Source organism: Haliotis cracherodii, unplaced genomic scaffold (assembly GCF_022045235.1).
Source record: "Haliotis cracherodii isolate W230 unplaced genomic scaffold, xgHalCrac1.p SCAF_13, whole genome shotgun sequence".
NCBI lineage: Eukaryota > Metazoa > Mollusca > Gastropoda > Lepetellida > Haliotidae > Haliotis > Haliotis cracherodii.
In genome coordinates, this window is record NW_027266268.1 from 6,426,553 (window position 1) to 6,498,641 (window position 72,089).

General features: G+C 40.0%; 4 protein-coding genes and 1 pseudogene across 4 annotated transcripts in view; 3 read left to right on the forward strand and 2 right to left on the reverse strand.

The window, feature by feature from the left end:
* The first annotated feature begins 10,892 nt into the window (after nt 1-10,892).
* LOC139459550 (selenoprotein F-like) lies at nt 10,893-14,910 on the forward strand (annotated as a pseudogene).
* Nucleotides 14,911-19,581: 4,671 nt separating this feature from the next.
* Nucleotides 19,582-21,460, forward strand: LOC139458815 (dentin sialophosphoprotein-like). Its single transcript, XM_071240240.1, has one exon. It carries the CDS (start codon nt 19,582-19,584, stop codon nt 21,361-21,363), a length of 1,782 nt encoding a protein of 593 aa, XP_071096341.1. The 3' UTR covers nt 21,364-21,460.
* A 4,811-nt stretch (nt 21,461-26,271) lies between these two features.
* On the reverse strand, nt 26,272-31,404 carry LOC139459551 (E3 ubiquitin-protein ligase HECTD3-like). Its single transcript, XM_071241086.1, has one exon. The coding sequence runs from the start codon at nt 31,355-31,357 to the stop codon at nt 28,871-28,873; it is 2,487 nt and encodes an 828-aa protein (XP_071097187.1). The 5' UTR covers nt 31,358-31,404; the 3' UTR covers nt 26,272-28,870.
* Nucleotides 31,405-31,707: 303 nt separating this feature from the next.
* LOC139458816 (divergent protein kinase domain 1A-like) lies at nt 31,708-39,565 on the forward strand. Its single transcript, XM_071240241.1, has 6 exons — nt 31,708-31,809; nt 32,779-32,857; nt 34,226-34,351; nt 35,683-35,787; nt 37,328-37,528; nt 37,940-39,565. Exons 1-6 carry the CDS (start codon nt 31,784-31,786, stop codon nt 38,651-38,653), a joined length of 1,251 nt encoding a protein of 416 aa, XP_071096342.1. The 5' UTR covers nt 31,708-31,783; the 3' UTR covers nt 38,654-39,565.
* A 20,743-nt stretch (nt 39,566-60,308) lies between these two features.
* The window catches only part of LOC139458818 (WD repeat-containing protein 31-like), an 18,081-nt gene continuing 6,300 nt past the window's right edge, over nt 60,309-72,089 (reverse strand). The window contains exons 6-10 of the mRNA XM_071240242.1: nt 71,985-72,052; nt 66,740-66,881; nt 64,779-64,932; nt 63,188-63,257; nt 60,309-61,768 (exon numbers count right to left, since the gene is read on the reverse strand). Of these exons, the coding sequence (XP_071096343.1) occupies nt 61,687-61,768; nt 63,188-63,257; nt 64,779-64,932; nt 66,740-66,881; nt 71,985-72,052 (516 nt within the window). The 3' untranslated portion in view covers nt 60,309-61,686. The remainder of the gene's footprint in view (nt 61,769-63,187; nt 63,258-64,778; nt 64,933-66,739; nt 66,882-71,984; nt 72,053-72,089) is intronic.

Consider the following 72,089-nt stretch of genomic DNA (forward strand, 5'->3'; position numbering starts at 1 on the left):
TTTAAGTAGTGTCTGAAGTAGTTTGGGAGGGAGTTTTTTTATTATTTGGTAGGAGGTTAAGTCTAGTCCTGGGGCTGTTCCCTTTTTCCTGTTTTGAAGTACATAGTTGAGTTCTTCTATTGTGTACGGTTGATTTATTTCTAGGGCATCATTATTTTGTTCTTGGATAGGTTTGGTTTCTGTTTTGAGTTTTAGTTGAAACTTATCACTGAAATTGTTATTACTGCTTGTGGCCGAGAAGTGGTTTGCTAGGTTATCTGCTTTTTCGCTAGGAGTTGTTGAGTTGTTTATGTTAGGTGTCTTTTTGTGACGTTTTAGGCCTCTAACGGCGTGAATTTTACGCCAGACCGTTCTGGCGTCTGTGCGGTTGTTTAGTCCCTCACAAAAAATTTTCCAGTCTCTAGTTTTAGCTATTTTAACTAGTTTTTGTACCTGGTGGTTTAGTTGGTGAGCTACTGGTATGTGGTTATGGTCGCGTTTGGCTTTGTTGAAGGCTGTTTTACGTTTTTGTCTAGTTAATTCTATTTCCTCGTTCCACCAGGGTACAGAGGGCCTACCCGATTTATTGGGTTTTTTGAAGGGGATTGCGCTTTTGGCTGCGTTTACTATGAAGTCCGTTAGGTTTTGGCAGTATATTTCTGGGTCATTATTCTCTAGTTCTAGTAGGTTAGCTTGGTTGCAGATGTTTTGGAATTTATCCCAGTTAGCCTGGTTGTAGTTAAATTTGGGTTCTGAACTTTCGGTTTGGTTTGGGACGTTAGTGTTTCCTACGGTTATGTTTATGGGGAAGTGATCACTTCCTAGGGGGGCGTCGTGAACTTCCCATTGGGTACTTTGAGCTAGGTCTGCTGTACATATGGTTAGGTCGATAGCCGACATGTCTTTATTGTTTTTATCGTATCTGGTGGGACGGTTTTTGTTTAGAAGTACTAGATCGTTTGCTTCTATCCATTCTGATATTAGTTTGCCGTGATTATCTAGTTTATCCCCCGTGCCCCAGGAAGGGTGGTGGGCGTAGGAAAATGGTAGATTTGTTGCCTAACTGTTTGAGTATGTTTAGATCCTCCGTTTGGATTTTCTGTTGTTGCCAGTGGTAAATGTTTATGATGTTTATTTTTTGTTTTTTTAGGGTGATTTGGATACCATTGGCTTCTAGGTTTGGGGTATTTACTTGGATTTGCTCGTAGCTTATATCTTCTCTAATTAGTATTAGTAGGCCACCCGATGCTCTAGTTGTTTTGGATTTAGGTCGATCTTGTCTGACTATGTTATAGTTTGGTAGGTAGAATTGGGATTTATTGGAGAATTTAGTTTCCTGGATGCACGCTATATGTGGTCCTTGTTTTAGCTTTAGCTTTAGCTAAATCTTAGCTTTAGCTAAATCTAGCTTTTAATTCGTGGCTGTGGGAGTTAAGCCCCTTCGCATTCCACTGAAAGATATTTAGGCCTGTCATTATTTGGGTTTTTAGTGTTTGGAGATTATGGTTTTATTGGTTGTTTGGATTGTCTATAGTCCTGCGGTTGCTGTTGAGTAGTTTATTAGGAAATCATTGTAACTTTGAGTGGTCAGTTTTAGGTTTAGGGCTACTTTGTGAAGATTTTTGGAGCTAGCCTCTGGTTTGATTTGTTTGAGCATGTAGGCCAATAAGATTGTGATGTTGTTTAGTTTGGAAGTTATGGGGGGTTGGGGTTGAGGTTGAGTTTTGCGTTTGCGGTTTTTGAGTTTTTTAGGGGCTGATCGAGTAATTTCGTTTACATCATCTTCCGTTTCGAATTCGTTTTCGTCTACATTGCTTTGGTTTATTTCCTCACTCTCCATGGGGGTTGTTTGTGTGTTTGGTGGTGCTTGCGTGTGCGTGCTGGGCATGTCCATGGGTTGGATGCTGTTTGCGTCTTCGGGTAGTGCTTGCTCGTGTGTGGTTGTTGTTGCCCTGGTGGCTGAGGGTTGTATGGTGTTGGGTAGGGGTAAGGCGTGTATGTTGCGGTTTGTTTTGCGTGCGGGTGTGGATGCAGAGAGTGGCTGCGGTATGGCGAATGTTTGGGGGTTGTGTGGGTGGTGGATGAGTGTGGTTGTTGCTTGGGGTATTTCCTTGGGGATGCCATCCCATGCGGATTGTAGGTGTCGGTCGTTGTTTGGTTGCGGTGTGGGTAAGAGTGGTTTGTTTGTTTGCTGTGTTTGTTTTCTTGTTTGGAGTTTGGCCGAGTCAATGTCGATGTGTTTGTTGGCCTGTTGGGTGAGGGTGTGTCTGTGGGGGCATTTGTTGGTGAGTGAGGAGTGGTTTGTTGTTTTACAGTGTATGCACCAGGGAGCGCAGGCTCCTGGGCATTGGGTTTGGGCACAAGTCCTACATTTGGTTTTTTTGAATGTACAAACGTTAGCAGTATGATTGTATTGTAAACAGTTTGAGCATTGTTTGACTTGCTTAATGTAGGGTTTAACCTCTAGTTTGGTTGAAGCGCCGAAGGAGATGAAATTGGGGGCTTGAGGGTACTTTGCTGATTTTTGAAAGTTTATGATAACAATTGGTGTGTTTGTAGTTTTGCCGTTTCTATTTGATGTTATTCTTCTGGTGCTGGTTATTTTGGGTTGAGGAAAGGTGTCAGTATTTAGGTTGGCTTCATTTATGTAAAGTGCTAAGTCTTCATCTGATTCCCTGGGGTTAACTCTGATTACGCCTCTAGTGTAAAGTTGCCAGTTAGGGGTTTGATGTGTTACTGTAAATTGGAATATCTCCGTTACTTTTTTAGCTAAGTTTAGTGATTCTAGGTCCGGAAAGATGATTTGGTAGCCTTTGTGAGCTTCTCTGATTTTGTCATAGTGAATTTTTTGTTTTTTAGACCAGAGTCCTACTTTGTTAATTGAGAGTACCTTAGTTAGATTAATGACAGGGCCTGCCGCACAGAAGTAGAGGGCGAAGGTGACCAGTGATGCAGTTTGTGATGTAAATGAGGTGTTGGAAGAGTCCAGCTTCCGTTTTTTAGGGTTTGTCGTGGTTGCGGTCGATTCGGAAGTTTTTGGAGGGTTGACTGTGGTTTTGTTTCCGAAATCGTGTGGTATGAGGGTTTCGGGTGTCCGATCGGAGGTGTTGTGGGCTTCCGATGGTGTAGGAGTGTCAGTCTGGTGTATGTCTGCCTGGGTGACGGTGCGTGTATCGGACATGGTGAGCTTGTGTGTGGGAGTGTTTGTTGTGTTTGGGTTTTGTTTGGGGGTGTTTGTAGAGAGTGCCTGGGTGAGTTGTGTTTGACTGGTTTCTACTCTATTTGGGTTTGGTTGGAGTGGTTGTTTGTTTTGGTTAAGAGATTTTAGGAGTTTGTAGTTTTAAGTGGGCTTGGGTGTGAGATACTTTGGTCTAGTATTGAAAGGGTGTGTTGTGATAGTCACGGATTGGTTTGGGTAGTGGTTTGTTTTAGCTAGTGGTTTAGGTGGTTTGGTGTTTTAAGTGGGCTTGAGTGTGAGTAATTTTAACCTAAGTTGAATGGGTGTGTTTTGATAATTACCGAGGTGTTGCTCTTGGGCTGGCTATCAGTGGAAACTGTGCTGGCTTGGGAGGCTTGCTAGGTGAGGTTGGCTTGGCGGCTGGATGGCTTGGGTTGCTTCGTAGGCTGAGGAGGTGTTGCTAGCTTGGAGTACAAACTGCATATGGTGGTAACGAAAATCATGTTGCCCTCTTTTAAATCCCTTTTTAATCCTCATAATCCCTCTATTGTACACTTGTCAGTAACGGTTGGGTAATTTTTAACCCAGAACAATAGGTGCCGGCAAACCGAGGTGTACCCTTGCAGACAAACAAGACCAGCACTGACTACCATTGGCCGAGTTCTAAACAACAACCAACCGACCACAATGGACAGGGCAATAATCAAACTACAGACAGGGCACACTAAACTAAACACCTACACAGAATCAGAAAACACCAAACAGGTAAAACCCTCACTTTAACCAAATAGAAACACCTGAACACGCACTATTACACTGCGCACACCACCACCAACACAGAGCAACCCTCAAATCCACAAAAAAACTATAACAAACACATGTCTCTGGCAACACTTCTAAACCCACTAAACGACCTACAAAACGCAAAGGCATTAGGTACTAGGCATTTTCCTAATTAAAACTAGAACGCGTCTAATAACTACAAAATAATTCTATACCACGCTAAAACCCTAAAACAAAACAAAACACAAACACCCTAAAACAAAACAAAAAATACATATTTAAAAACACAACACACAACCACACTCCTCTAGTTCCCCAACCTATATCACGGCATTCTTCCAAATTCCAAATTTCCCCAAAATTCAATAAGCAACCCTAAAGTCCCCCAGGTTGCCCTTACTTTTCGGACATACCCTACTTGGCAAAACCACACAAATTGGCCTCTCTCTCTCTCTCTCTCTCTCTCTCTCTCTCTCTCTCTCTCTCTCTCTCTCTCTCTCTCTCTCTCTCTCTCTCTCTCTCTCTCTCTCTCTCTCTCCTAAAGAGATCCAATCTCACCCCACAGGCAAGGATCCTAAAAAGCAAACCCAAAAATCTAATAAAAGAAACTAAACGCGCCCACTGGCGAAAGTTCATTTCAAATTCATCCAAAACTCAAACCCTAAGGCTATGTGGCAGAAACTAAAAGCAATCAAAGGCATAAAATATAGTAGCAAAATACCTAATATAGACAAAAGTACAGGTCCAAAACATAATAAAGTGCCGGGCAAAAGAAAGTATACACTTTAACACTGGATTTGACCAAAATATTACAAACCTTATCAAAACGTCACAGTCAACTACGTTCCCCTATTAAAATTGTTTTCATTTTTAGCTATCACCAACAAGGATGTATACTTTTTTTGGCCCGACAGTTTAATATGTTGTTCTTAACCTTGCTTTGAGCAGATGTATGACGACGTGTCAGCTTCATGTGCATGTAGAAGGAAATCGTCGTCGTCGTCGTCATCATCATCATCATCATCATCATCATCATCATCATCATCATCATCATCATGTAAGTGATGCAAGAGGAAGACATGTGCCAGGGGTTCGATTCCCTGCCGCGTCATACTAAAAGATGTTAAAAGCTGGTACTTGTTGTTACCCTGTCTGGCGCTCCGCAGCCACACACGGATATACACAAACACGCTTGCATGCATGTCGCTACATAAGTCAAATAATCTTGGACACGACGTTTTAACCCCATTTCACATAACCTCACCTCAGCCTTAGGGGCATCTGAGATTGACCGAGTGTCAGCCTCTTTGACTTGGTTGATTCTCCGCAATAGCGTCTCTACATTTTGCTCAAATAATTGTGATTCAATACCAAATATTACCTTTCTCATTTTGACCCATGTTTTTCAATACTTAATGCGTATAATCTTAGAAAAGGAGTCTCTTAAAATTCCTTGAAGTGCAGGTCTCATAGGTGCAACTAATACAGAAATGTACCTCAAGCTATTTACACAGCTTTTGCTGAAGGAGTGCAAAATAATTGTGACACATTTTGCTCAACTGGTTAGTTATGGTTGTTTGTTCTGATTTATCTTTTGAAAAATAGGGTACGATATTGATTTTGGTAGTTTCAGGTATTTTTCGATTGATGGTAAGATTTTAAAGCGTTGATAATACAACAGTATCAAAATTACCATATACTTTTCTTTTTATCGAATTCCAATATATTCTACAACTTTACATTTAACATTCCCAAGCTAGTAAACCCTACATAGTTTTCAGAACGTGTATAATACTAGTTAGTAGGCTATTGATATAGTGCTATTGACATTCTAGACACGGTTCGCCAACTCCAGACGGTTGACCAGCCGAGAACAATTGACACGCCAAGCCCGCATGTCGAAACTTGCATAATATGACAAACATGTGTTAAGTGTATTGTTAAAGATCTAAACTGGACAGACGGACATGGCCTGCTTTCAAACGTGGACAGGAGGTCTCGGGTATAAATAAAAAGGTAGCTCGCCATAACACTTCAAAATTTGCGGATGACGGAACCCTATGGATCCGCACTAAAAGCATTAAAATGGCAGAAAACTTAATCCAAAAATCTCTAAATAAAATACAACAATGGGCAGACAAATGGGGCTTCTCCCTTAACTCAGATAAAACAACAAGAGTAGTATTCAAACATAAAAACATGAAACCTGCATACCCAATCCTCCAGCTAAACAACCAAACAATCAAATTCCAAAAACAAACAAAATTCTTAGGACTTATTTTCGATCAACACCTCACCTGGGAGGCTCACGTCCAAAACCTAAAAACTAGATGCAGCAAAGACCTTAACACATTAAGATGTCTCACCGGCTCTAACTGGGGAGCCTCCAAAGATACCCTCCTCTCACTATATACAACACTAATTAGATCAAAACTAGACTACGGCTGTGCCATATACAATACCCTAAACAACTCTCTTTCTAAAAAACTTGACTCAATACAATATCAGGCTCTCAAACTAATTACACGCACCCAACATGGCACCTCCTACACCTCACTTCAGGCCCTTACAGGAGAAATGCCACTAAATCTACGCAGGGAACATCTAAGCCTTAATTTCTGGGCCGCGTCCCAAACAAACCCTCTCATCCAAAACCTAATTAACCAAAACATTAGCCCAAGAAACCAAGCTCTAGCTCGCAAACACCCCTTACTCACCCCAATATCCCAAAGAATAACTAACTACCTCAATGAACACCAAACTCAAAATCTTAAACAAAACTGCAAAAAATCAAATATCTTCACCCCTAAACTCAAAATACCCCAAATAGACACAACGCTAGCTAACCAAATAAATAAACAAACCGACCCAAACATAGCTAAAACCACCACACTTGCATACATACACGAAAATTGGCCAAATTGGTGTCACATATACACTGACGGATCTTCAGACCCGATCTCCAACCACACAGGCTTCGGAGTCCATACCACACAACCAGTTATATCCACACAATCTTACCGACTCCCTAACAACCAATCTATATTCACGGCCGAACTTATGGGCATGGCCTCAGCCCTGCATAACCAACAATCTAAAAACAACAAAAAAATCCTAATTCTCACTGACTCCCTTAGTGGACTACAAGCCCTCCAAAACAAAAATACAAAAAAACGACCTAAATTAATAAACCAAATACTTAAAAGCTCCAACGACCTAACAACAGCAGGCAAACAAATAACCTTCTTGTGGATCCCCGCCCACGTAGGAATTTACGGCAACGAAAGCGCCGATAAAGCAGCTAAATTATCTCTCAAAATACCAGAAATAAGCCTAAACCTACCCATCTCAAAATCAGAAATTAAAAGTGTAAACAAACAAAAAATAACCAAAAAATGGCATAATCAATATCAAAACTCAAATAGCCAAATCAAAAAAGTGCTCAGAAAACCACTAGCCAAACCTAAAATCCTACACCCCTCTAAAAAAATCGACAGATTAATTACAAAACTCCAAACAGGACACACTAACCTAAATAACCACCTAAAACAACTTAAAAGACACACCACAGGCAACTGCCCCCACTGCAAACAACCCGAAACCACAGAACACGCACTCATTCACTGCACCCACTATCAAACACACAGAACCACACTACAAACCACCCTCAATGTAAATAAGGTTCCTACTCTAGATGAAATACTAAACCCTCAAAATAAACTAGAAAACTTCAAGGCCCTAGGTGTATTCCTAATCAAAACAGACCTAATTAAGCGCATCTAAAAATTAATTAATCTACCAATCCAAAATCCAATAAACATACAAACACCCACCTCACCCGGCTCCCTTAGTTCCCTCCTCCACCCACCTCGGCATTTATTCCAAATTTAAAAATTTCAAAAAATCAATATAAGCAACCCCTAAAAGCCCCCTCTTGGGTTGCACACACCACTTTCACCCTTCTCGGAATACACTAAATGGTCCGGCCAGGCCCGTGTGCGAAATACGCTGTAGTCGGAAAGCGCACGTTAAATCTTCTATATCAGTCAGTCAGTCAGCCATTACCAGGTCTCTATGGTGCAATCGGTTTGATAGCCCGTCTGTACTTATAGGCAAACCAATCAAATTCGAAAAATTCGCAAATGTTCTTGGGGTTATCCAAGATCATCACTTTACTTGGAGTAAACATGTGGAGAACTTGGAGTAAACATGTGGAAAACAGGTGGCATAAGGGCCTGAACGTATTGCTGTGTAATTTCAGGCACATCTTGGGGTACATCTCGGGACACTCGGGTAGACCTATACTAATTGCTATTCAGATGAAAAATAGACTATGGTTGTGAGACCTTTCACTCGGCATCAAATACTGTCTTGAGACGCCTCGACAGAATACAATACAAGCCCCAATGCTAACCACAGGTGGCGCAACAGGCACATCACTAGAAGCACTACAAGTAGTAACAGCACAACTTTCATTGATGCTTTGAGCAGGCAATGGTATCGTTCTGGGGACGAACATCAAACCAATTGGTGAAAAAGTTATGGCAAGACAAAAACACCCGAGAAGAAGCCCTAGCTTGGATAAAATCCCTCACAAAAGCCATCTTGGATATTAGTACGTGAACTCAACCGAAGTCACAATCGTAATGACATTCAACCAACAGACAATCACTAAAAAAAGGGTTACACCCTCTCTGGACCTTAAAACGCCCCAAAGTTGACACAGCTTTAACATCAGAAATAACTGAGAATAGAAAACCCAACCCTACTACGATCAGTAGCTGTCACTAATATTCAAACTTCCTGAGACAGCTGGGCCCATATATACAATGCAGTCATCCTATCAGACTCGCTAAGTGCACTTCAACCCATCAGCGGCAGAAACTCAAACTCGAGACCAAACACAGTCAATATTATTCTATATCAATATACAAAGCTATTAAACAAGTCTTCGGTTATAAACGGTCATTCAAACAGACTGTTTCAATAATAATGGCCTTTTGAGCTGTTTGTTATAGAGCTCCCAAACGACCTTAACGTTAATTCAACAGTTGAGATATGTCATTTTCTTCCACATAAACTTGGTCTTGATAAAACGACGGTGAGGCCACACCAAGTTGATATATTTTCGATACAATTTAACACCACTTCCGGTTACAATTTAGTGAGTGAGTTGGGTTTAACGCCGCTTTTAACAGTATTCCAGTTATATCGCGACGTGTCAGCTTAATGTGGTAGGAAAGCCCGAAGTGATGCAGGTCTCAGACGTTTACCACTTCGGTGAAACCCACGAGCACGGGTATGGTGCTGACAAACCTAGAAACATAATCGGGGCGAACCGGGATTCGAACCCACAATCATAGGTTTCTGGCGTGCCCAAGGGATGCAACTCTGCACAGCGAATCGCGGCGTCTCAGACGACTGGGCCACCCGTGCCCCCTCGTAACATTAGAAGCACTATGTACTATTGTGTTTTGATCTGAAAACAACATTGTATGGTAACAGGAATTAAACAAGAGATGTCAACCACAATATACCTATGTCTGTCCATGATGTTATAGAAAATAGTGGCAGGTTTGTACATTGAGTACAGATATATGTTAAGCTAATACACATATGACTATAGTTTTGTACCACGAGTGGTCTTCTTACAATATAATTGGCATTGCTTCATGACCTTAAAGTTTTCATGTCAACACAAATGTAATTATGTAACAGGGAGCGGCATTTATATAACCCCTTTCAAGTTAAGGTGAACAAAATATGTTTAAACTATACAAATATCTTACTCATAACATTGAACAATGTGATACATCTGTAGTTATTTCGATCATTCACATTACCCTTCTTAAATAATGGTACAATCAAGCATGTGGTCCCTTTCTCGGGAAAAGTACCTGCATATAATATCTGGTTGAATAAAATAGTCAAATATGTGACTAAGGAAGCATCAAGGCACCTAAAATACTCTGCAGGAATGCAATCGTTTCCTGGGGCTTTACCTGTTTTTAGCTTTTCTACAGCTTTTAAAACTTTAGATTCAGTAAAATCACAAGAAAGGTCATCGGGTAGTTGTAAACATGTCACTCAGGTCTCAGGGTCATGATTTGTGAGATAAGAATCCACTTCTTCAGAAAAATTAGGACTGGACAATTCATCTTGCTTTTCATGGTTGTATAAACTGCCAAAGATTCTCCCGAGTCTTTGGACATATGATGTTTTCAGTAGACATCCTATAAGAGAATTTCTTGATTAATTCCCAAAATGTCTTAATATCCTTCAACTGCAGCCTTAGATAAATCGTTGAAAACTGTAATTTGAAATAACTGCTGTGTCGAATGACAAAGATGTTTAACTTTTTTTTGGCTTCCTTAAATAACGAGAAACTTTAGTGAGTGGAATATTTACGAAATAAATTTAACTTAAAATATCTTTTCTCTTTTCCGTGTTTCACATTCCGAATCAAACCACATTTGGTCTTATTATATTTGTTATATACCTGTTAAGATGGACACCATATAGTCCTAATATATTTACCAGTTCATCAACAGCAGCATAAACACTTACATATACCCTTGTCATATTTTTTAAGCATTTCTTGGATGGTTAGTTTCAAGATTCATCTCTAGCCTCATCTTTCCACTTGTACTCTAACCTGGGTAAACGTGCAAACGTGTAGCACTTTCTGTTATAACAATGGGGAAAATGCAATTCTGGAATTGCAGGATGGCAACTGGATTTGGCACCTCGGTCGAGGGTGTTGGTGACCCCTCAACACCAGACACAAAGATACTAAATCTTCGCAGGGTACCATAATTAAGCACAAAATCACGCTGGCAGTCCAGATCACATACTTTGTGTATCCCCTCTAATCTTGATATTTTTTTTGTCCACACTCACGGTTCGTTTTAAATGAGGCGCATCTGCTATTTCGATTTTAGCAACAACCGGAAATAACGTGTCCTGCAGCAATGGCGGACCTACTAGGTCTGCTGTCGCTGTTTCTCCTATTATTGGTAAGTTTTGTTTATGAAAGTACTGGAAATTTATCTTCTTATTTATGGATCCGATCTCTACGATTACTCTGTGATCGTTTGTTATATTGTACGATGATGAGGATTCCAGGAAAGACAAGAAAACGCCATTCCCGTTATACACGTATCGCCATCGATATTACATCGGAAATGTTGACTACGTCGCCTCTAAATTTGTTAAACAATCATTGTCGTTCCAAATAATTCTAGGCTCTAGTCCTTTTGTCTGTATACAGTAAACTACGGTTACAACGAACACGCTTATCACGAACTAACGGATATAACGAACTAACTTTTTAGTCCCGATTACTTGCTGTAGTTATACTGTTAATATGCTTATAACGAATTACGGTTATAACGAAATAAAATTAGTAGTCCCTTTGAGTTCGTTATAACCGTAGTTTACTGTATTATGTTTGAAACCTAAATGCAAGAATTCGGTATGATCAGCTGCACTTTACAGATTGAGAAGCTATTCACTTAGGCCTACACGTAAGTAGCCATATTATATGGTAAATAGTTATGGACCCTGTTTATTTTCAGGTGTATTTAGGAGACTGCAAACTAACGGTGGAAGAGTGTAAAAATTTGGGATTTTCCACAAATCTGCTGTGCAGTAATTGTGACGAGCTTGACAAGTTCAGCCTCTCATCTTTGAAGGATGATTGTCAAAAATGTTGCCAAGAAGACAGAACTGAAGAGGAAAATGGTGGTGTAAGTTTGATCACATTTTCTAAGCTAAATGTATTAAGCTATTTTGGGGGTTTTCATGTACGGTCGTAAACTGATAAATACTGAAGCTAAATGAGGAAATTTTCTTAACACTGGTGTGTCACTTAATCCTGCACATCTACACTGTTGACATCACTAATTAGATTGAATTTAACAGTGTGTTGTTTTATTTCAGTTATATCCATACGCAGAGTTAGTTGTGTGTGGATGAAAATTGGGAAGGTATCCACAGGTTCAGGGTGAGTAGTACTTGAAAATGTTATTAATAAATAATGTAGTCTCTATGTCTATTAAGCATGGTGAAAGGCTGCATTATTACCTTGGTCAGTGGATCACTGTGCACTCAAATTTCATTCTTATCTCCCTGGGAAGTATACAACTCAAGCTGGCCAATGAGGTGCTAGGAGGTTAACGCCCACATTACCATCTCATCCTACTGGCAGTGGGGTGGCCCAGTGGTTATTAAGCGTTCGCGCATCACGCCGAAGACCTGGGTTCAATTCCCCACATGGGTACAATGTGTGAAGCCCATTTCTGGTGCCCCGGTCATTATGTTGCTGGAATATTGCTAAAAGTGGCGTAAAACCTTACTCACTCACTCTCATTCTACCGGCACCCTTTCATGGGTGGATGAACATAGGCACTTTCCTCTGGATTCATTTGCATTGAAGTAGAGATCTGTGTATGTGTTAAGTCAGCCTATGAAATGTCTTTAACTCTCAGGAGTCAAATGCGTACAATTTTGTGTGTGAAATTTGGGCATGTTGGATGAAGCCTACAATTGCCATGATTGTCTGATATTGAACCAATGTGTAAACTGTAGATTCTAGGATGCTGTTCTCAGAGGTCAAAAGTGTCGACTGTACTTTATTCTGAGATACAAGTTAACTACACAATAAGTCACATAAAACAATGAAGAAGGAGGCATGGTTTATTTCATGATACAATGGGGTGGACGGGTAGCCTAGTGGTTCGCTCGTCATGCCGAAGACCCGGGTTCGATTCCCGACTTGGGTACAATGTGTGAAGCCCATTTCTGGTGTCCCCCCCCGCCATCATCATGATCATATTGCTGGAATGTTGCTAAACACGGCATAAAACCATACTCTCACTCATGATACAACACTGTTCTATTTCTGACATGTAATTTCTAAAGTTTCGAATATACACTCAGTGATGTCGTAAATTGGATGATATTATTTTTAAGAGGGTAGAGAGTTGTTCCCCTTAGATGTACCTAGGCAGCGCAGATATAAGCGTTGGCCGAACGATCCAATCCGAAAGTGGGCAAGATATGGCAATCAGTCTTCGGATAAAGGGACAGATAGTCATTGTGAGACTATTCAGAAAATACCAACCTTCACCCTGAGGCTGTGGCACATGTTGCCCTTTGTGAATATAAAACTGTGGTCTCACTGGTCTGAGCCTGCGTTTTACCCTCTGCTGGAACCAGATAGTGTCTTGTTACGTTGGTGAAAATAAACAACTCTTCAAGTCTGTTACCATGGTTACCAGAATTTGCTACTTGTGAATCCCAAGTTCTTATTCATTATGATCATCAGCATCTTTCCATGTTTCATCACTTTTACCTTAACTCCCACATCAATGTCATGCACCCATAACATTTTTCAAAGATTCAATATGGCAGCAATATCATATTTATACTATATTTAAAGGCCTCAATCGGCTGTTTGCAGACATTTTTAGCAGAATTTGGTTATTATTCCTAAACATTCTTAAAATTCAGCATTTACCTGCTTACTAAAATATATACAATTATGGCAGTGGTAAGAACACACAATAATGCTGTTACCATGGTAAGTGAGTTTTATGAGTTATGAGGTCATGTTTTGTCAGATTAAACAAATAAATCCCATTGCCATAATGTAGGAACATCTCTTTGACAACATCATCTGAAAATATGTGAAAATTGGTACAACTGTTCAACCTTGATAGGGATATTTGGATTGTCCAGATAGGACGAATTGCATAGAGTATCATAATTTTCTGACTTAATTTTCACATTCCTTTTCCTGTTACAGCTTTTGTTAAGAGCGCCAAGCCTGATCAGTTTCCTGGACTCGAAATCAAATACGCCCGAGGTGCAGACCCTATCATCAAGCTGCTTGATGAGAACCGATTTGTGCAAGAGGAACTGGGCATCGAGAAATGGAACACAGACTCTGTGGAGGCCTTTTTTCATGCAAAGCTGAAGAAATAAATCCATCACAATAACTTTGAAATGTCCCACTATGGCACCATTCTCTGGTTATTTACTTAAGTTGAGATTTCAGCGGAACCTGTTAGGCTGGACCCTGGTATTCTAGATATCCGCTTTCAGGAAAGTTACTGTAAGGACTGTTTACAGTTATACAGACGATATTGCTCTACCAAAATGATTGATGAATCTGGACACTTGTGAAAAAGAACTTTTTCACCATATTCACTGGAGAATTACCACCCAGGCCGACAGATCACCCAGGTCACACCCAGGTCACTGTATCAGTACCATCACCAATTGATTTGTAATTTAAACCCAAGTATGTACTGATGGAAGTAAGCATTGGAACAGATAGATGTCAAACTGATGCTTGTCTCCTGTTACTTTATTTGTGTACATCAGTATATGTGTTTTGATGCATTGTAACCTTATGCAGTTGATGTCATTTTCTGATGGCCTTATACTGTCAGTGTTTATCTTGGCTTCATCTTTGGTCATAACTATTTCAGTTATTATAGCCAGTATGTCGTCTTCCATAATCTTGAAACTGCCGAGGCAGAGAGATGAAGCTAAGTCTCTACTAACTGACATCACAAAGATGATTGCAAAGTGCTTCTTTTTATTTAATTGTCTATGCAAATGATTTCTAACAACTGAAAAAATATGTTTACAAGTAGTTGATATAAAAAATAATTCCAGAATAGTAATTAACATTTTACCTGAATATGGTTGAAGTGAGCCTGGGATTAACCAGAGAATGGTAGCTCCACAGCGAGATGTCCGGCATGCCTATCTATGAAGTCCCTGCATGAAACCGGATGGTTTGTAGGGATGGATGACAGAGGTTTTGTTGGAAGACATTTCTGAGTTGTTTCATCATTGTCCATCTCATTTTGTTACAAGACCTTGTTTACATTACAAGAAAGTGTATTTATCATGTGGTTTTATCACATTGTTTACAAGTAAAAGGAAAATGGACATGACACAGTCTTTGTTTTTCTTTGCATATTTCTGAAAATTATTGTTTGTCTGGGCATTCCAGTGCTAGTAAGATGCCAGGACCTCATGCTTGCTGTATGATTCATGTAAATGGAGATCCAGTGTGCATATGTCACCCTGCTGGTTGTGTGACTTGTCCCGGAGTCGTTGCTGATGCAATGTCATTCCAGTTGATTTACATTGTGCTTTGGATCCATGAAGATCTGGGTTAAAATTGGTCTTCTGCAACCCATGCTTATTGTAAGAGGCAACTATGCTTGTCATAATCAAGCGGTCAGGATTGCTGACTTGGCTGATGTTTGTCGTCATATCCCAGTTGTGTAGATCAATGCTGATGATGTCAATCACTTGATCGTCTGGACCAGACTTGATTTTATACAGCCTGCCATCATATAGCTGGGATCTTGCTGAGTGCGGCATTAATCAACAAACAAACAAATACTAGTATACAGTCCTTTCTGCTCAACTGTACTGCCTCAGGTAGTTTTCATATTGTTGGAACAGTAACCATGTAATTCATGTGAACAGTTATTGAGAAAGAATACTTTCCTATAATATTAGATCGCCTCCGTGGTCCAGTGGTAGAGCATCCACCAGAAAAGCAGAAGGTCCAGTTGCGATCCCTGGCTTTGTCATACCGGAAGACGTTAAAGGATAGTACTTGTTGTTACCCTGCCTGGCGTTCAGCATTAAGGGGCTAAAAGTCGGGAGTCAGTATACTGTGTCTGAGTGGGGTATTCTTGGTATCTCAGTGGGCTAGCACTATAAATCGGCATCAGGAGCCCCACACACAAGTGCATGCATGTCGCTATATAAGTGCAAGGTTAAATCCCATTTCACCTCACCTATAATATTATTTTATTCTGTGTTCAGCTGTTTCAATCAGATTTTGTTACACAATGGTGATACACAACTAAATGAATATTCCCTGTCAAATATCCCAGAGGTGTGAAATTGAGCGAAATTGGTGAATGGGCACGGGTTTTTTTTCCATTTACTCTACCGTTGGTACATTTAACACCAGGAAATATTGATGTTTTATCACCCTAAACTGTCTTCCATGGGAGATATCGCACCTGTTAGATAATTCTATTTCCTAGGAGATATCGCTGAAACCAATTGCGTCATGATGCTTTGCAGTCCATTGTGACAGTTACCAGGACATCACAATCAAATGAGATCACTTATCTCTCTGACACAGAATCTGGTTTACAAACAGTAGGGACGAATGATTTTGTATGATAAATTTGACCTCATACTTGTGTCCTATGATACCAAAAAGATCAACACTCCTCAAAACGTTTAAAACTCCCCCGCAAGCCCCGGAGTTTAAAGTGTTGGTATACTTGATACCAAAAGACAGGAGGGTGAGATTTTCTATTTCTTATAAATTTATAAATTGAAGTTGAAATATGTGTGTGGTTTTCAACTCAATTCAGTTCATTATCAGTGCCGTAGCCAGTGACGAGTGCGCATGCGTGCGTATGACCAACGGGTATTGTTTTGAAGGATGAAGTAGTCACAACAAACTGTACCCTGAAGTTGGTATTACTGGACTCTAATTGATCAATCTGAGGTGATCAAATCACAATAAACCCCCTCAGATTGAAAGAGACGATTTTACTGCAGCAGCATCGCGGAGGCTAATATTTATAGAATAGTACATATTTTTCAGTCATCGTCTGTAGCCATTAACAATAATATTATGTAGAGTTAAAGTTGCGGTTGCTACAATATTCAAAGGATGTGTGGCAATACATTTTGTGTAGCAAACACAATAGAAATCAACAAGGAGAATGTACATATTTCAAGTTTTTATGACAGCAGAGAGCTTGAAATGTTTCAGGGGGATATAAGAACTTATTGGAAAAGACTATATATACGACTGTGACGTCATATCTTTAGCGTTACGATAAGCGGAATGGCGTCAGCGGAATGGCGTCACGTGCGGTAAACGAAACTTTGCAAGGCTTGTTTAGTTTTTCCTGAGACCATAAAATAATTGTATTTTATGGTCTCTGGTTTTCTGTATGAGTGCCCACTTCTTGTACTGCAGACTTTCAACGTCTTGTCATATGATCGAGTGTAGAATTACGATGTAAAAAATACTGCTTGAGCAAATGTTGTGCAAAATGCACAGGTATCTGTGAACACTATAACTTTTAATAGGACGTTTCCAGTGATGTGTATGCGAGGGCGATCGATTCCAGATTGTTTTGGTGGTGGAAAAATCCGAGTTGACGCGAGTGGTTCTGTAATCAAAGCCAGATGTGATGCAGGTTTCAAACGTTTACAACTTCGGTGAAACCCACGAACACGGGTATGGTGCTGACAAACCTTGAAACATAATCGGGGCGAACCGGGATTCGAACCCACAATCATAGGTTGGAGGCGTGCCCATGGGACGGGACGCAACTCTGCACAGCGAATCGCGGTGCCTTAGCCGACTGGGCGTAATGCAAGCCTTTCAAACGGTACCTTTACATATTGTTTTGCATAATCATATAGATATACTACTACAACTTCTACAGTTTAGGTGCAAAAATATCTTTATACACGTATGTGACCGTATCGCTAGCTATCCATAGGGCTTCGATGACAGCAACGTTTTAGGTGATTTCTCAATGAAAATTGACCATTCTGTGATATATGTTTATCTTAATGTGATGGACTCCTCAAAAATGAAACAGATGGAAAAGATATTGAATATCTTGCATGGACTGTGTAAGATGAGACGTATCGTCACAATATCGTCGCTGGCCTGTGCCGCATGAAGCTCTGAGGAGTGGCTCGATTATATTGGTGGCGGAATAAGTCAAGCGGACCCGAGTGCTATATGAACACGATCGGCTATTTCCGTTACGGAAAGGGGCGGGGTTGGCAGTTGTGGCGAGCTTGTGACGTCATAGTTTTGACGTCTCGCTACACATGACGTCATACTAACAGTTCCATCTCCATGGAAGTGTAGAAAAGGATGCCTGTGAACTTCTTCTATGTCCATCTGGCCATCTGTAGTAAGTGTAAAATCTTTTCGCATATCTCATGAACACTATATCTCTTGAACTCCATGGGGGAAATGTGTGCCTAACTTAACGATTCAATTCTAGCATGCATGTTTTACAATATAGGCCTACAGGAGACCCTTTCATGTACAAATATGGACGGTTTGTGAGTTCGGTATGTTACGAATCGGGAATGTATCAGGGCTATTTGGAACTGTCCGTAGCGGGCATATTCTGTGGAGGGACAATCCAAGATCAAAATCGTTTATTAGGAGCAGCACTACCACAGCTAGGTTTCCGAATGCAGATGTAACCAATGTCACAGTTTACAGTTTCCCATGGATATTTTAACAATGTAAAGTGTCCGGTATAATGCGTGTGTACCAAATATACCAGAAGACGAGCTATCACTGTAATATGTACTAAACGTGAGCGGGGTTGTTTTAAATCCGCTTTGAACAGTATTTCAGGTACATAAGAGCATGTGAACTTGTTGCGGGAAGAGTCAGTGAGTGAGTGTTATGGTTTTACGCCGCTTTTAGCAATATTCCAGCAATATCACGGCGGGGGACACCAGAAATGGGCTTCACACATTGTACCCATGTCGGGAATCGAACCCGGGTCTTCGGCGTGACGAGCGAACACTTTAACCACTTGGCTACCCGACCGCCCCTGTTACGGGAAGAAAGCCTAATTGTAGCAGGTTGTAGAATTTCTTACTTTGGTGTAACCCACTAGCACAGGCATACTGCTGCCAAAACCAACGATCATGATCGAGCAATTCTGGGTCCCGATCCACAATGCGTTCGTAGCACTACGATATTCTTAATTTTACGAGTGAGTTAGTGAGTGAGTATGGTTTTACGCCGCTTTTTAGCAATATCCCAACAATATCACGGCGGGGGACACCAGAAATGGGCTTCACACATTGTACCCATGTCAGGAATCGAACCCGGGTCTTCGGCGTGACGAGCTAACGCTTTAACCACCAGGCTACCCGACCGCTATGGTGAACTTTATGGAAAAATAGGTCGTAACGCTACGATCATTTTGTGGATTGGGACCCTGTATACTCAGACCAACTGCCAGTAGTGTGTGACCTTGGGTGACGTGTTCGGGACCGACCATTTGAAATTCGAGAGGGGTGGAGGAAGGGCTGGGATTTTGTATTGAGACCAGATATTCTTTTTGACGCACTCAGCAATATTCCAGCTATATGCCAGCGGTCTGGACCAGACAATCCAGTGATTGATATCATGAGCAATTGGGATCGATGACATGCATCAACCAAGTCAGCGAGCCTGACCACCCGATCCCGTTAGTTGCTTTTTACAACAAGTATAGTCGCCTTTTGCAGCATCGTGGGTTGCTGAAGACCTATTCTACCCCGGATCTTCACGGGTCATAAAGTGTCTATGTCATACATGGTGGAGATGATGTGAGTGAGTATGGGGTTATACACTGCTTGTATATCAACATCAAGGCGGTGTTCACCAGAAATGGGCTTCACACATTGTACCAATGCGAGGAATCGAACCCGGAGCTTTGGCGTGGAGAGAAAGAGGTGAGCTACCCCATCGCTCACTAATCTGTTTTTTTCCTTCAGATGACTGCATGCCGAAGACGTTTTAAGTCGCGCTTTGACTGGACTACATGGGAGACAAGGACGAGGTGTCGGATAGCCATGATGACCAGCTGCACGAGGTCCCCGCGCTTGTTATGGACTTCGTGGACATGGTCATTGGGGAAGAAAACCCAACCCCCCTAGACCAACCACAAGGTGCACCTGTCACACCAGTAACAAACAACGCTGAAGACGAAGGTGCTGGGTCTGTGACTTCCGGCACCCTTGCCCGCGACTATCATCATCAAACCTTGATTCCCACGACTGAATGTGATACCGAATCCGAGGATGCGAAGGAATCGTTCTCTGAGACATGCCAATCTATATTTGGCTGTGGACCTTCCACCCTCCCTGGATCGCACGCCGACACTCCTTCCTCTATCCCTGAATCGCAAGAAGACAGCCCTTCCTCTACCCCGGGATCGCACGCCAACACTCCTTCCTCTATCCCTGAATCGCAAGAAGACAGCCTTTCCTCTACCCCCGGATCGCACGCCGACACTCCTTCCTCTATCCCTGAATCGCAAGACGACAGACCTTCCTCTACCCCCGGATCGCACGCCGACACTCCTTCCTCTATCCCTGAATCGCAAGACGACAGACCTTCCTCTTCCCCAGGATCGCACGCCTATACTCCTTCCTCTATCCCTGAATCGCAAGACGACAGACCTTCCTCTCCCCTCGGATCGCACTCTAACAGGCCTTGCTATGTCCCCGGATCGCACGCCGACAATCCTTTTTATCTCCCCGGACCGCACGACGACAGACCTTACTCTCTTCCTGGTTCCCGCTCCGACAGTTCTCCCACTACTTACTCATCGCCCGCTTCTGCCTCTTCTTGGTCATATGGGTCCAGTTCCTCCGGCTGCAGTCTGGCGTCTGGTGTCTCCAACATCAACCAATCGGACGTCTCCCAACGCAGCCAAAGCACCTCCAGTGACAGTTCCAGTGGATCCGATGAACCTGTGCCTCGATATACGGCAGATACGATTCAATACCAGGGTATACCTGATAAACAATCCAACTGGAAAGTTAATCGGTGCGAGAAAGAACCAGTTTGGAATTACTTTGAACAAAAAGTACACTGCACAGCGTTTGTGTCCCCTAAGAAGGAAACCAATACATATCCTACGAAAACGGATGCCAAGCCCTGTGCCGCCTTTTACCATATCAGTTACTCCACAGAAGCTGGCGTTTCGCCAGATGACGCTTATACCAATCATTTGAAATCCCCTATATATCGTAAAGATGTTCGCCCCAAGATAACAACTGCAGGTTTACGCGGCAGTGGTAACGGATCGCAAGATGCGCGTTCCTCGCCTACTGACAACGAAGCCGTGAGACTTGCGTCCTCTGAAAATGAACAAGATATGCGACTCTTGTATGAATCTGATCCTCCAGTTTATTCTGAAAGGGGAAACGAATGTATTTTCAAGATGGAAGCTCTATCCGAAGAATACAATTCAGGACAGGAAATGAAAAGCGATATTGATAAAAAAGAAATTTCAAGCACTATAAAAGAAAACGATCAGCGTACACCACCGAAAAGTTCAAGGGGGACAACAAGTGATCAAGCAAAATATTTCAAAAGAAACTTTCCAATTCCAATAATGACCAGAAGAAACAATAGCTCACCCGGAGTATTTGTGTCTCCCGTCAGCTTTGGTAAAAGACGCACCAAACGGCTGAGCGGGGAGCTTACAGGTTCGGACAACGCTATTGGTGGTCTCTGTATGTCCCCGAAGAAGGCGAAAACAGACACTACAGCCACGAGCTGTATCAGAAAGAGGCTGGGGAAACGGTTGAAATGAGTACTTGTAGAGCAATATTCTATATTTGCCCAGGAAAGTACAAAAAGGAAGTACATATTAGTATTTACATGCACTTTTTACAAGATGGTGTTACAGATACGGGAAAGATTGTAGCCACGATGTTTAAAAACTGTATGAAAACCGACATATCGTCCACAAGATGGGTGATATCGCTAAGCAATGTCACAATCTTTACTTCATTTTCAACAGTCTTCTAATTTTAGAACTGGTTTAATGGCAGGTGGTCAAGATTGACACCCCCGCCATGGGCTGTACAGTAAACTACGGTTATAACGAACACGCTTATAACGAACTAACGGATATAACGAACTAACTTTTTAGTCCCGACTATTTGCTGTAGTTATGCTGTATATATGCTTATAACGAATTACGGTTATAACGAACTAAAATTAGTAGTCCCTTTGAGTTCGTTATAACCGTAGTTTACTGTATTAGAAAAAGGCTAGAAAAGTGGTTGGAATCAGTGTCTGTAGCGCAATTAATGATGTGTTGGACAGCGAGACAGTGGTCCCGACTGGGATGAATCCATGTGATGAGATTAAAATGTTTGCCAATGTACTAAACGTGTGTTTTGTTGTTTCGAAACAATATAACAACACAGCGCCAATAACGTATGCACGACAGGTTATATGGGACATTATTGATGACACTGGAGATTATAGAACAATGTAGGGACATTATTGTTGACACTGGAGATTATAGAACAATGTAGGGACAATATTGTAGAGACGGGAGGCTACAGGACAACGTTTGTTTGTTTGTTTGTTTGTTTGTTTGTTTGTTGCATGTTTAACGCTGCACTAAGCAATATTCCAGCTATATGACGGCTATAGGACAACGTAGTAAACATATTGTAGACACGGGAGGTTATAGGACAATGTAGTGACAATATTGTAGATACGGAGGTTATAGAATGTGGGGCGGCCAGGTAGCTCGTCACGCCTAAGACCCGGGTTTGATTCCCGACATGGCTAAAATGCATTGGTAATATTCATTGTAGACACGGGCTTTATAGGAGCACATTTTGTACAAACGGAAGTAGTGTAGTGACAATATTGTAGAGACGGGAGGTCACAGAACAATGTAGTGACACTTTTGTAGAGACGGAAGGTCACAGTACAATGTAGTGGCACTATTGTAGAGACGGGAGGTCACAGAACAATGTATTGACACTATTGTAGAGACGGGAGGTCACAGCACAATGTAGTGACACTTTTGTAGAGACGGAAGGTCACAGTACAATGTAGTGACACTATTGTAGAGACGGGAGGTCACAGTACAATGTATTGACACTATTGTAGAGACGGGAGGTCACAGTACAATGTAGTGGCACTATTGTAGAGACGGGAGGTCACAGAACAATGTAGTGACACTATTGTAGAGACGGGAGGTCACAGAACAATGTAGTGACACTATTGTAGAGACGGGAGGTCACAGAACAATGTAGTGACACTATTGTAGAGACGGGAGGTCACAGCACAATGTAGTGACACTATTGTAGAGACGGGAGGTCACAGCACAATGTAGTGACACTATTGTAGAGACGGGAGGTCACAGTACAATGTAGTGGCACTATTGTAGAGACGGGAGGTCACAGCACAATGTAGTGACACTATTGTAGAGACGGGAGGTCACAGCACAATGTAGTGACACTATTGTAGAGACGGGGTGGGGGGTCATAGAACAATGTAGTGACACTTTTGTAGAGACGGGAGGTAACAGCACAATGTAGTGCCACTATTTTATAGATACGGGAGGGCACAGAACAATGTAGTGACACTATTGTAGATACGGGAGGTCCCAGAACAATATAGTGACTATATTGTAGATACGGGAATGTATCTATTGTTGATAATACATGTTGATATGAATTATAAGAGTTCTATAGACATTCCATATAGTCCAGAGTGTCTGGATTACCGGGGTTTCACTGTAATGACGTACTACAACAGAAAAGGGAAACATGATTTTATGTTGTGGGATAGCGTTATAAAATATAATGTAAGCATTTATACGTCTAATGCTAAAAACATCACACCCAATAAATCTCAGCGACATGTTGTTTGATGATCCGAGGCACAGGGTAGGGGTTGTTTCAAAACTGAACAAGGGAATACAACCACATGTTGATAGTTGATATGATATGACAATATCACAGGATCTCGTTATTGGACAATACCCAAACAGTAAAGATATACAGAGGCTATATAACCAAAATTGTCACAGTATCAGAGAAGAAATTTCATATGACGTGTATCAATATTATTTGAGATACTAAATATACTCAACAACAAAAGTTCCTGTGACACCAATATTTTAGTGTATTTTTCAAACAAGTAAAGTTTGGTTTTCAATATTGTAGTAATGTATGGAATCAAGTCACAAAAACGCCGCCAAGCACGTCTACAGAGGTGCAGACAGCGTCTACGCTGGACGGCCATGCACTGGGGACAAGTTTTATTCACTGACGAGTCTCGTTTTCACCTCAGCAACAGTGATGGACGGATTCGAGTGTACCGACGTCGAGGTGAATGTTACGTCAATCATTATGTCATGGAAGAAGATCGGTTCCGGGGTGGCAGCGTTATGGTATGGGTGGGAGTACAGCAGATCGTCGGCCATGTTGTTCTACCGTTTTTGCGTCGTCATGGCCCATGCATTACCTTTCAACATGACAACGCCCGGACTCATGTTGCTCGACTTGTTCAGGATTCTCTTCAACAAAACAACGTAAATGTCATACCCTGGCCGGCTCGCTCCCCCGATCTCTTACCAATCGAACACATCTGGGATGAGATGGATCGGCGCCTTCGACGTCAACCAGGTGTTCCACAGACACTCCAGGAACTTCGAAACATGCTCCAGCAGATATGGACAGATATCCCACAGGACTTTGTACGACGCCTGGTCCATTCCATGAGACGAAGATGTGTTGCTTGCATCGCAACCAGAGGTGGACACACATGCTATTGATTTGTTGGCATGTTCATGGTTTTTTTTATGAAATCACGCATTTTCTGAAGTCAGTATGGCAAATTAAACCATTTGAACACTTACAGGAGTCTTTTATCTGTTGCAAACCGAAATTGTTTCAGATTTGGTAAAAATCATAACTTTGCATTAAATATTATTCAATGTCACAGGAACTTTTGTTGTTCAGTATATTTGAGATGGACCCTGTTATCTACCACCTTGCAGCTAAAACCAACAGATGTCAAAACACGCCACGGTCAACTGCGAATAATTGTTGTCTGCTTTTGTGCATTTGGTGCTTACGTAAATCTAAGTTGTCAATACAAGAGAATAACCAGTCCAGATTAAATATGCCTACGTTCATGAAAATAGTAAATCCGTTTTGGATTAACCGTGATACTATTTTTAATGAAAAAATGCGTTGCGTGAGTTGGACTAGACACATTTCTATTTTTTATTCGTCTCTAATGTCTGTATTGAAGAAATAGATGATAAACACATTTTCCTTATATCTCAAACGCTACTTTATATGTAAATATACGAAATATGTACGAAATATATCACTGTGTGGTCGTTTTTATGGATGCCACAAAATGACAAGACCTTTTGTTGTTTGTTTGTGTTTAAAAACGCTGCACTCGGCAATAGTCCAGCTATAAGACGGCAGTCTGTAAATAATCGAGTCTGGACCGGACAACCCAATACTTGACACCATGAGCATCGATCAATGCAATTGTGACATGCATAATAAAGGTCCTGATCAACCGATCCCGTTAGTCGCCTCTTACGACAAGCAGAGGTTGCTGAAGAGCTTTTCTACCCCGGATCTTCAAGGGTCGACAGAACCCAGAAGTCGGCCATCATACATTGAATACAGGTATGTCGGTTCGAGTGAGTTGGATTATGCTGCTTTTAACGTATTCCAGTTATATCACGGGGTGTCAGTTTAATGTGGGAGGAGAGCCCGAAGTGATGCAGGTGTCAGATGTTTACCACTTCGGTGAAACCCACAAGCATGGGTATGGTGCTGACAAACATAGAAACATAATCAGGTCGAACCGAAATTCGAACCCACAATAATAGGTTTCTGGCATGCAACTCTGCACAGCGAATCGCGGCGCCTTAGAAGACTGGGCCACCTGTACCCCCTCCAGTCAGATAAACACTTGAGTAGTACATTGTACACCAAGGTGTACAAGTTTACACTTACCGTGTACATTGCACTTGAACCTCTCGGTTTACGTAAGTAACTATCTTTATGATTCCCCGGCCCATCACAAAGAATGATGGACACTGAGTTCATTAATTAAAAAGACACACACACAGAAGAACATGATAGGCTTGACTATTTTATCCTTAAAAGTTACATGAAACTCAAGAAATAATAATTAAATTAACAACATATATTCACATAGCTCAATAGACACTTTATGATGCTTTTATCACTTTTAAATAACTCACATATTCACATAGCTGTATAGTCACATCACAGTTGAAGTCACTCTTCAATAACAGTTATAGTAACTTATACATAAGACAATCTGGCAGCACTAATCATTTTGCTAATAACGGCATCAAGAAGACAACCCAGGGTGAAAGTGTGTGAATTACTCCACTGCAATTCACAAACAATGTCTGTCCCTAGAAGAATCTGTTTTGTTATAAAACTGTCGGCAGGTCAGTGAGTGGTCAGCAGATGGTCAAGAGTTCATCTCCCACTGCTGAGTTTGACACAAGGCAGTATCATACAGCTACAGTAATATACTGATAAACAAAATCAACAGACACAATTTTTATGGATAACAACTTCTTTAATACTGTAAAAAGCGACGTTTCGGTATAGATCCTTATACCGTTGTCAAGCAAGACAGTCTTGCTTGACAACGGTATAAGGATCTATACCGAAACGTCGCTTTTTACAGTATTAAAGAAGTTGTTATCCATAAAAATTGTGTCTGTCATCCGCCAACTTCTAAGTAATGCCTATCAAACAAGTTAAACAAAATCAAAGCGTCTAATAATTTTTGTTCATAATAACCATAGTTTCGTAATAACCATAGTTCGTTATAAGCATTTCGACGAGTATAAAGCAAATGGCCGGAACAATAAAACAGTTTGTTATATTCATCAGTTCGTTATAAGCATGTTTGTTATAAACGTAGTTTACTGTATAAACAAACTCATCTGGTGCCTAGGCAGTACAAGAAGAACTAATTTGGCATCAAAAACATAATGTATTCCCTTGAGAAATCCATGAATAAAATCTCGTATAATCTGGTCCAAATTGACCTGCTGTCTAATGGACAGGCACTGGCTGTAACAAGACACAGCAACACTTCGGAAGAGTTAAGGCAGGGAAACAAGATGACTTGATTTTTGCATACTTTCTGTGAGTATCATCATGATCATAGGAGTAGAATGGCACTGTCAGCACTACAGGCTGCAAGGGTATGGTGACACACAGTCAGCCATATTAGTTTACTTGTTCATGACAGTAGCTTCTTTCTAATGGTGACCTGGTCATAGACTAACGTTTAGTCCCAGAGATAAAGTTATCACATATAAAAAATAAATATCCACTAAATAAAAAGTAAAATTGATGCAGTCTAGACTTACCAAATCATTTCTAGACTTGAGTTGGATTCCTTTTTTAATTTATTTTCTAGGGTCTGAGAAACTAGCCTATCATACTTGACCTGAGTCTGAAACACCTGCCTGCCTGATATTTTCACTAGTAATAATTACTAATAATTATTACTATTGTGACATAACATTGCACTATACACGGTGCCCTCCCCTGCTGGGGATCAGTGCTAAGAGATATACCAATAAGGAGCTATTGGTCCACCTCACCATTTACATATTTGACTTATTTCACTTCTTTTGGTCAAGAATATGGTACAATGTTCAGGAACTGAATTATCTTCCTTGCCAAAAATGTCTGGCAAAGAATTGTCTTGGAATTAAGCATGATTAAAGGCTATGGAACCTCATATAATTCTATGTTTGAACTAAAATTGTCTTGTCCTTTAAATACAAGTACTGTATTATTGAACAAATTTTCCTCTTACTCCTCCTTTATGGCAAAACAATTGAGCAATGTTGAATTGATGAATATCTTGTTGTCTAATGTAGCAAAGACATTGTCATTATAAACCCTCAAACTCGTCAAATGGTCAGTGCTAACAATCAAACAAGCATAAACGAGCTAAGGCTCCCCAATAATACTGTTGATGTTATTCGACAAATTGTGGGTCCGTTGCTGTTGCAACTTACCTTCCTTATAGGTATACACTAATATTCGTCTTTGTATGTAGACATCTTCAGTAATAAATATCACATTATATTTGTGTTCATGTCATACTATGTTTACGACACTTGTGCCAAAATTCCAGTATTTCCCTCGCAATGGCTCGGGAAATACCTGAATTTATAGACACTCATAAAATAACCTCACCATATGGTACTGTTCATTCGGTACCAAGAAGTCTAATTCCACACAGTGTTTCTGTCTCCGAATCAGACGGTTTATGCATCTGCATCTCATCAACACTTTAGCCTTATCACATTGAGTCAATAAACGTATCTATGTTGTCTTAAGTAACACGAACATTTAAATTCAATTTAGATTTGAAAAAGCAGACCTTTTCTTATCCCTCTTTATTTTAAATTTATGACATTTTATCTGGAACAGCAGTGATTTGGTCAGAGGCAACTAGCATTAGGACATTTTTGTAAAGGATAAGGAGAGGCATTTTGTTGTATTGGCAATATCATTACAAAATCTGAAAAAGGACTCTCTGACATTTTGGATGCTGATCAGCATGATCAGTCAACATGGTCAATGCTCTAGAAAGAGAATTTATCTTGTCAGATACTTACTGTATCAAGATCAAAGTACCCCAATTCAATGGTTGAAATTTAAAGGAATTTTGGGGTCCTTGAGGTCTTATAGTATCTGAATCAAGGAACCTCTAGATCATAAACTTTTAATAAGAGGGTTTTCATTGGTGATGACAAGACCCTTGACTGTCATGCTAAATTTTGAATACTGCATATTATGGCAATTCCACTTTGGTGTATCATTCCAGTCCAAGAGAAAGTAATAATACACCAACAAAACAATGTTATTTCTATACACTACGTATATACAAGGAAGATACTGGTAGGACTTGCGGACATCAAAGGAATTACAGCCTTAGAAATTCATCTTTTTAAGCCTAGTCCAGAGGACTAGTTTAAACCTTATTTCACTAGTCTTCTTTGTTGTAGATAGTCCTGCTTGAACGTGACATAAATGTTTACATTTTCTGTCAATTTTACAGAGTTTTCAATTTGTACCAAAATAGAAGCATTGAGAACTGATTCAGAATTATAGCCCTCAAATGCTACAAGTCCATGAGGACTAACATGATTGAATTTTACTGGTGTCACCAAAACTTAGTAGTCTTGGCTAGTGGACTAGTGTGAATTTGAAAGGCTGCTTGAATGTGAACTCATTCACAATGGACAATCAGTCTTCCCATGGGTTCATGTCCGTATCGATTGCTATGCAGTTGTATGCAGCATAGCGTAGCTTCTCTTCAGCCACCTTCGCATTGGAGTAGTAGGGAAGATATAACATGTTGGCACATGTGGAAGATTCCGGCAGAGAGTCAATGGCATCCCCTTTTCCAGACGATATGTACAGTGGGGCAGGGAGTCGACGACGACCTGTCACAAACCGTAGGAACCGACTACGGTCCTCGTTTGTAAACTTCTTCAGGGCTTCCCAGAGGTACTTGACTCTAATGTCCGTCTCCTCCATGTCATCATAGTGGGTAGCTCTCTTGAGAGCCTCGATGGTGATGTCAGGGTCCCCACACACCCGTGTTTCTAGTTCCTGCCATGGAAGAAGGTCAAGGACAGCCTTTGGAATGGTCTTCAGCAACCCTCTCTGAAGTGCCTGGATCTGTTGGTCACTTTCTGCCATCCTGATCTTCTGAACTTCTCTGCAGTAGTCACCTCGATCTTCATATTTCAGTGACAGAGCATTTCCATCAGAGTCAACTTTGAGGCTGACACTTGTGCCATCGCTCAGAGTGAGGCTCCACTGTCTCTCAAGGGCAGAGAATGTCTCTTCATCCATGGTCTTAATGGTGTTGATGACCTTCACTTCCGCTGAATCCACAGTTTGAAAGTCATTTATCCAAGTGACATTTTCTCCAACCAGCTTCTTCCAAACAAATGCAGAGAGTGAGAGGATCAGACTCTCACGACCTCGGAAGCAGGCTCCCATAATCTGGCCAAGCCACTCATACTTTTCGAACTCCTGACATTGCGGGTTTGGAATGTATACATCACAAGAGACATTAGCATCTTCCTGGATTTGGTTTGGTGCTCGGATGAAGAATGGCAGAGAGACTGGTCCATCCTTGGACGTTGGACACAGCTCTTCTGCCAGGTCAGACAGACTGTCCCTAAAACCACCTCCTTGATCAATGATCCCTTCTGATAGGAACTTACACTCCCACCACTGGTCATGGCGTGCAGACCATCGATAGTCCAGAGGATCAGACGATCGCTCTCGTGGCTTGAGTCCTTCGTACAACTGCATGAAAACAGAGTTTTTGTAATCAAGGTCTAGATGAGGTTCACATCTGTGTTCCATGGCTGCTCTTCGGTTCACATACACAACTGGCTTCTCAGGTGGTTCTGTAGCAGATGCCTTAAGGAAGGTGTCTATGAGAGACAGGCGCTTCTTTGACAGGGGAAGGAGCTGTCTCACTATTTCAAGTGAGTTATACGATCCTATTGAGAACTGCCAAGATGGTACCAGGTGTTGAAGGACACTGTCAAGAATTGTAATGAATCTCTGAAGGCAAATGGACCTTCTGTACAGTTGGTCTGGGTTGTATGATTCAAGAAGAGGAAATCTCACAAGATTCTCCCTACCAAAGAAATCTCTGTCAAATCCAAGGGAACGTTCTTCAGTTGATACAAGCTTGATGGAACGAATTCGGGTGTCTATACCACCGGTCTTGCATTCCTTAATCCTGATCATGACGATGGGATAATGTTCTGTCATGGTGCCCAGCAGAGAGACATCCTGTTGGTCACTCACAGTATTCTCAATGGTTACAGTATTTAAGATCTTTAGATTATCTTGCTCTCCACCTTGAATTACAAGTCGTGATGGCAAATAATTATCATCAGAACCATCAACAGTGATGCTTAATTTTTTAATAACGGTTCCTTTCTTCATTCGCAACTGTATCCAATGCTGCCCTTGGTTACCATCACTTTCCCAGAACGTGTCGGCATCCCCATCTGTCAGATTCAGTGGTCCATCTTCATCACAGTAAGAGGATACATCTATGGACTCCACATAGCTTTTGATGCTCCCAAGTTGGTCATTTTCAGAGGGGAGATGTTGTGACATGAGGTTAACGAGGGACTCATCATGTTCTAGACTCCAGCCAGGTGGAAGAGCCTGCAGCCTGGCCACAGCGTCACGGTCTGCTGCTGTAATCGTCTTGCTGCACACAGGTAACTGCAGCATGTACTGTTGCTCAACCACTTCCTGCCATGTTGAAACATTGATTTGGGGTTTTACCTGGTCTGCAGATGGCCCCTGGGTCGGGGCTGGGACAACTGTGGGTGCGTCTTCTGTTGAACTTCGACTGCTGAACAGCAATAGCCACATATCTATGTCAAACACTTCAGCTTCTGAGCTAGGCGATGCTTGAAACTTTTTCACTTTTATCCATTTACCTTGAGAATCGCATAGTTCCTCGCCACTGACGTATAAGCGAGATTCAGGTGTGCACGAGAACTGACGGGTCTTCTTGGTGCTTTCTTCTGTGAGCGTCAGTGATGTCTTGTGTGGTGAATGATACACAAGTTCTGCTGGGACGTAGCACAAGCTCTCAGGGAGACATTTCCGCGTATTAAAACAGTCAATGCATTCTTGTAGACATCGTATTCTTGCCAAGCGGCGTCTCGCCTGAGGAATCAACATTTCTGTTCCTGAAATCAGGCACCACAGCGCCACTGAATACTCACATTCAACACTTCCGTGTAAACATGCGTATTACAAGCAGGGGAAGTAACCCGCATAATACTTGTCATCCTGTTCATAGCATATATCGATATGCTGCTCCTTCGAACAAGTTGCTAATATGTTGTCCTAGAATATATCCACATAATGAAATTATGGAGTTTTACGATTTATTTATTTACCTTTACAACTAGCCTGTAATCCTACGACGTGAAACTTCAACTCGATGTATTTTTAGTGGTACGAAACAAACTTTACAAAGAGTTATTAATCCTTGTTCTGCCCTTTACTTCCGGTTGAAGTAATACACATAATATTTGCAGACGATGGAAATAATTGATCGAAGATGATCGTTACTTCTGCGTCAGATTGGTGCATAACTGACACATGTTTAGTTGTCCAATTCGACTCAGGTAAAACAACAGTAAATAGTTTTTGCAAGCACAGAAGATATAAATATTTTCAGCATTCTGCTGACCTGGCGAGGAACAAGAGTGTTTGAGTTGCAACCATGGAATAATATATCAATGATTACAGTAGATGTTACCTTTGAGGTTATTAAAAGTGCACTTAGCTAATATTTGGAACTAAAAGCAATATTTTACAATATTTGTGAAACATTTTGCTTTATCAACATTGTATAGTTCAATAAACACAGAGGCTTTATACCATTCTATACAGTCACCCAAAACAGGACAAGACCATTTGCAGCTGATTTGCCAAATGTTATGTTATTTGCTTCTTAATCAGTGGCCGTAGGCTTCAATGATTTAAATTGGGAGAAGAATTTGTAGTTTGTGTTTATACATCTGTGGCAGGATCTGCACATTGGCAGATGTATGTGTTATATTTTTGCATGTGCATGCATTGGTGTCAATATTGCTTTGCCCAAAGCTATGTACAACAAAATTAGCAACACATTACACTTCATCACCTTGTTCTATAATATTGATATACATGTAGAATTAATTTAAGTTCACGTCAAAAGATTTATGGTGGCATTTACCTATTTGTTGCATAACTCAAAACAACTTTGAGAGTGGGGATAGACTAATCAATCGCAAATCCTCTCCAACGATGAAGAGTGGGCATAAGGCTTATAATCCTTATGGAAGAGCTTATTCATTGTTGTTAGTGCACTAATCACCATGATCACAATATACTGATCAATCAAGAAGAATGTCCTTCTTCTTCATCATATTCAGTTAATATAATCATCATGATCATACTAATTACCTTGGTATTGCACTATCTGCAGTCAATAATTTCAGTATTAGTACTATTACAAACCTAGGTTTGAAACATTCTTTGAGAATGCTGCTGTTGTTGCCTGTCATGTGATGGGTGCAAGATTCATATGATTATCGTATGTTCTTTTGCAGGATGCGAAGACGGAAGAGAGTGCGAGCCTTGTTACTATCTGCCCTTGACCGACTCATCTCGTGTTTAGAGTTCTGTCAGGTATAACAAGCCAGAAAAATAATTTGATATTCTGGTGTTTTGGTCTTACAGCACATGGCATCTTCATTACCATGTGAGCCAAGTGGTAGACTGAAAAAAAGTTGTCCCTCCAAAAAATACAACAAAACACCTAACAACTATAGGGCCATATGACAAATTCTTCTTGATGCTGTTTGTTTGTCTATAGGATACCTTGTTTTGTAGGTATTAATAATAAAATATGAATCAGTATTTCAATAAACAACTATTTGCAGGTGTATGTGAATATAGGCTGTATCAACTTTTCCACTAAGCCCCTGATTTTAAATAATATCAGACTCTCTGCTATTTCTGCTGGCTATTGGCTAAATTACCAGCTGATTCCTGGCCAAGCAAAATGCAGTTGGACACTCTCCTAGGGACCTGAATGTAGTTTTCCACTAAGCCCCTGATTTTAAATAATATCAGACTCTCTGCTATTTCTGCTGGCTATTGGCTAAATTACCAGCTGATTCCTGGCCAAGAAAAATGCAGTTGGACACTCTCCTAGGGACCTGAATGTAGTTTTGTAGAAACCTCATCTCTAACCACTGATTTCATTCTGTCCAGTCATTTCTTCAATGTTAATCCAGTATGTGTACATTGCCAGTTTATTGCTTTTCGCATAAAAACACATCTAGACATTGAAATTATTAGCCTGTGTGGAACATGGACATCATGTTATTTGAGTATTCATTAACTGCCAGATTGATATACACCATGACATTATGCAAATAGTAGTTGTACAGTTTTTAACAAACACACTTGTAACTAACTGTTTTTTTCGGTCCTGTCCATTTGATGAATATATGCTGTATATATGCTTATAATGAACTATGGTCATAACAAACTAAAATTATTGGTCCTTTTTAGTTCATTATAATCGTAGTAGTCGTAGTAGTAGTAGTAGTAGTAACAAAAGTATTTGAAAACTCCCAAACAAGTCAATATTACTTCAGCAAGCATAGATTTCATGTATGGACTCCTTTGTATTAAATATAAAAGAACAATTTGACAAACTAAAATGCATAAAAAAAAATTCATTCAGCCCTCCATTTAAAATGACCAATTTATTTTTACTTGTTCAGAACACAAATTTTAACACAAATAAATTTAAACAGATGATTTAAAAAGCAAAGTTTCATTCAAAAACAAAAAACATTTTGCCATTGTGACAAGATTAGTATTGGCTCATCTGTGAAACAAGAAAATAACTCTGCCAGATGTGATTCATGCTCATATTGTTTATTTTTGTGCATTGTGATCAGATTATGCTGAAGATACACATTTTAATAGTACATGGAGATTGGTTGATACACTTGATGAAGAAGTTGTATGTTTGTGATGAAGGAACTGAGTCAAGGGCCATGGAAGATGTGGCTGTTCGTTGTCCTGATGCTGGGATTGCTGTACGCCAGTGTGTGGAGGATCTTCTTCTATGACCCCTGTGACAGCTCACTCATCAGGAAACAACTGGTGAGTATATATGTCTGAGGCTCATGTATATGTCTCATGTTGTCATTGTACATGAGACCCGTGAAGATCCGGGGTAGAATAGTTCTTCAGCAACCCATGCTTGCCGTAAAAGGCGATTATGCTTGTCGTAAGAGGCGACTAACGGTATCGGGTGGTCAAACTCGCTGACTTGGTTGATCACTTCTTTGATAGGCATCACTTGGTTGATGCATGTCATCGATACCAATTGCGTGGACCAATGCTCATGTCAATCACAGGATTGTCTGGTCCAGACTCAATTATTTACAGACCGCCGTCATATAGCTGGAATATTGCTGAGAGCGGCGTTAAACAACAAACACACACACACACATTGTACATCAGAGATATAATGTACAATACATACAAACATTAGGCCACACCTTTTTTTTCTTACTTTACTGATCTGCCAATCGTAAATTTTGTTGACGGTAAATACAAAGTTCAATATGTGCTTCTCCTTTTTTATTCTGCCGATAAGCTGATAGCATATTGCACCAGAAAGTATTTTCTAAACAAGGACCCACTAAAGTTGACATACCGTATTCGACGTAATAAGAACCCAGGGCGCTCTCAAAATTAGAAATAGGGGGCTCTTATTAGAATATTATTTTGGTGGGAAAAAAAACAGAGTTGAAAGATAAATTTTGTGGTTTATGCTGACAGCCTGAAATGTTTATATTTGAGATATACATTTTTCAAGAATTTAATTGCCCATAGTTAAGGGTGCATATAACACATGCATGTGTATCATACGCGAATAAATAAGTCTTGTGTACATTGATCAATCGGAAGGGGTGCTAATAGGTATTGTTCACTAGCCAATATATTATTAGCAAAAAATGTACCCATGTCAGGAATCGAACCCGGGTCTTCTGCGTGACGATCGAACACTTTAACCACTAGGCTAACCGACCGCCCCAGCTGTAGTTTGACGAGATCAATACATTTGTATCTTTTAAGTTTGTATTGATAATCATGATCATTTTATTTGCGTCTCAGAATGTTATAATGGGAAACATATAATAAGTACAGTGGAACACGGATATAACGAACACGGATAGAGCAAACAAACGGATACAGTGAACTGTTAAAAAATCCCTGATTTATATCCTATATGTTATCATATAAAATTTATGAACATAACAAACTCTGTACACCGAACTCACAGATACAGCAAACTGGTATCTGATCACCGACCAGTCCATCTACCACTAATTAGTGATATGTATAGCGAACTGAGAAATCTCACAACCACTTGCACATAAATACAAGAAATATTGAACCCTGTCTGTGGATGGTGCTTGTTTCAGTGTGCCCAGTACCATGCAGGAGAGGTGGCTGGTACTCTGTGTTACCCCATGTGTGTACAAAAGGTACAGTTCTTCTCCTATTGTGATGCTACAGAGGAAGAGAAGGTAAGCACTGTCACTGTGTTGGACACTGACCACAATTTGTCAGTGATGCAAAGGACCAGCACTTACAAAAATCTACTGGTCCTGTTGGATCTCTTCTAGACACAGTGGTGCAGACCAAAAAAGGTTTTAATTCGCAGATACTTTATCATATCCTACTACAAGTGAGCATGCGTAATTAGAAAGAGAAGCCAGTCAGGAAGGCAACCACTGTATCACACAGGGTTCTTTAAGTTGCTGGTGTTGCTTAGAGTTTAGAGTCGATCTATCGCTGATTTCAAAAGTCAGACTTAGCTTACTTTGTTCATCCCCAAAAGAACACTAGACCACTGGACCAGTATTTTCAATTTGTTACTGATCCTTAAGGAAATGTACAAGACTCAGAACAGCGGACCAGTGTTAGTTTCGTAGACTGACACAACTTTTTAAGAATACCCCGGTGATTCAAGGGCAGAGTAGGTCCCCAGCATCCAATAGGTTGTTTGCTGTAGGAGCAAATGAAGATGAGGATTGAATGCTCACAATGTGTAACTAGGTTGATAGTCAGTTGTTAGCGTATTTGAAATTAGGAAACAGTGCTGTATCATCAGCTTATGGGTGCGAAGTGGTGGCCCAGCAGTCTAAGGTGCCACAATTCACTGTATAGTTATAAACCTTAGATGTGCCAGACTGTGCCGGATGTGGGTTTGAATTCCGGCTCGCCCTTTTTGATTCTACGACCATACTCCTGCTCGTGGGTTTCACTAAAGTGTTCATTGTCAAAGAGCTGCATCACTTTGGGATTTCCTCTCACATCAGCCTGACCTTGCCCTGATATAACTGAAATGTTTTCAACATGAGCGACATGAGCCCAACTCACTAAGTCACTGATGGTTGGAGCTCAAAGAGTAAAGCAGTAGTAGGCCAAGTTTCAACTGCCTGATTTTGTATCAAATTTCTGTGCTACTTCTTGGTGTCATGCTTTTTGTTACAAATGGCATAAAATCTTACTCATGCACGCAATGTTAATTACACCAAAGTATAATTGATGACAACCATCTGTTAAATTTTACAGTGTTTAGAGCCCCATTTTTAGATTGAATGGTATATTTGTTTCATAGCATTTACAGAGTACAGGTTGCCGTTGTCTAAGGTGCCGCAGTTTGCTGTGAAGAGTTGCATCCCTTAGGCATGTCAGGCATGCCAAAAACATATGATCTTGGGTTCGAATCACCCGTGTGTTTCTTGGTTTGTAGCACCTGTCCTGATGCTTTTCACCAAAGTTGAAAACATCTGACCTGCATCACTTCGGGCTTTCCTCCCACATCCAACTACCATGCTGTGATACATATGTTCAAGACTGTTCAAAACAGAGTTACTCGACTCACTAACTCATTGCAATTGATTACTAGTAGTCAGCTTTCAGCAACACTCATGTTCTAGTTCCATTCTATGAAGAGGCATTGTGTTAATAAACAAGAAGTGAAATTCTGAAAGTGTATTTCCTGATAAGTAACTGTTCTTGCCTATTTCCTTGCATGAGATGCTAATTGCAATGTTTCAGAGTTTTGTGTGGCACCAGACAAAGTTCAAAGTTCAGATGATTGATGAGTCTGTGTCGTGGTGGAGGTTGAAGGAAGGCACTCTCATATCAGAGTTCAGAGGTCAGGTGTCATCCTTCCTGCAGCTGAAACTTGGACATTCCACATACGAGGACTTGACAGACAAGCTCTTACTGTATGCAGACTTCAATGAAGATGGAAAGGTGCATGCTCTTTTCATGATTCATAAATAGTTTTAAACATATATTCAGTGTTCAAAATTAAGCTTGAAAGTCAAGGGGTTGTCATGACCCTAATGTTAAAAGTTAAAGATTTAGGGGGTCCTCGATTCAGCTGCCATAGAATTACCCTCTTCATTTCCAACACTGAAATTCTGGAAGTGGTAAATCCTGTGTTTAACTTATTGTCTTTAATTTTCTTGTTTCATTTTTTATGTTGATTTTAGAAGTGGTATATCCTGCGTGTAAACTATTGTCTTTGATGTCTTGTTTCAGTTGATTTTAGAAGTGGTATATCCCGTGTTTAACTTATTGTCTTTAATTGTCTTGTTTCAGTTGATTTCAGAAGTTGTATATCCTGCGTGTAAACTATTGTCTGGAATTGTCTTGTTTCAGCTGTCTCTGGCAGAAGCACAGTCACTATGGAGACTCATACACATACATGAGTTCCTCTTGCTCTACATATTCCAAAAGAGCTCCACATTCCCTAACATTAATGGAACATGTGGCCATTTCTACGGCTTCCAGCATACTCCCATTCCTCGTCTGTATGACAAGCAACCAAACAGCTGGCTCAGCAAATTGTTCACCAACTCCTACAAGTGGGAATTCCCCCGCTGGGCCAAGCGCGCCCGCGTGACGCTCGGCATTGTGGAGTTCAGTATGGATATCTATGAGGAACAGGGCACCAAGTTTCTCATGTGTGATATTTCCCCGGTGAATTTCGGCATCACCTTTGACTATGAAGCCATGTTGACAGGCACCAAAGACATTGCTTCTGCATATAGCATCGGGACTCTTCTCCAGAACCGAACATGTTACTCTGATTCGGATTGTGTATACTCCAGACATTGTCGGTCCATGTGTGATAGGACAGGAAGGTGTTCAGGGGAGATAACTCATCCCACTCTGTGGTTTGTTTGTGATATTATTCGAGACTATCTATTGTTTGATGCCCCTAAGCATCTATATTATGAGTTAAAGAGATTGTTAAGTAAATGCTCATTCTTGTCAATGAAAGGAGATAATCCTGATTTGAAGCATGCTGTCGTATATCATGATCTCAAATCTTTTCTATGGAAAGAAATACAATACAGTCCAGATGCATAGTTAGAATTTGCTGCTTGATTTCACCACAGTTTAATTACTTTTATTTTATCTTGTTGCAGTATGTTGTCTTTTACAACAACAAAATGTCTAGTAATTGGTTCAGGTTTTTAGACCATGCAAATTTCATGGATAAAACCTTCACTTAAAGGGCAAGTAAAGTGAACATAGCGCTTCCATACTTCTCCTTTACCTCCAAGCAAATCCTTTTTTTAAAGTTCATATTGATATCATCACATTTGGGGGGACATTTAGCATGTCCTGTGTTGTATGTTTTTGAGAATACAAGTTTTAAGTTGATGTTAATATCAGATTCAGTGAGCTGAGGTGAAATGGGGTTTAACGTCGCGTCCAAGATTATTGCACGTATATAGCGATGTGGATGCACGTGTATGTGTGGCTGCTTGTACTAGTCCGGACTGATGCCGATTTATAGTGCTAGCACACTGAGATACCATGCCGCAGTTTAACATGAATACCCCACTCAGACACAGTATACTGACTTCGAGCCGACCAGTCCTTGTTTTAGTCCCTTAATGCTGAGCGCCAGACAGGGTAACAACAAGTCCCATCTTTTAACGTCTTTTGGTATGATGCGGCTGGGGATCGAACCCCGGACCTTCCGCTCTCCGGGCGGACGCTCTACCATTAGACCACAGAGGCGGTCTTCAGATTTAGTGGGACATTTGACATATGCTGTGTTGTCTGGGAGGGTTATGTTGTTGACAGTACATGTAGTCATTATAAAAACCACTTTTAAAGAAAGGATCTTTTAAGAAATGGTTCCACAAGTAACATGAACTATCTCTTTAATGTGATCAAATTTTGTTCACTTGTCACTTTGTTTTATATAAACAGATTTGTAGTTAAATTCAGAAATAGTATTTCATAAGTATCTCAGATTTTCTGGAAAGAGGTGTAGTCAAATGCTGTTCATCATATCAACACTGTTTTACATGTATTTGTATTACGGATCCTTGTGTGTTGAGACTTTATTCTCTGACTGTTAATTATTGTGTTTTCAGTCTTTGTTAAGTCGGTTAAACTACTGGGTTAGTATGTTGTAAATTATATTACTAATTGTACCAATGGCTGTATGTTATGTAAATGAGCAATATTTATGATATTTATTTGATAACTAAACATGTATGTGTTCTCCTGTTTCAGCTGTCAGATTCACTGTGAATATTCCAGTGCCAAACTGTGACACATACATTATAACACATAACATTTATCAGTATTTGAAATCAGATCTTGCTGCACAAAGATCTGAGGACATCCCATTACAGGTCACATCAGAACAAACTTTCACGAACTTTGATCGATCTGTGAAATGACCAAAAGAAAATCATTATTAGCAGCTTTCTTGAGCTTTATGGCACTAGTTTCAAACTGGTCTTCCATTCAAGATGAAGCTTTCAAAAATATTTTGACAAAATTCTCAATTCAAAATTTGGAAACTGAACCAAAGATAAGTCGAGTTTGTATGGCAGTACTTCTGTTTCAAATGTTTATCCCATTGAAGCGAGATAGATGATGATTTTCAAGGAATCAGTTATACAGCCCGTTACTGTTTGGGAAGCCTCATGTTGACCTTTTCGAGAAAACACATTCAGACTGTCACTTTTGCAATCTTTTAAGCAACACTCTGACTGATTGGATGGAAGGTTGATCTCACATGACCTGAATGGGATATTCTCAGGTCTCAGTGTAACGGTAGCGAGAACTAAGATCTGATTTAATAAGATTGTATTTGAGGTAGCATTTTATTCCTGCAGAAAATCAAACTTCCCTGAAAATGGCATGAGTGTGGACCTCAAACAATGGATGGCTTCATCTGCATTCAATTAGTAAAAGGGTATCAGCGAAACGGAGTGTTAATCTTTAAGTTGTCCTGTTATACAATACGAGGTATTTTGCCTGAAAAGTAATTATATACCATGAGCTATTAATCAAGAGATTTTAACAAGAGACTTTGTGATATGACAGAAGCTTTTTATGTCCAGTAATGTAGTAGCCATCCACCATTGAAGTATTTTGACAACACTTTATATCAATGAGTTTGCACCACATACTTTTGTTTTTAATTATTTTCAGGGTGGAGGCTTGTAGGAAGAGTGTGAGATGAACTGGGCTTAATATAATTATCATGTTATTGCTTATGTGCTGACAAACCTAAGGTACAGCTTTTTTAGTACAGAGTAGTGAAATTCTTATACAACTCAACTAGTTGGTACTATTTATCACAGAGAGACAACATTTTAATGTAATGTGACAATACTTTGCAGGTGAAGATTGGTGTTTCGACAAAGCGTGATAATGATGTTTCTATGATTTGTCAATTTCAGTGCCAAGCATGATATGACTTAATGGCATAAACTTGTTTTTACTTTAACATAATGAGTAAAACTCGAGGTGTAAAGATACGGTTGCGATACGATATGTATCCCAATACTATTGATGCGATACGATTTGTATCCCTATGCTGTACTTTTATTTCATAAGTTGGTATTCTTTCTTTTTGCAGGTGAATCACAACCCTGAATCGTTTGTTTATGAATATATTTCAGAGATCAAATATGGCATATTGTAGGGCAGAAACAAATACTAGAGAATCTGTATGAGCTGTATGTGGATCTGTTTTTGTTATTGTTTGGGTGTTTTACACCAAAATAACTTGTAATGTATTATACGTATTTTGATACAGGGGTTGTACATCAATGTATTGTATCGTGGGCCTCATATTAGGATATAATACTCTAACGCCATAGTGAACACCACTAGAGTTTTATGGAGCTCACAACCTGTATTTGTATCTGGTGTCTGGTATATGTACAGTAGCATCACGCAGTGATGAAGGTATATCATTGTTGTAAGCTGCCTGTTTGTTCCCTGACTCCTAGAGCTGAGACAATACATTGAAGTCACACAATAAGTTGTAGGCTTATCCCTCAGGGAATACAATTTGATGTACCTTCTGTGTGGCCGTGTAGCCCTGTTAGCTCATTGTGCATGGCCCACAGGACATCGAACAGTATTGCCTGTTGAAAATATACGTACAACAAATTTATTTTGCCACCATAATTTATGAGTGAGCAGACCACATGGCCACATAGGACATCAAACACTATTACCCAATGAAAATAAACCTTTATGTTGCCACCATAATTTATCATTAAGCACAATTTAAAAACAAACAGAGATTGTGATTTGTTTGTTTGTCGCAATATTACCCAAAAAAGATTTGTACTCAGTGCATCACGTATATCTAAAGTCAGTGTTAACATACATAGTTAATATACATTACACAACAACGATTCGCAGATTGAGCTGCAGAGATTACACCGATTGGATATAAATCGGCAAAATGTCTGTTGCCATGACAACATGATATATTTTTTCCAATTGGGAACCACTATAGTGGGGTCATCGAAAGTTATCAAATGTCATTGACCAATAAAATATGAGTACCGGTATTTTACATGTAGCATAAGGTAATACCATATATTTGCCATACTCAAGTATTTTACATGTAGTGCAAGGTAATACATATATTTGTCATACTTTGTATAACTCTAACCTGGAGTGAAAGGCTGTGAATACATTCAAGTATTTTATACAACTCAGGAAAAGTTGTATTCCCAAAAGTATTCTTTGATATTGATATCAAATATTTTATGGCACCAAAACATGATTACCGTATTCGACGTAATAAGTGCCCTGCTCTAATAAGCACCCACAGCGACATTTGCTAAGATATTGGCAAGTGAACAATTACAATTAGCACCCCTTCAATTGATCAATGTACACAAGACTTATTTATTCGCTTATAATAATACGCACTCGTGTGTTATATGCACCCTTAACTATGGGCATTTAATACTGGAAAAATATATCTGTCATACATAAACATTTCAGGCTGTCAGCATAAACCACGAAATTTCTTTCAACTTTGTCTTTTCTCACCAAAATAACATTTTAATAAGAGCCCCCTATTTCTAATTTTGAGAGTACCCTGGGTGCTTATTACGTCGAATACGGTAGGCTGAATGTTAGACTGTCTCATGTTGTACTGCTATACGAACGTGAGAAAACTCATGACGTGACAGTTGGACCTGCGGACCTGCATTGGTACTCCCAGTAATGCAGTCCTGGGTGACACAGTTTCAGCCTCATTGCTGTCATTGTCAGTACTTCACTAGCTTGTATATACTGTGTTCCTCCATCACTATGACTACGTGCTGTGCCAGGGACACTTCTCCATTTTACGTCAGGTAATGAAATGACCGTGTATTACGTAATGGAAAAATCGTGAAATTCCAGAAGAAACAGATTCAAATGATTTCTCTGACATTACCATGTTCTGGTGATATATAATTTCTCTGTAATTTTGCATGATGACCTTTCATTGCATCGGTTTTACTTGTTTAAGTTAGTTCTCAGTGAATTCCTGGCTCAGAATCACCAACAGAGTGACTTCACCAAAATGAATCAAAGAAGGCAAATACTCCTAACTCCATGCCTGAATCTTGTGTGAGTCCCTCTACCTTGAAGCGATGTGTAGAGCGGGCGCCACAAGGCTGTGGCACATGTTGCATGAGAAAACTTGATGTAATCTGACCACTTATTGGCTTGATTACTCTCTGGTTACACTCTCGCTGGAAAGATCAGCATAGAATAGGTCTTCAGCAACCCATGCTTGCTTTAAAAGGTGACTATGCCTGTCGTAAGAGACGACTAACGGGATCGGGTGGTCAGGCTCGCTGACTTGCTTGATGCATGTCATCGTATCCCAATTGAGTGGAACGATGCTCATGATGTTAATCACTTGATTGTGTGGTCTAGACTCGATTATTTACAGACCACCATCATATAGGTGGAATATTCCTGAGTGCAGCATTAAACAACAAACAAACACTCACTGGAACCAGACCATGGCTTGATGCGTTGGTTAAAAATAGTGACTACACTGCATAGAGGAACCATGTATTCATGGGTGATGGAGGAGCATAGGGATGAAGCAGTGAACTGGGAAACACTAGGCCAAGCTTAGTCCTGAAGGGACTTTCATAGTAGGATTATTAACAAGAGGGTATCATGACAAAAGAGTTGATCTGAGTCTTCAAACAATCAAATGAGGCAGGTTTCATGGCTATATGTAACACATACTAATATTAATGAAATACTTTCCTAATATTATCATGATTATTTTCAGTATGCCCTTTACCAGAGAGGGTGCTGTCTGTATTAAACATTTTGGGAATTACCAATCAAAGGTGCTTTTTTATATCTCTTTATATTAAAAGGGGGTTACTGGATAAACAGTGTCCGCAGAGTGGGGTTCATTTTATCAGGGTCTGGAATGACAGGGTCACACTGTAATATATTAAGTCTTCGTTTTATAATACAGGGCATTAATTATTGAGCATATTGATTAATGTGTGAATGATAGAGTTACATTATGTGCTTTGTGTGTACTCATCACTACCGTTACCATCTACAAGTGTGTTGAAGGTGCTGGTCCATGATTTTTGGTTGGCAAATTGAGATGCCACTAGGAAATGTGGTTCCAATTTATAGGCTGACCACATATTCATGTCCTGACCATTTTTTTTATCGAATACAAGATTACCCTTTTACCCTGTTCACAATAAGTACTAACAGTAAAAAACAAATACTGTTGATCACAATATTGAAAGTACTTGTTTTTTTATTAGTGGCAAATAAAGTGAAAGTCTGCATGTTTTTCTTTCACATGAGTTAAAAAATCCTTTTTGCCAGCTTGATTATATAAGAAACCAGTGTTTATCAAACCCCACCTTCTCGAAGCAAGGGAGTTAACTGACCATAAAAGTCCAGTTTCCACCCTTGCTGAACTAGGCTGGAATTACTGGGCTCGATCGTTGCGCCACCAGTGGCTATTACCAATTATGTCTCTTCTAAGCCTCTCCTATGGACCAATCAGATTTCACCTCTCATATCACTTGCTTTTGCTTCGCACAAACTGGTGGCGCCCAGTCAGGACGATCTGATTGATATTCAAGATCTATATTGTGATCAAACGGGTCTTACATCGCAAAATGCATCAAATCATGTGAGCACCTTGATTAAAAACATGAAAGGGTTTAGAAAATAACTGCTGACAACGAGTTGGTGTTGCACATGCTTTGCAAATCCTGCAATTGACCGAAATCTGCACGACAGTTTTACGAACCAGAGTTTGATTTAGGTGCGCGATTTTGATTGGACTATGCATAGACTTGTTAGTCCAGACAAAATGTAACTCCATAATACCAGCCTAGTATGGCAAGGGTGGAAACTGGACTTTTATAGTCAGTTAACCCCTTTGCCTTGGGAAGATGATCAAACCCTAGATTACAATATAAATAGCCATTCACCCTCCTACCCAGAGTTCCTTGTGGCCAGCCTTGTACCTCTATCCCATCGTCACACCTTACACAGTCCATTGTTTTTCATCTGTTTCATTTTGGATGAGTCTAAACATTTAGATAAACATAACTTTGTTATAATAAGACTATGTCTATTCCGATAAAGCTGGAATAGTGTTGAGCGGCATCAAACAACAGACCAAACCAACAATTAAACACACTGTCTCATGGGACATCTCCTTTTTTGAACTTTATTCCAACACAAAGTCTGGAATTTGAAATCCATCTACTTGGCTGTGAACCCTAACATATGCAAAAAATGATGAATTATTCCAAAAATCGGTACACAAAAAGATGACTCAACAAAGAAGCAGCCAGTCTATTGGAGTAGACATGACATTTGTACAGGTTTTAGTTAATGGTGCCTTGCACTCGGTAGATCAGATCGTTGTATAACCGGTTCTTTGTGTTCTGTTGTTTGTTGACAGTTAATATGAGTTGTTAAACATTGATGTGATTACTGGTAAACCAAGTCGTGTGCAAGGAACTCTCTATTGAAGTGGGGGCACGGGTGGCCCAGTTGTCTAAGGCGCCGCGATTCGCTGTGCAGAGTTGCGTCCCTTGGACACGCCAGAAACCTATGATTGTGGGTTTGAATCCTGGTTCGCGCCAATTATGTTTCTAGGTTTGTCAGCACCATACCCGTGCTCGTGGGTTTCACCGAAGTGGTAAACGTCTGAGACCTGCATCATTTCGGGCTTTCCTCCCACATTAAGCTGACACGCCGTGATATAACTGGAATACTGTTAAAAGCGGCGTTAAACCCAACTCACTTACGCTAGTGAAGTTCAAGGGCACAACACTATGCATGGAATGGTCTGTTTAGGGATGAGAATCTTCTGCAGATCCACGATTTTCCACAAATTTTAGTGACCACAAATTTGTTAAATCTGATGGCTTCTCCCATACACCTCCCCAAATTATGGACCACGCTCCATTGCAAAGATGTTTCAGCTGAAAAGGAAAATATCCATTCTCATCCCTGTCTGTATGGGAGAGTGGGACATGCAGTGAATTAGGAGCATGGTTGGCAAATATAGATGCTTATGAAATTTGATTCTTCATCAGGTTTGAACTGTTAGTGCAGGCCAAAACCATTACGTGACGTCGACCTGTCCCCTTGGTAGAACAAAACTGAACCTTTTTTGTCTAAGATGTAAAGCTTGGAAAAGAATGGTTATGGTCATTTTCGTTGGTGGCAGGGACATTGTTCAGAGATTAATATGAAATGTTTGTGTTGTATATAATGAAATGTTATTTGATTCACTTTTGCCATCTAACATTCTAAATTCACAATAGTAATGTGAGATAAAAATATTTGTTACGTTTTGAAAAAATGAATACACCTAAGTTTCCAAGTGGTAGTTTCTCGACCCTCCATAGATGTATAAAGAAACTCAGTTTAGTTAGAATGTAGCATAAGTTTGTCAACAAAGATCTCACATGAAAATGCTTGTCTAATGAATAACAATTAGTTTTTTATATAAAACTTGACTTTGTAATGTATCTCAATGAGGAAAAATGTATGTATCTTCATTTACTGATTTTTTAATGATTTGCTGCCTTCCTGATGGGTCAGCCATTTGATATTCCGGAAGGGAGCTGGGATTATTTATTTTTAATCGGTTCCTGAAAAGGCTCCATAAGAAGTATTTGTTGTCAAGATCTACAACCACCCCAGTTCAAACAGATATTTGATTAAATATGCCTGAAAGATGTCAGGTAAGAGAAAACATTAGTACACTGTTTTATTTAGTGTCCTTTTACAGCTGTTAGGAAATGAACCCTACCTGGTAGTTAAATCCTGTGTGATAGTGCAGTTATTCTGCAATCTGTGTATTGATAACAGGTGGTTGTTCATTGAAGGAGTACTCATTATGGTGGACCTCAGACTGACTTTACACCTTAGTTGGGCCATGTATATTTTTGAACAGTATTGCAGTTATATTATGGCATGTGAGCTAATGTGAGAGAAAAAGCTTGGAGTGAGACCTGACAGGTCTAGAAACATAATTGGGGCGAACCAGGATTCGAAGCCACAATCATAGGTTCATGGGTATCCAAAGAGACACAACTCTGCAGAGCAAATTGTGGCGCCTTTGACAACTGGGTCAGCTGTGTGCCCTCTTTAGATAATGCTTTAGAGAATTGTACTTTGGTAAATCTTTCATCTCTATGCCTAATATATGTGTATATATACATAGTTTGTTTTTGTAACATTATGTCAATATTTCTGTTGATGAGAAGTTTTCAATTTGTTGAGTGTTAAAAGGCAGCAGGATATTTGTTGTTGTTAGAGGGGTTTGTACCTGTCAGGGCTTGAAATGACCACATTACCCAAGACACTTGCTGTTTGCTGTGTCAGTGTTTATTATCATCAGGATATACTGATAGTGAATTCCTCGCATACGTGTATAGACCTTGATGTGTCATAAGGATTGGGTTGTTGTTATGTGATGTCATCAGGGACCATTCATATTTTTTAGGGATGTCATTGTATATCATGATATATATATGTACCGTATTCAACGTAATAAGCGCCCCGCTCTAATAAGCGCCCACGGCGATATTTGCTAATATATTGGCTAGTGAACAATCCTCTTCCAACTGAACGATGTACACACGACTTATTTATTTGTGTATAGTACGCACTCGTGTATTGTGTGTGTCTTAATTAAAACCAATTAAATTCTGGAAAAATATATCTGTTGTATATAAACATTTCGTGCTGTCAGCATAAACCACAAATTTTAGGTCTTTAAACTCTAGGTTTTTTTCACCTAAATGATATTCTATTAAGAGCCCCCTATTTCTAATTTTGAGAGCACCCTGGGTGCTTATTAAGTCGAATACGGTATTAGTAAATGTATAGTGTTGGTGCTGTATCGATACAGATTTATAAATAAAAACACTAAATTAACAATTGACTGCCACAGACCTGTTTACATATATACTCACCACCAAAAGAAACATGAATACCATACGTTGGTTAATATATGAAGAATTACTCATATTCAAGAGATATTAGATTAATTCGATGCACAAATGAACATACACTTATGTTGTGTGAACCGACGCTTATGAACGCATCCCATGTGACATCATAGATCCATGACTCGAGATGCACCATTTGTCTCATGCAGGATTAGCGTGTAAAGTTTAGAAATCATGTGCAGCATAGCCTGATAGAATAAAGACGCTGTGGTAACACTTGACTGATTGTTAGCTTTGTCATTAAGTGGTACACATTGGAAACATCTCTTATGTACTTCTCTATATGTTCCATGGGTCCATTTCTTTTGGCGGTGAGTATATTATGATTACCATGGTTAAGATGGACAAAATTCAGCTTTAAATATCACCCAGTTTATATTTGGCATTAAATGTATTAATTGCAGGTCAACATGGGTAATTTGTATCTATACACGTGCAGAATAGTTCATTTTATCATATAGGGGCGGTCAGTAGCCTAGTGGCTAATTCGTTCGCTCGTCACGCTGAAGACCCGGGTTCGATTTCCGACATGGGTACAATGTATGAAGCCCATTTCTGGTGTCCCCCGCTGTGATATTGCTGGAATATTGCTAAAAGCTGCGTAAAACCATACTCACTCACTCACTAATTTTATCATATATGTAATATGTATTGTGATACTTTTGAGTCAATACTTTGGATCAAACATTTCCAATTTCAGACACCCCAACATAAGGGCATGATTATTTGAGAATATTACTCTGTTGGTATTTATGAATTGTACTTGTAATATTTATATTATCATGGTTTGTAACTTTGGGACAGGATAGGGATTATTAACTTTGTATCCAAAAACTTACTATTATCTCTTTCTGTATTTTATTTTCTAAATATTTATTTATGTTAACTTAAAGTCACCTTTATCAATGAATTATGGATGGTTCAATACTCATCTTGTCATTGTTGAATGAAAGAACAAACATACCGTATATCGCTGTGTATAAGGCGAGTTTTTCAGACCTAAAATGAGGGGTTAGGTCTCTTATATGTTATTACTTCATAAATGAATTATATTTTACGGGCACCAATTTGGTGTCGAACCGTGTAAACTCAAAATGGCATCATGTGCTGAAGTTACACACGCGACCAATCATCGTAGAAAAAACCGCAAGATAAACATATTTTTATTGCAAATATAAGGTTTGTGTGCACACTTGTGATGTGCTTCATTCCAGGTCGCTCTATAGGATTTTGGGTTGATTTTGAAGGCGTGTACAAGGGGGTCGTCTTATACATGGGGTCGCCTTATACACAGCGATATACGGTAGTTGTTCTTACCCTGAAATGTGTGACGATATCAAGTGTGTGATCACAGGGCTGGAGTGAACACTCTCGTGCTATGATGTTGTGCTGCTAGGTTGCAGTATGACACATGATGGACTGAACATGCCACATTGCGAGGCTGGGCCCCGTGTCATAAAGCAATGTTAGCACTAGACTGTCGTAAATCAATGTTAGACTATGGGATATACGATCATCTGAGCTAGTGAAAGGGACGAGAAAAAACCATAGCAACCATTAGCCCCTCTTGGCAAAACTTTCAATCAGAAAAAGATATGTGTTACTCATCATCCTATAGTTTTATACAAGAATGTACATGTTTGATACTCTGGTTACAGCCTTCGTCAGGAGATGCTCCACTAAGCAAGGTAGAGCTCATGTATTACAGATAAAAATAAACAGTATAAGTGGTATGTCAGGGTTGTTAATTTGTTTGTACATGAGTTGGTTTGGTTGGTTTGTTTATTTACGCCACACTCCAATATTCCAGCTATATGACGGCGGTCAGTAAATAACCTAGTCTGGACCAGACAATCCAATGATTGACATGCTTCAACCAAGTCAGCGAGCCTGACCACCCGATCCCGTTAGTCGCGTCTTACAAGCATAGTCGCCTTTTTAGGCAAGCATGGGCTGCTGAAGACCTATTCTACCCCGGTCCTGTACATGAGTCTGGGATGGGAAATACACCATGAATACACCCCTGTCGTACTGTGACCTGACTTTATGAAAAGTAGTACCCCGCGGTACTGGAGACCTCACTTGAGACAAATGATACTCCCAAGGTACTTGAAAACTAAACTTATGACAAGAGGTAACACCTGGGGTACTGGAGACCTGGCAATTGGTACCTGCTAGGTACTTGAACCTAAACTTGTGACAAGAGGTATCCCTGGTGTACTGCAACCACACTTATCACAAGAGGTAGCCCTGAGGCACTGCAACCACACTTATCACAAGAGGTATCCCTGGTGTACTGCAACCACACTTATCACAAGAGGTATCCCTGGTGTACTGCAACCACACTTATCAAAAGAGGTATCCCTGAGGTACTGCAACCACAATTATCACAAGAGGTAGCCCTGGGGAACTGCAACCACACTTATCACAAGAGGTAGCCCTGGTGTACTGCAACCACACTTATCACAAGAGGTATCCCTGAGGTACTGCAACCACACTTATCACAAGAGGTAGCCCTGGTGTACTGCAACCACACTTATCACAAGAGGTATCCCTGAGGTACTGCAACCACACTTATCACAAGAGGTATCCCTGAGGTACTGCAACCACACTTATCACAAGAGGTACCCATGTGTTACTGCAACCACATTTATCACAAGAGGTAGCCCTGGTGTACTGCAACCACACTTATCACAAGAGGTATCCCTGGTGTACTGCAACCACACTTATCACAAGAGGTACCCATGTGTTACTGCAACCACATTTATCACAAGAGGTAGCCCTGGTGTACTGCAACCACACTTATCACAAGAGGTATCCCTGGTGTACTGCAACCACACTTATCACAAGAGGTATCCCTGAGGTACTGCAACCACACTTATCACAAGAGGTACCCATGTGTTACTGCAACCACATTTATCACAAGAGGTAGCCCTGGTGTACTGCAACCACACTTATCACAAGAGGTATCCCTGAGGTACTGCAACCACACTTATCACAAGAGGTACCCATGTGTTACTGCAACCACATTTATCACAAGAGGTAGCCCTGGTGTACTGCAACCACACTTATCACAAGAGGTATCCCTGGTGTACTGCAACCACACTTATCACAAGAGGTATCCCTGAGGTACTGCAACCACACTTATCACAAGAGGTACCCATGTGTTACTGCAACCACATTTATCAAAAGAGGTATCCCTGGTGTACTGCAACCACACTTATCACAAGAGGTATCCCTGAGGTACTGCAACCACACTTATCACAAGAGGTACCCATGTGTTACTGCAACCACATTTATCACAAGAGGTAGCCCTGGTGTACTGCAACCACACTTATCACAAGAGGTATCCCTGAGGTACTGCAACCACACTTATCACAAGAGGTACCCATGTGTTACTGCAACCACATTTATCACAAGAGGTAGCCCTGGTGTACTGCAACCACACTTATCACAAGAGGTATCCCTGAGGTACTGCAACCACACTTATCACAAGAGGTACCCATGTGTTACTGCAACCACATTTATCACAAGAGGTACCCCTGGAGTACTGGAGACTTCCCTGTGGTGACCTTGGGCTATGACACACAATCAGTAGAATCTCACAACATTCCTGCACCAGGAACGCGCGTTCTTTATTTATATGTGATGCTTTGCTAATGCTGGTCACTGGTTTGCTTGGTCCCCCACAATATACCGTATTCGATGTAATAAGTGCCCCGCTCTAATAGGAGCCCCCGGCGATATTTGCTTATATACTGTCTAGTGAACAATCTCATTTAGCACCCCTTCCGATTGATCACTGTACATAAGACTTATTTATTCGCGTATAATACACATTCGTGTGCTACATGCACCCTTAATTATGGGCAATTACATTCTGGAAAAATATATCTGTCGTATATAAACATTTCAGGCTGTCAGCATAAACCACGATATTTATCTTTCAACTCTGTTTTTTTCACCAAAGTAATATTCTAATAAGAGCCCCTTATTACTCATTTTGAGTGAGCCCTGGGCGCTTATTACGTCGAATATGGTAGCTGGAATATTGCTGTGAATTGTGTTTAACAACAATAAAACATAGTCTTGGTTATTGGACCTTAACAGCATTGGCATTGCTTATTTCAATGCTGCCCAAGACTTGCCTATTTCCAACCCGTGAAGATTTGGGTCAGAATTGGTCTTCAGCAACCCATTCTTGTCATAAAAAGCAATTGTCGTAAAAGGCGACTAATGGGATCAAGTGGTCAGGCTCGCTGACTTGGTTTGCATGTCATCGTATCCCAATTGCGTGGATCGATGCTCATGTATTAATCACTGGATTGTCTGGTCCAGACTCGATTATATAGCTCGAACATTGCTGAGTGGGACGTTAAACAACAAACAAACAAACAGGCCACCATGAAATATAGTGGCTGGAATATTTGGTCCTTGGTGTTAAACAATATTCACTCACTCCTGTATCAGGTGATCTATTAAAACACAAAACAATACACAATCAAGCACAAAATGTTTATTTACTCATGTTATGTTAAACTATAAGTATTAACAAACAAAAATCCATATCACATTATTACTAATGATCAAAAGTTAAGCAGCATCAGAATTTTTATCGTGTATTCCAGACACTAACACAATCTTCAGTCAGTATTGCAGTGGAATCCATGTCTAGACATACCATCTAACAAACAAATATAGATGTGACAAATGCAAAATGAAAAGCAGAACCTCAAGGCTCTGAGGCTCACCCTAATTATGAAGAAAGAATAGCAGTTATGTTTAAAATCTGATCGGAATACTGTGATCCTTGTCTAGAGACACCAGATATAGCTGGGATGCAAAGTTTCAGCTTCGTAGGCCTTGTCATTTCACAGGAGATGTTGAAAATGCAATAATACTAGAAAAACAGGGTGTGAAGGTTACAGGTCGTTGATGGACCAAAAACCCGAACAAGCCAAAGTGCATATCATATGTTACACCACATACCACATTGCTGCATATCAAATTTCATAATTATACAGAAATAGCAAAAATGACATTTTCAATATCGCCGCCAGTTCCGCCATGTTATACATCGGATTGGAATTCTGTGAGAATATCTTAGCAACACTGGGATCATTGATACAAAGTTTCAACTTGAAAGGTTTTGTAATATCTGAAGAGATGTCATTTAATGACGGAAGGAGGTATGACAGTGCGCCATTCACTTTCAGTCAGGTGAGCTAAAAACTTAAATATGATCCAGTTGTAATATTGATTTGGAGTAAATATTGACAAGTTGAGATACAAAGGTGAGCTAAGGATGAACTATCATAAGAATTAAGATGAAACATAAACATATGCAGTTACTATTTGTCAGTAGTATACATTTCCTGAAATTTGCCACCCACACAATGGATTGGTCCTTTATTATGAGGGTGGGGGGGGGGGGGGGGGGGGGGGGGGGGGGGAATACATGGCCTCTCCCAAATAAATAACAATTTTTCATGCCAACTCCCTATAATAAATGGCCTGTAGAAAGTTCCCCCTCTATCGCAGTGTCATTTTTCATCCCACCCACCTCCATAATAAGTGGCCAGTTACCAAATAGATAGTTGCTTAACTTCTGACACTCAGAACGTGCTAATCACAGTCATATCTGCTTGTATGCATATCACAAAAAAACATTCAAAACAGCATCACAATGGAGACAGATGCTACCATCAGCCTCATCTTAAGATTATCTTCATCTGACTGTGTCTTCAAGTTGGATTACTCAGATCAATAAGAAGGGCAATAAGAAGGGTGGAATAATACTCTGACGCCATGATACATTATGTATCGAGATACTTAGTTCACAACACAACACGTATCATTATACACAATTTTAACTCTATAGATTAAGTAAAACAAAAACTATAGTGTTTCCATGATTTTTATGTTAAAATTTGATGGTACATGGACAGATTTAATAAAATGTATCAAGGAATAAGTTGATCAACTGAAGTCTGTAAACCATCCATGTGTAGCTCCTTATTGATTAGGACCGCCTCCGTGGTCTAGAGGTAGAGCGTCCGCCCGGAGAGCGGAAGGTCCGGGGTTCGATCCCCTGCCGCGTCAAACCAAAAGACGTTAAAAGATGGTACTTGTTGTTAGCCTGTCTGGTGCTCGACATTAAGGGGCTTACACAAGGACTGGTCGGCTCGGAGTCAGTATACTGTGTCTGAGTGGGGTATTCATGTTAAACTGCAGCATGATATCTCAGTGAGCTAGCACTATAAATCGGCATCAGTCCGGACTAGTACAAGCAGCCACACAAACACACACACGTACATGCACGTCGCTATATAAGTGCAATAATCTTGGACGCGACGTTAAACCCCATTTCACCTCACCTCCTTATTGATTAAGGGTGTGTGGTATTACCGGAATATCGGTAAATTAGGCGTCATTCTTTCCACGATACGTATCACAATATCATTTGTGAATGCTTGGTATATCGGGTGATTTCATATAGCGACATTCATCATGTGTTTAAATGTTATATACCGTATTCGACGTTATAAGCGCCCACGGCGATATTTTCTTATATACTGGATAGTGAACAATCCCAATTAGCCCCCCATCCGATTGATCAGTGTACACAATACTTATTTATTCGTGAATAATACGCACTAGTGTGTTATATGCATCCTTAATTATAAGGGCAATTAAATTCTGGAAAATATATCTGTCATGTATGATACATGATTCTATTACAAGGTACACAGGGTTATTTATCTATCGTGAAGACGTCCGATTTTCGATCACAAATCACTTAATTTCGTTACTTCGACATACTCGTTAATCCAACACAATCATGTGCAACCAACGATGTCGGATTAACGAGACTTGACTGTACTTTTCTTTTGTATCATTTCAGGCTGTCAGCAAAATCCACGACATTTACGATCTTTCAACTGTTTTTTCTTACCAAAATTATATTCAAATAAGAGCCCCCTATTTCTAATTTTGAGAGCTCTCCGGGCGCTTATTACATCGAATACGGTACTTGGCAAATGCCTTCGCTCCTCTGGAGCAAGCATCTGGGGCCCCAAGATGGCACAGTACAAGTTAACCTCTGATCAATAAAACACCTGTTTTCTATCTGTTTTTGATTTGTTTATTACTTTTACAATGGCAGATTGAAACATGTTGGCAAGATTAATTTGTTGTTGCTGTATCGCTGGGGGTATACGTGGTTTTATGAGTCCCTTGTTATGTTTTACGCTATGTACTTCTGGGTCATGGTATAAAACCTAACGTGAGATGCATAAAACCACATAAACCAGTCAAGTCCCGTTAATCCGACATAATCGGTCATAGTTCACGAAAGGTTCTTCTGACGTGACCTTGTTCATTGATGACAGGTTTTTCTTTAATCTAAATATATGTATAAATAATGTAGAATTTCTTGTCACGATATGGCTGAAATATTGCCGATGTGACGTAAAGCATAAACTCACTCACTCACTCGCTCTGACATGACCTGTAATGGGATGTCCTTGGCGATAGCGAGAACTTGTATCAGATTTTAATGAGATTGAGGTAATCGAAGCATGTGATTTATCCCATTTTCTTTATTTAAAGCATTAATTGTTTATTGTTAAGCAAAGTTTATCTCTGCAGCTTTGTAATATGCAGCTACCAGCCGACTTGTCTCGCATCAAAACACGAATGTGTACTCGAGGGGAGATGACCACGGAGTATGCTGATCACTGTGTCGGATTAACGAGACTGATTAATGAGTGATTTCGGTAATACGCTGCAAATTAGGTGTGTCGGAGTTGGAGTGCGAGACTGACGGATAAATGGGTCTAAATAGCACTGATTTAATTGGTTCCCATCATTAGTGTCGGATAAACCAATTGTCGGTTTAATGAGTGTTGGATTAACGAGACTTGACTGTATATCCCGAGCAATACTGCTACGACTTTATCGTTCTGACATGTACACCCAGTGATACTTCCACAACTGAAGTTTGTTTGGGACACGAAACACTCTAATTACTCATTGGGTTAGAAATAACAGAGTTCATAAAAGTCGGAGGTGCACTTGTGCAAATATCAATTTACGTGCAACAGTGTATTAAACATTCCACCCAAGTGTTGATGTCATTCAGATATTATTGTGACATTAGGTTGGAATGACGTCACACTCGAAACGACGTCATAGCTGTTGATTATTGATGCATTCAACAATTGTAGTTTTCTGAGTCATGATCAGTGCAGTTTCTTTCTAAAGGGGAGCTAAAAAGAGTAAGACTTAAAACATAATGGTTATAAAGACATTATCATACTCGCATATGTGTCACACTGATTTTACGCAACTCCCTGTAGAGACAATGCTAAAGTTAGGAAGTTACGATACTATCGCTCGGGAAATACAAGAATTCTGACACTTGTTTCGTAAAATCAGTATGACACACATACTCATATAATAATCTTTAAGTATAGCTCCTCCTTTCTATCAGAAGAATTGTATGTCTTTAAGCACTAAATGAAAAAATATTCCATCTCAAACAAAAGATCCACCACCACCAAAACCACGACAGAATATTGAATAGTCAATCCCTTAGTGGCAAGCAAAGTGGAAAAGAAACAACTGTGACACTTGAGATTCTCTCATGTAAAGTAAAGTAGAGTTAAGTCAGAAAACCCAAATAATAGGGTAGGTTGATCAGGAAACAAACAAAAACGTCTGATTTTGGGTTTGCGAAAATATTTTTTATCCATGTTAAAACGACATGCTGTAACCAGTACTCTTTACTAGATGGCCATTGCCACTGCAAGATGGCCTGAGAACAAAAAATATTTTTTTCAAGCTCACATACAATAACAGTCTCAGGAAAAAAATAATTTCATATAAGATGTAGTTGTAAGGAAACTATCACCATTGGACGGCACAAACTATAACAACCAATACTGTGAAAAAATATGTAGACATATATGTAAAATGTGGTTAATTATGCATGTGATTGCAATCTATTAAAACATGATAAATAGAACATGTTTTACTACAAAAATACAACTAATAATTGCCAACTAGGCGCCACAATACTGTATAGATATGTGTCCATATTAATCATGACATTTATATGTATAGTTTTGCCCTGGAATCTAGGCCTGCTTCCACAAGAAGTATATCATGTTAACAATGAACAAGAGTAATAATGTCTTAGTGCTACAAATGTTATAAGTCAATACTTAAGTTAGGAAGTTATGATAGTCTTAGTGCTACAAATGTTATAAGTCAATGCTTCAGTTAGGAAGTTACGATAGTCTTAGTGCTACAAATGCTATAAGTCAATGCTTAAGTTAGGAAGTTACGAAAGTCTTAGTGCTACAAATGTTATAAGTCAATACTTAAGTTAGGAAGTTACGATAGTCTTAGTGCTACAAATGTTATAAGTCAATACTCAAGTTAGGAAGTTACGATAGTCTTAGTGCTACAAATGTTATAAGTCAATACTTAAGTTAGGAAGTTACGATAGTCTTAGTGCTACAAATGTTATAAGTCAATACTTAAGTTAGGAAGTTACGATAGTCTTAGTGCTACAAATGTTATAAATCAATACTTAAGTTAGGAAGTTACGATAGTCTTAGTGCTACAAATGTTATAAGTCAATGCTTCAGTTAGGAAGTTACGCTAGTCTTCGTGCTACGACTGTTGTAGGTCAATACTTAAGATAGGAAGTTATGATAGTATTAGTGCTACGACTGTTGCAGGTCAATTCTTAAGTTAGGAAATTGCGATAGTCTTCGTGCTACAACTGTTGTAGGTCAATACTTCAGTTAGGAAGTTACGATAGTCTTCTTGCTACGACTGTTGAAGGTCAATACTTAAGTTAGGAAGTTATGATAGTCTTTGTGCTACAACTGTTGTAGGTCAATACTTAAGTTAGGAAGTTACGATAGTCTTCTTGCTACGACTGTTGAAGGTCAATACTTAAGTTAGGAAGTTACGATAGTCTTCGTGCTACAACTGTTGTAGGTCAATACTTAAGTTAGGAAGTTACGATAGTCTTCGTGCTACGACTGTTGAAGGTCAATACTTAAGTTAGGAAGTTATGATAGTCTTTGTGCTACGACTGTTGTAGGTCAATACTTAAGTTAGGAAGTTACGATAGTGTTCGTGCTACGAATGTTGTAAGTCAGTGAATAGGTATAGGAGTTATGAACAACACCCTGCTGCTTTTACAAATGTGAAAATAGCTATTGATGAGTACCTGTCAATCTCTAATAATCGTATCCCATTGAAACGGATCAAATGAGACTTGACTGAAAGCTTGGTCAATGATATATAGGTGCTCACAGAAAACAGTGCAAAAATGCCTATAAAACCATCATATGATATCAGAAACCTAAATATATATCATACACAGGGACATTAGGGACTATAAGCACAGGATTGCAATACAAGTAAAGATCTCATATTTCAGTTATGACACTTATGACCATCCTCGATAATCCAGGGTATTATATCTGAACACTGAAACGAGTGAGTGAGTGAGTTGGTTTTAACACCACTTTGAACAGTATTCCAGTCATGTCGCGGCATGTCAGCTTCATGTGAGAGGAAAGCCCGAAGTGATGCAGGTCTTTGACGTTTACTACATTGAGAAAACCCACGGGCAAGGGGCTGGTGCAGACAATCCTAGAAACATAATCAGGGGAACTGGGATTCGAACCAACAATCAAAGGTTTCTGGCGTGCCCATGGAACACAACCCTGCACAGCAAATTTTGACACCTTAGACAACTGGGCCACCCATGCCCCCAATTCTATTGTGACAAATAACCTTGACTCCTTCGCCACCATATAGCTTCATTGTGAGCCCAATTCAAATAGCACAACACAAAAAATGTCTGTGCAGCGATGTGATGTTCCTTCCAACAAGAAGCAATGGTGGCGAAAGGGTCCCGGGTATGCATCACAAGGAAGCCAAACACATTGGATAAACAAAGATGTCAAAAATGTTCAGTGAGACCCTCTTATTGTTGATAGTCATTTTGGAGACATAAATGCGAAGTTTAGTTAATGTGAGCAAAAGACCACTCACATTTTGCACATTTAATTGACGACTGCATTAATTTCAAGAATTACAGTACACCAATACAATCAAGTCCTGCCCAATACAATCAAGCCCTGCCCAATACAATCAAGCCCTGCCCAATACAATCAAGTCCTGCCCAATACAATCAAGTCCTGCCCAATACAATCAAGTCCTGCCCAATACAATCAAGTCCTGCCCAAACTTGCTACCGATACAATGTGATCAAGATGATCACAGTACAAATCACAGTCGACAAACAATACAAGACACTGACAAGTAATTTGTTCTTCCCTAAATTGCACCACCTATGCACCAGTATAACATCAGATATGGCACCATCGTAAACCTCAGTACATGCATGATGAAGGCAACTAACAAGTCCTTCAACAGTAGCTCCACCACAGTATTACCCATAATAAGCACCCTCGGTGGTTGGAAAATTGTCAAAGTTATCTCACACCTGGAGAGATATAATTTGTATACTCCCATATCTCACAGTGTGCAGTGTTAGTGTGTGGTATCTCACTCCTGGAGTGATATATTAATGTGTATACTCCGGTATCTCACAGTGTGTTGTGTTAATATGTGGTATCTCAGGTTAAATTGTCCATCTTCTTAACTGATATGCTCACAGAAAATAAACATCACAAATATCACATCACAGTACAATTTGGCTCTGTGAGACTAAAGGCAAGTGATGTAAGTTTGAAATCACAGTCAGTCAATCAAAATATACAAACATACTCCTCAATAACGAGACCAGGAAGGTACATTATTTGTGCCATCAATTTGGTCCCATCATTCCTTATCACATCACAACAAATAGATATCAGCCAAAACACAACAACAAAGCACTATTTGACATCAGCTAGCCCTTATGATGATAACATATAGCAAAACCCTTAAAAATGGCAAACTTCTTCTCATCCTTATGACACCTTAATATAACTATTGGGCAATTTGGCAAGGACTACAGGACTAGTGCCAAAATCTAACGCTGGATATACAAACAGACTGAGTATAACAATTTGTTTGACTCCTTACTTATGCATAACCAGCACTGGCAGATCTACAGGGAGGTGCAGAGGGGTTCAGGGGGGTGCATTCCCCCTTTTCAGACACCCTTAGTCAGCCCCTTGAAAAGAAATTCACTTTCTGAAGTATGCATGCTACCATTGTCAAAATGGATCCGCGCCTGCCCAGTGATTAAAATCCCCATCCAATACCAACACAAATGACAGCCAGCTTATCACAAGAAAATACCTATCAATATTCATAAACTATCACCATAGATACTGAAATATTAACAAGAGTGGAACCTCTTACAAGGCATGAAAATTTGACACTTTGTATGGAACAAGGGAGTCTTCATTCGACATCAACAAGAAGATGAGGCTATAAGTGATGCATTCATGTTCTTCCAACTTCTAAATGTCCATCAAAGACTTCCTCATACAAGGCAGTTCTAAGGGATAAAGTTGTTCACAATGTTGACAAGAGCTTTGACCACTCAATACTATGGTATAAAGTCCCCAATCATACTGACAAGGTGATCTACAAATAATCAGGCAAGAAAAGTAAGTGAGCTGGGTCAAAGGGACAGTACGTACATCAACGGATCTGTGTGTTTTTAAATCATGCATGAAATAACTTTTGAGCGTGACTTCACTTGCCCGATTCAGTTCTCAAACCAAAACTAAAGAGCTCCACACAGTGAATTCGAAAACGCAAGCATCGTGCAGAGTAAAATGGCTTCAGTCTAGTTTTTTTAATAGAGAAAGCTTGTGTGTTTTTCTTACGGATGAGTTACAAAATACTAACAGCCGTATGAAGCCAATCACTCTCCACATGGTCACATCTTACACGGTTCATTCATGTGTTTTTCAAGATTCATTTTGTACAAGTCTACACAGATAAACATACATCAAGAAATGTCATTGAGAAAAACTCCTAAAACGTGAAACACAATTTCCATTTGCGTATTCATCCTTCACATCCTGTCCTCGAAGTCCTAATGACCTAGCGATATGGTCAATAAATCTACATTGTCATGCACCTCACTGTAAGCAGTTGTAGTAGTGTATCCATATAATTACACAAAACAATGTGTAAAGCGCACCGAATGACTTGCATTCGGCCCGTCTGTTCTTATTTCAGGATAAGTGCGTATGTTTACAAACAAGAGAAAAGTCTTGTGACGTGATAAACCTACACCCGTGATGTGGTCACTGCAATAATAATTGTTTTAAGGGATAACGTTGACCATCCTGTTGACAAGGTGATCCAAGGATGACCAGGCAATACTAAGGGATAACGTTAACCATCCTGTTGACAAGGTGATTCAAGGATGACCAGGCAATACTAAGGGATAACGTTAACCATCCTGTTGACAAGGTGATTCAAGGATGACCAGGCAATACTAAGGGATAACGTTGACCACCCTGTTGACAAGGTGATCCACATCTAGATGATGGCAACTGGGTATGGCAGCAGATATCTTGACTAGGTCGGCCATTGCTAGAACTGTGACCTCCTGGAGAGTTGTCCTTTCTTCAGTTCCATCAGTTGAATGCCCATGTTGAAGGAGCCGGCCAGGACACTGGAAATAGTTGCTTATAATCATCAGTCATGCTATTCCACGTCAAACATTACAGGTCCCAGAATATTGTCTGGTTGGTTACGTGAATTCATCTTCCCCAGTCAAGGGAGTTAACTGACGATAAAGGTCAAGTTTCCACCCTTGCCGAAATCAAATAATCAAATAAATCAAAATTCGGTTCTTAAATTGTCATGCAGATTTCGGTTGATTGCAGGATTTGCAAAGCATGTGCACCACCAGCTCATTGTCAACAGATATTTCCTAAATCTTTCTATGTTTTTAATCAAGGTGCTCATGTGATTTGATGCACTTCGCATTGTAAGACTTGTTTTATCACAATATAGTTCTTGATTATCCATTGGAGAGGCATAGAAGGGACATAACTCATAAAAGCCACAGGTGGCGCTACGATCGAGCCCAGGAATTCCAGCCTAGTTCGGCAAGGGTGCACATGGAAACTGGACTTTTAAAGTCAGTTAACTCTCTTGCCTCGGGAAGATGGAGTGAATTAGGTCTGGGATGAGACCTTGGGGCCACCTAAAACTATAACTATGACCTTTAATATTAGGGTGATGACAAGGACCCCAGTACTTTCATGCTTATTTCAAACACTGCAAAGTATTGTATTGCTAAAGGCCTACACTCACCTGGATTAACGTATGTCACTGGCATACTGATATTGGGAAACACCACTGAGGTTAAAGGAAAAGCATGTTCCTCTATCTAGTGCAGCGTTTGAAATGGTCTCAAATATTGCTGGCCATGTGGGCTAGCTTGCCTTAAAAGTTACAAGCCAGTTTCAGATTTCACAAGCTTAAAAATGTAACAGTTGATTTACATCCCCGCAATGTTTGAAATGGGTAGTCAAAGTTTTTCGTTAACACAGCTTGTGATTGGTTAACTACAAATTACAACCAATCAAAACATGTTTGTTATACACAGTGTTACAGTGACAACAGTCACTCAAACAAGATGAAAGAGGATAATTCTAATCGGGCTACATGCATCATTTATGTTTATTTAATTTTGGGGTTGATAGTCGTATTGATCTAGAGAAATTAGAGAACTTTATTAATCGAATCAAATAAGAGTTGTGCATAAAATAATCCCTTTTAAAATTTCAGTAACAAGACGGGCTTGGGATATTTCAGAATCTTTAGCCCGATTGAAATATTGCTAGCCACAGGTTAGCGGGCAGGTGGCTATTTCGCACACTGAACTGGTGATCATTTACTGCTAAGAATTAAACATGTAAAGGTCATTTGATGGATGTACATCAAACTTGCAATGCTGCCAATTAGTCGGGCCTAGTCTCCCTTTAAGGTAACACACTGTGGTAATGGTTAAGTGATGAAACAAATTCTTTATGTTGAGCGTCTTGACTATCTTAGAAGTTATGATTCAAGGGAGATAACTCACCTGCCGTCCTCGTATGCCAGAAGAGAGGTGATTGGTCCAGCACCGCTGATCGACAAATCTGACACTAGAGCTGTAAGTAGATTTAATTATTAGAATTTTATTTCAAGAATTTAGGAGATAAACATTATGCGTTTTCAGATTTGGGTTTTTTATTGGGTATTTGATGCCCAAAATGTTCAAGTACTAAAGTGAAATGGCCGTTCATCAAATACTCAGTAAAACACATAATGTCTATCAAAGTACATAAGTTATCTATGTGACCTCCCACATTTGTGAGTCAGACATGGCATCACCCTGGAATGTGATGACATCATGATACAATGTATGACATCACATGTTTCCATGAAAACTCAAATCACCAGTTCGTAAAATGTGGAGAAAAAAAATCTAAATTGAAGTTGTTCTGATAAATACTGATCAAAAGATCAAACTTACTATATAATTACCGTGGTATCTATTTTGCCAAGACAAATTTCATGCTTTTCAAATTTGGGATTGAAGAAATATATATTTATCATGTACCCATGAAGATCTGGGATAGAATGGGTCAGGATCCGTGCTTGCCATAAAAGGCGACTATGTTTGTCATAAAAGGCGACTAAAGGGGTTGGGTGGTCAGGCTCGCTGATCTGGTTGATGCATGTCATCATATCCCAATTGCGTAAATCGATGCTCATGATATCAATCATTGGATTATCTGGTCCAGACTCAACCATTTACAGACCGCTGTCATAGAGCTGGAATATTGCAGATGTCAAAACTATTCATGCACAGTGAATATTCAAGGAGATTTCTGGGCTTTGTATCCCATTTAGTCCCATTTAATCAACCAATCAGATCGCAACACACACTCCTATTCGTTTCATACTATTCAAGAAAAGTTAAAAAACACCCTTTTCGTTCATATACTGTTGTTAATCTGTCATGCCATAACAGATTAACTATATACATATGACATAATCGAGTGATCCTTAACTTCTTTTGAGTAGCATACAATCAATCATGAACATACAGGTGATTGCAAAAGAGCAGTTTGTGTCGTGTCTCTGGATTTCATGTTTCTGTGGACGAGGGTCTCTCGTGGGTTACAGCCTATCCTCAAACTTTTGACAAAAAAATCAATCCGGCACCATGGCCAATTCCTGGGACACTATGGTATATCAGGCACCATGGCCAATTCCTGGGACACTATGGTATATCAGGCTAATGGCCAATTCCTGGGACACTATGGTATATCAGGCTAATGGCCAAATCCTGGGACACTATGGTATATCAGGCACCATGGCCAATTCCTGGGACACTACGGTATATCAGGTACCATGGCCAATTCCTAGGACACTATGGCATATCAGGCTAATGGCCAAATCCTGGACACTATGGTATATACGGCACCATGGCCAAATCCTGGCACACTATGGTATATCAGGCACCATGGCCAATTCCTGCGACACTATGGTATATCAGGCACCATGGCCAATTCCTGGGACACTATGGTATATCAGGCACCATGGCCAATTCCTGGGACACTATGGTATATCAGGCACCATGGCCTAATCATGCCATACCATTGTTTAACAGATTGTTTCCTTGCCTTTTGTGTCTCTGTTCCAGACCTTGACTGTGCAGTCTCTCGAAGCTGTGGCCACAAGGGGGAGGTCGCTGCTCGGGAGGAATATACACGCCTCAATGGCCTCTATGTGACCCTTGAACTCGTGGATTAAAGATCGACTTCTTAGATCCCACAGCTGAATTAAAAAACAAATCATAGAGAAATAATGGGAGAAATGGGAGAAACTCAGAACTCACTCAGTGACAAAATCTGCATGTCGTATCTTTTACACATGATAATGGTAACACAAAGATAATTTACTTCATCGTCTTGATCTTAGTACAACTAGCAAGTCCATTTATAATGAGCCATATTCCACCTAAGTGAGTGCTTATGGTGCTATACTGTCAATATTACCCCAGTCCATGGATCAGTGTGCACTCAATTTTCATTCTTGAGTCCCCGCTGTATTCCGCAGACAAATACTTCTGCTGTCAGTTTTTGTAAATCCTCCAACTATTTTTTGATAATTCTGCATACAATTCTGCAAACTTTTCAGCTTAGGTTTCGTGTATTTTGTAGTTATGCACCTGGCATTTGCCATTTTTATGACAAACTTATTCACATCAAGAATAGCTAATTGAAGTGAATCTGGAGATCCCGAGTGAAAACATACAGACATGCACTATTGGAAAGCAATAAGACAAAATTCAACTTCACTTCAAAACGAAATAAAAATCCGCTTATACGTATAAAGCCAAGTTTCGACGGACTTGTTAAAATTGTCTAGTTGACGAATGCTTCGTTAGATAAATGTCAAATCCTGCAAGAGTTCTGCACAAAATGTGATTTTTGCCCTGAATGGGCATTTCTTCAATACAGCGGGAACTGATTCTCAACTCCCTTGGAATCATACAACCCAAGCTGCCTGTGAGGTGCCAGAAGGTTAACAGTCACATTACAATCTCATCCTACTGGGTACTAGTCACTGCTGGGTGAACAGCTAAGGCGACCACATGTGCTTCAGTGTGGGGCAGACCCATGAAGATCCGGGGTAGAATAGGTCTTCAGCAACCCATGCTTGCCGTAAAAGGCGACTATGCTTGTCGTAAAGGGCGACTAACGGGATCGGGTGGTCAGACTTGCTGACTTGGTTGATGCATATCATCGATCACAATTGCATGGATTGATGCTCATGATGTCAATCACTCGATTGTCTGGTCCAGACTCGATTATTTACAAACCACCGCATATATCCGGAATATTGCTGAGTGCGGCGTTAAACAACAAACAAACAAACAAACAGTGTGGGGCAGGACTGATCCACAAGAAACTCTCATAAACAAAACTGGCAAACATGGTCACCAATCAAACTACTCTCTACGACCAACGTAGTTTAACTTCACCAGGTTTGAAACCTGTGACTGAGTAGGGGTGTATGCCACTTTTAGCAATATTCCATCAACCTCATAGCTGGGAATACCAAAACTGGCCTTCGCACCTTGTACCCATGTGACGGAATTGAACTCGGGCCTTTGGTGCAACAAGTGAACGCTTTAACCACTGGCCTACCCTGCAGCCCCTATATAGACATAAGATAATGGTAACACCAACATCTCTTGTCGAAAAGGGCGGTCAGGTAGCCTAGTGGTTTAAGCATTCCCTCGTCATGCCGAAGACCCACGTTCGATTCCCGACATGGGTACAATGTGTGAAGCCCATTCCTGATGTCTCCTGCCACGATATTGCTGGAATATTGCTAAAAGCATTGTAAAACTATACTCACTCACTTTGTTGAAAATCCCACAGCACAACATATATACTACTCAAAAAAAGTTTAAGAACACCCGATTCTTTTAATTCTGCCATGACACATTAATTATGAAAGAATCAGTATTCTTTAACTTCTTTTGAGTAGTATACATATAGAGCCAGCCAATAAGTTCACAGGATCAAAACTGTACAGAACTAGATAAAGGGAACAATGACAGCCTATTACTTACCGTAGCTTCACAGCCGTTGCCGCCAAAGCCATTGCTGCAGGTGAGGCAGTAGACGCCATCCGGGCTGATGTCACATGACATCTGGATGTACTGCTTCTTGGTGAAGCTGTGGATGACGCTCAGGTTACGAGTGTCATACAATCTGCATGGAAAACAATAAAAAAATCACATTCATACATATGTCAGTGATGTTAATGGCGAACAAACTGTTGTAAAGGTTTGTGGTAATTGTCAGTGATGTTAACGGGCAGACAAACTGTTGTAAAGGTTTGTGGTAATTGTCAGTGATGTTAGCGGGCAGACAAACTGTTGTAAAAGTTTGTGGCAATTGTCAGTGATGTTAGCGGGCATACAAACTGTTGTAAAGGTTTATGGTAATTGTCAGTGATGTTAGTGGGCATACAAACTGTTGTAAAGGTTTGTGGTCATTGTCAGTGATGTTAGTGGGCGTACAAACTGTTTTAAAGGTTTGTGGTAATTGTCAGTGATGTTAGCGGGCAGACAAACTGTTGTAAAAGTTTGTGGCAATTGTCAGTGATGTTAGCGGGCATACAAACTGTTGTAAAGGTTTATGGTAATTGTCAGTGATGTTAGTGGGCATACAAACTGTTGTAAAGGTTTGTGGTCATTGTCAGTGATGTTAGTGGGCGTACAAACTGTTGTAAAGGTTTGTGGTAATTGTCAGTGATGTTAGTGGGCAGACAAACACTTGTAAAGGTTTGTGGTAATTGTCAGTGATGTTAGTGGGCGTACAAACTGTTGTAAAGGTTTGTGGTAATTGTCAGTGATGTTAGTGGGCATACAAACTGTTGTAAAGGTTTGTGGTAATTGTCAGTGATGTTAGTGGGTGTACAAACTCTTGTAAAGGTTTGTGGTAATTGTCAGTGATGTTAGTGGGTGTACAAACTGTTGTAAAGGTTTGTGGTAATTGTCAGTGATAATAGTGGGCGTACAAACTCTTGTAAAGGTTTGTGGTAATTGTCAGTGATGTTAGTGGGTGTACAAACTCTTGTAAAGGTTTGTGGTAATTGTCAGTGATGTTAGTGGGCAGACAAACTGTTGTAAAGGTTTGTGGTAATTGTCAGTGATGTTAGTGGGTGTACAAACTCTTGTAAAGGTTTGTGGTAATTGTCAGTGATGTTAGTGGGTGTACAAACTGTTGTAAAGGTTTGTGGTAATTGTCAGTGATGTTAGTGGGTGTACAAACTCTTGTAAAGGTTTATGGTAATTGTCAGTGATGTTAGTGGGCGTACAAACTCTTGTAAAGGTTTGTGGTAATTGTCAGTGATGTTAGTGGGTGTACAAACTCTTGTAAAGGTTTGTGGTAATTGTCAGTGATGTTAGTGGGCGTACAAACTGTTGTAAAGGTTTGTGGTAATTGTCAGTGATGTTAGTGGGCAGACAAACTCTTGTAAAGGTTTGTGGTAATTGTCAGTGATGTTAGTGGGCGTACAAACTGTTGTAAAGGTTTGTGGTAATTGTCAGTGATGTTAGTGGGTGTACAAACTGTTGTAAAGGTTTGTGGTAATTGTCAGTGATGTTAGTGGGCGTACAAACTGTTGTAAAGGTTTGTAGTAATTGTCAGTGATGTTAGTGGGTGTACAAACTCTTGTAAAGGTTTGTGGTAATTGTCAGTGATGTTAGTGGGCGTACAAACTCTTGTAAAGGTTTGTGGTAATTGTCAGTGATGTTAGTGGGTGTACAAACTGTTGTAAAGGTTTGTGGTAATTGTCAGTGATGTTAGTGGGCGTACAAACTGTTGTAAAGGTTTGTGGTAATTGTCAGTGATGTTAGTGGGTGTACAAACTCTTGTAAAGGTTTGTGGTAATTGTCAGTGATGTTAGTGGGTGTACAAACTCTTGTAAAGGTTTGTGGTAATTGTCAGTGATGTTAGTGGGCGTACAAACTGTTGTAAAGGTTTGTGGTAATTGTCAATGATGTTAGTGGGCAGACAAACTGTTGTAAAGGTTTGTGGTAATTGTCAGTGATGTTAGTGGGCGTACAAACTGTTGTAAAGGTTTGTGGTAATTGTCAGTGATGTTAGTGGGCGTACAAACTGTTGTAAAGGTTTGTGGTAATTGTCAGTGATGTTAGTGGGCGTACAAACTGTTGTAAAGGTTTGTGGTAATTGTCAGTGATGTTAGTGGGTGTACAAACTCTTGTAAAGGTTTGTGGTAATTGTCAGTGATGTTAGTGGGCGTACAAACTGTTGTAAAGGTTTGTGGTAATTGTCAGTGATGTTAGTGGGCGTACAAACTCTTGTAAAGGTTTGTGGTAATTGTCAGTGATGTTAGTGGGCGTACAAACTGTTGTAAAGGTTTGTGGTAATTGTCAGTGATGTTAGTGGGTGTACAAACTCTTGTAAAGGTTTGTGGTAATTGTCAGTGATGTTAGTGGGCGTACAAACTGTTGTAAAGGTTTGTGGTAATTGTCAGTGATGTTAGTGGGCGTACAAACTGTTGTAAAGGTTTGTGGTAATTGTCAGTGATGTTAGTGGGCGTACAAACTGTTGTAAAGGTTTGTGGTAATTGTCAGTGATGTTAGTGGGCGTACAAACTCTTGTAAAGGTTTGTGGTAATTGTCAGTGATGTTAGTGGGCGTACAAACTGTTGTAAAGGTTTGTGGTAATTGTCAGTGATGTTAGTGGGCGTACAAACTCTTGTAAAGGTTTGTGGTAATTGTCAGTGATGTAGTGGGCGTACAAACTCTTGTAAAGGTTTGTGGTAATTGTCAGTGATGTTAGTGGGCGTACAAACTGTTGTAAAGGTTTGTGGTAATTGTCAGTGATGTTAGTGGGCGTACAAACTGTTGTAAAGGTTTGTGGTAATTGTCAGTGATGTTAGTGGGCGTACAAACTGTTGTAAAGGTTTGTGGTAATTGTCAGTGATGTTAGTGGGCGTACAAACTGTTGTAAAGGTTTGTGGTAATTGTCAGTGATGTTAGTGGGCGTACAAACTGTTGTAAAGGTTTGTGGTAATTGTCAGTGATGTTAGTGGGCGTACAAACTGTTGTAAAGGTTTGTGGTAATTGTCAGTGATGTTAGTGGGTGTACAAACTGTTGTAAAGGTTTGTGGTAATTGTCAGTGATGTTAGTGGGCGTACAAACTGTTGTAAAGGTTTGTGGTAATTGTCAGTGATGTTAGCGGGCATACAAACTGTTGTAAAGGTTTGTGGTAATTGTCAGTGATGTTAGCGGGCAGACAAACTGTTGTAAAGGTTTGTGGTAATTGTCAGTGGGCGTACAAACTGTTGTAAAGGTTTGTGGTAATTGTCAGTGATGTTAGTGGGCGTACAAACTCTTGTAAAGGTTTGTGGTAATTGTCAGTGATGTAGTGGGCGTACAAACTCTTGTAAAGGTTTGTGGTAATTGTCAGTGATGTTAGTGGGCATACAAACTGTTGTAAAGGTTTGTGGTAATTGTCAGTGATGTTAGTGGGCGTACAAACTGTTGTAAAGGTTTGTGGTAATTGTCAGTGATGTTAGTGGGCGTACAAACTGTTGTAAAGGTTTGTGGTAATTGTCAGTGATGTTAGTGGGCGTACAAACTGTTGTAAAGGTTTGTGGTAATTGTCAGTGATGTTAGTGGGCGTACAAACTGTTGTAAAGGTTTGTGGTAATTGTCAGTGATGTTAGTGGGCGTACAAACTGTTGTAAAGGTTTGTGGTAATTGTCAGTGATGTTAGTGGGTGTACAAACTGTTGTAAAGGTTTGTGGTAATTGTCAGTGATGTTAGTGGGCGTACAAACTGTTGTAAAGGTTTGTGGTAATTGTCAGTGATGTTAGCGGGCATACAAACTGTTGTAAAGGTTTGTGGTAATTGTCAGTGATGTTAGCGGGCAGACAAACTGTTGTAAAGGTTTGTGGTAATTGTCAGTGGGCGTACAAACTGTTGTAAAGGTTTGTGGTAATTGTCAGTGATGTTAGTGGGTGTACAAACTCTTGTAAAGGTTTGTGGTAATTGTCAGTGATGTTAGTGGGCGTACAAACTGTTGTAAAGGTTTGTGGTAATTGTCAGTGATGTTAGTGGGCGTACAAACTGTTGTAAAGGTTTGTGGTAATTGTCAGTGATGTTAGTGGGCGTACAAACTGTTGTAAAGGTTTGTGGTAATTGTCAGTGATGTTAGTGGGTGTACAAACTGTTGTAAAGGTTTGTGGTAATTGTCAGTGATGTTAGTGGGCGTACAAACTGTTTTAAAGGTTTGTGGTAATTGTCAGTGATGTTAGCGGGCAGACAAACTGTTGTAAAGGTTTGTGGTAATTGTCAGTGATGTTAGTGGGCATACAAACTGTTGTAAAGGTTTGTGGTAATTGTCAGTGATGTTAGTGGGCGTACAAACTGTTGTAAAGGTTTGTGGTAATTGTCAGTGATGTTAGTGGGCAGACAAACTGTTGTAAAGGTTTGTGGTAATTGTCAGTGATGTTAGTGGGTGTACAAACTGTTGTAAAGGTTTGTGGTAATTGTCAGTGATGTTAGCGGGCGTACAAACTGTTGTAAAGGTTTGTGGTAATTGTCAGTGATGTTAGTGGGTGTACAAACTGTTGTAAAGGTTTGTGGTAATTGTCAGTGATGGTAGTGGGCAGACAAACTGTTGTAAAGGTTTGTGGTAATTGTCAGTGATGTTAGCGGGCGTACAAACTGTTGTAAAGGTTTTTGGTAATTGTCAGTGATGTTCACGGAGTACAAACTGTTGTAAAGGTTGTGGTAAATGTCAGTGATGTAAGCAGACGTACAAACTGTTGTAAAGGTTTGTGGTAATTGTCAGTGATGTTAGTGGGCCTACTTACTGTTGTAAAGGCTTGTGGTAATTGTCCGTGATGTTAGTGGGCGTACAAACTGTTGTAAAGGGACCACTTATTTTAGTCCATTCAGACAGTAGTTTGTCATAAGCATTCCGAGTATTGTACATCATGAAATATAAAGCAAACGACTGGGACAAAAAAACAACTCATTTGTTATATATGTCAGTTCATTATAAGCTTGTTCATTATAAACATTGTTTACTTTACTGGGAAAAGATATTGTGTCCTGACGTGGCTGGACTCAAACAGCAATCCACAGCAGAGAGTGGAGCCTTCCAGAATGGTTTTGTACTGGAATTAGAGTTATCTCCCCTTGGTTGTTTACATGAACATGGCAAGCTTGATCGTTCGAGAAGTTTCTGGATGGGATAGTTTCTAGAAGCCTGGTAGTACCTATATATAAGCATAGAGCGTGTGATACAGTGGGATACAGTGTATAGCCTACCTAACTTGCTTGTCCTCCCCCACCTGCACCACCAGACTACTGTTTGGGATCCACTTGACATCCGTCACCTGCAACAAACCAACTATAGATAAACAAAAACACAGC

Bases quoted from the DNA above. Each gene is read 5' to 3' on its own strand.
- LOC139458815 (XM_071240240.1), top strand. From the start codon at position 19,582: ATGGGAGACAAGGACGAGGTGTCGGATAGCCATGATGACCAGCTGCAC.
- LOC139459551 (XM_071241086.1), bottom strand. From the start codon at position 31,357: ATGTTGATTCCTCAGGCGAGACGCCGCTTGGCAAGAATACGATGTCTA.
- LOC139458816 (XM_071240241.1), top strand. From the start codon at position 31,784: ATGTTTAGTTGTCCAATTCGACTCAG. The intron at 31,810-32,778 runs GTAAAACAACAG...GTTCTTTTGCAG, and splicing joins AGTTGTCCAATTCGACTCAG to GATGCGAAGACGGAAGAGAG. The intron at 34,352-35,682 runs GTGAGTATATAT...TGCTTGTTTCAG, and splicing joins CACTCATCAGGAAACAACTG to TGTGCCCAGTACCATGCAGG.